The sequence below is a fragment of the Mobula hypostoma genome, chromosome 24 (assembly GCF_963921235.1).
Source record: "Mobula hypostoma chromosome 24, sMobHyp1.1, whole genome shotgun sequence".
Taxonomy (NCBI): Eukaryota; Metazoa; Chordata; class Chondrichthyes; order Myliobatiformes; family Myliobatidae; genus Mobula; species Mobula hypostoma.
This window is the reverse complement of record NC_086120.1, coordinates 31,610,093-31,682,181: the sequence shown is the minus strand read 5'-3', so window position 1 is coordinate 31,682,181 and position 72,089 is coordinate 31,610,093. Positions and strand designations below refer to the sequence as shown.

Sequence of the window (72,089 nt, the reverse complement as noted above, 5' to 3'; positions counted from 1 at the left end):
GAGGACCTTCAGTTGCCCAATAGCCATGGCAGGAGGGGATTCTCTTGTTATGGCAGTCGGTATTTCTCTGGAATAACAAGTAGGCTGTAACAACAAAGATAATGTCACTGAAGTATCGTAAATATGGAAGCATCGTTCAAAGAACTGTAGGAAAAGTTATTAATAATGAACTATAAATTAGCACTAGGAGAGATAACGGCATTTCCCATTAAAGCATTAAAAGAAAAATCTTGGTGTAATTTTCATACATTACAAAACTGATTAATTGCTAAAATTTGTAGAATGCTTATGTCCTCTGTGGAATCTGCACAAGAATTTATTTATATATCGCACCTTCAAGTATGAATTGAACTTACCCAATATAAATCAGCTTATTTCCTAAAAAAATGCAATTTGCAGTTGAAAGGTAATTTTCTAGCTCGTCTAGACAGAAAGATCATAAAACTAATATCACTACCCCAAATACCCCTGTCTCCTAAACCTCATCTCCCCCCTCACCACACTTCTTTCACTTCAGTCACTTTACTGATTACTCTCAAGACAAAGGTTAAGGACACAGATCTGGGATCACGTGCCAGGGTTTTAGAACATCAGAAAGTATACCGGCTGTTGATAATGATCAAAAGGCCTGTTTCTGTGCTGAATGACTCCGTGAAGTTATGAGAATGCGACGCCAATGAGATATTACAACAAAATCTTAAATCTTCGAGGATAAACACGAAAGAGGGAGAGGCAACGTGGGAGAGGAATGTGCAGAAAAGTTTAAAGAGGAACTTCAAAATACATATATGTCACTGTATACAACCCTGAGATTCATTTTCTTGCAGCATACTCAATAAATCCATAATCAAATAATAACTATAATAGGGTTAATGAAAGAAGTTTCAGAGTTCATGGCTGAAGCAGCTGAACAAAAAGCCATTCACTCTCGTGCCTGTTCATGTCAGTCAATAACATCCTTCACCTCATATCCCCTTTTCTATAAATGCTTTACAATCTTTAAATCTGAGTATGTTTCAGTAGTGAAACCAACATGAAGAGGGCGGGAAAGATGTACACCCCTCTTCCTCAAACTGATATGTATTGTATCTCTAATAAATAGGGATCATTAAACCCGGGACTGATAGTTCTTTCTTTAAGTTTTTAAGGGATGTGAGGCAAAGTTAAATGAAATGTGAAATGTCTGATAAACTATGATCTCATTGAATGGATGAACAGTTTCAAAGGGCTGAATGTCCTTATCCTGTTTCCAGAGCCTTCAATGTACTTTCAATGCAGCATAAGCAATCTCACCTTACCCTCTATCAATTCCCTTTATCTTTCTGGTAAAGTTACTGTACCATCTTCTGGGAGAGGTGACAGCAGGTTGTGGACTCACGCATTCGCGAATAGCTGCATGCTGGGATTATGAATTTTGGTCCTTACAGACATCCTGGGTGTTCTCTTTGACCAAAAACTTAACCAGACCAGCCCTTTACAGGAATGAGAATACTCTGAGAAATGGCATACCTCTTATTGTTTGCCTGTGCTGCATTTTCTCTGTTCATGTAACATTTTATTCTGCATTCTGGGTTTGTTCAGATTCAGATTCAAATTTAGATTCTTTATTTATCACATGTACATCAAAACATACAGAGAACTGCGTCATTTGAGTTAACAGCCGACACGACCTAAGGATGTGCTGGCACCACACATTCTGGCACCAACATAGCATGTCTATAGTACTCACCAGAACACCACAGAACACACCAAGCAACAAAACAAAAACAATAAGACAAGCCCCTTTCTTTCCTCCCATCCACCCACACAGACAGTCCCCAACCCCAGGACAGGCCTCTGTGACTCCAGTCTCCAGTGGACTTGCAGACTTGTAGACAAAGGACCTCTGACTTCCCCAGCGGACTTCAGACCTTAGACCCAGGGCTTCAGCCATTGGGCTTTGAATTCTGGACTTCCAATTAAACTTTGGACTTCAATCTTCTGTATTGACCCCAGGACTAGACAACAACGGGATCGGGAACTTTCCCCTGTACTACCTCAATTCACTGTTGTAATGAAATCATCTGAATGAATGGCATGCGACACAAAGCATTTCACTGCACTTTGGTACATGAGACAATTATAAACCACTTGACCAATTTAATGCTGCAAAGCTTTTGCATCAGCTACAACGTACACGGTCAGTATTGTGATGCACACAGTGAACCTGCCTGGATGAGTACAAATCCAATAACTTACAAGAAGCTTAACACCTTCCAGGACAAGACAGTCTGCTTGATCGGCATCCTTCTGACAACTAAAATGGTGAATTCATTTCCTTCCGCGATATTTCCTTGTGGATGCCATGTTCGTGACTTACGAAATCCTCTCTAGCTTATTGCCCACTCTGTGCATTTTCGAGAGCTATGTCTTCTTTAGCCAAGAAAGACTAAAGCTTCACATGAATTTGAATACCTCCACCTTTGGGTTTCCTTCCAAATTGCACTCCATCCTGACTTGGAAATAACCCATTGTTTCTTCATTATCACTGAGTCTAGATCCTGGGAGGGACTAGAAAAGATGGTATCAGAGGTTTTTGAAGCCCAGGTGACTTCTTCCAGGTCGTTCGCAAAACAGCCTATTCTTCTTCTCATGTTCTTCTTTTCAAGGTGACTGGTGTCCTGTCGAAGTCCGTGATCTACAGCTGCAGCTTAAACTACGGTGCTGCACTGGCAGTAGGTTCTCGCTCTCAGACTAGCCATACGGCCTGACATTTCAATATCACCAGGTGAGGCCTAGGAGATGTGTGCCCTCGGGGTGCGGCCCCATGGTCAATCCGATTCCTCACAGATGTTGTCATCATGAGAGACTAAAACATTGGGACAGCAGCTGGTGTGTACTGCTCTTGGAAAAAAAGGCCTCTGCACTTGAGTGATCTCTCGATCTCTCTCTCTCTCTCTCTCTCTCTCTCTCTCTCTCTCTCTCTCGAGTGTCGAGAGCGAGAGAGAGAGAGAGAGAGAGAGAGAGAGAGAGAGAGAGAGCGAGAGCCTGCTGGTCTTCGAGTCGGGGGGCTCAGAGAAGTACACGGCATTCATATTGTGACATTGAAACAGCGAGATGCTGGACTCCCGCTGTCGTTTGTTGCTGGAGCTTCCTCTCCCTCCCTCACTTGAGAGAGTGCATGTTTGAGGTATCGGTGTTGGATTATGGACTGTAGATTTCTAGTGGACTTAGATCAAGGTCACTTTGGGGGCTTTGCTGTTGCTTACATGGTGGGGGAGGGGGTTGGTGCTTTCGTTGGATCAGTGGGGCTTTGGGGTTCTAACATTTCTGTCATTCATCCTTTGTTTTTTCTTCTGTTTTGTGAATGTCTGCAAAGAGTAAGAATTTCAGGTTGTATACTGTATACATTCACTGATATTAAATTGAACCATTGACCCACTGATCCTGAAAATGTCTCAGTGCCAGCTCATTAGCTTGTTCCTCTTAGGAGGTGTTAGGAATGGGTATAAATGCTAGCCTTTACTGTATGTGTTTAAAGTTAGACTTTAACCAGCTCAGGTAAGGTTTGGGAGGGGAATATCAAATGCTATTATCTGACTCTGCACAGCTGACTAAGTGAGTTAGGGTCTGCTTTGTTCGAGTTGCTTTGAGTCAGCAGACTGGTCAATGTAAGTGATCAGGAATGGTCACGGCACTGCAGAGAAGGTGCAACGAATGGCAGTGGGAAGGAAGCTAACTGAGTAATTGTGGCACACTACCTTCTTCAGCCTGTTTTCCCAGTAGACAAACCAAAATCTTGGCCCTCTGACAACACAACAGCAGCAGTGACTTGCTCTCCTCGAGGAATCCTCTCATGGGTAAGTTCAACAAAAAAATAAATGTTCCTGGGATCTGCATTGGCCAGGAAATATTTCTTTTGATCCAAAGCCAAATCCACAGAGCTGTTGAAGTACACAATTAAGGTTGAGTGAGCCAAGGTCAACTGAAGCCCAACATTACCACTCACGCGACGAAGCTGTATCATAGCCAATAGTCACCAACCTTCAGTGACCTTTATTATTCTGTGGGAATGACGTGGATTTGAATGTTTATTCAATGCAATGAATGCCGAGTAAATAACAGTGATCTCGGCTTAGTAAAGACCTTTCCAAGGCCCTCTACAGCCAACAAAGCCTGGTCACTGATGCAGAGTATGAAATAGAGTTATAGACTAATACCAACATGAAAACAACCCCTCAAGCCCTGACAGCATCCTCATAAATTTTCTGTGTAGTTTTTCCAATTTAATTATGTCTTTCATATAACACAGTGACCATATCTTCCAGTAATAACCTGATGGCATAAACATTGATTTCTCCTTCCGGTAAAACAAATTTCACACTCCCCCCCCATTCCCCTCTCTTACCTGCCTATTACTTCCCCTTGGGTCTCCTCCTCCTTCTCTTTCTCCTATGGTTCATTCTCCTTCCCTATCAGATTCCTTCTTCTCCAGCCCTTGACCTCTTCCACCCAACTGGCTTCACCCATTACTATCCAGCTAGCCTCCTTCCCCTCCCCCCACCTTTTTATTCTGGTATCTTCCCCCTTCCTTCTCAGTCCTGAAGAAGGGTCTCTGCTTGAAACGTCGACTCTTTATTCATTCCCATAGATGCTGCCTGACCTGCTGAGTTACTCCAGCATTTTAAGTGTATTGCTTTGGATTTCCAGCATCTGCAGACTTTCTCATGTTTATGAATCTATGCACAATACTCAAAATGCAGTTTCACTGATGTCTTGTACAAATCTAAAGTCATATCTACTTTCCACACAGCAGGTTCCTCCAGCAGTTCTCTGATAGTGATGACAAAATCCTATTTTTATGTTATATATTTTCATTGATTAGGTGTCGTGGCAAGCAAGCATTTATTAGCCTTCTTAAATAAACTGTGTGGCTCTCTAGACCTACCATATTGGTGGGTCTAACAACAGCTAAAGGCCAGAGTGGATGACAATGATCCTCTCCTTAAAGACATTAGTGAAGTAGATGGGCTTTTCTAATGCTCTGTTATCTTTGTGCTCATCATCACAATTGATTTTTTTTTAGATTATTGATGGAAAGTTTCACAGCTACTATAATGAGTTTCTGGATTACAAGCCCTGTAATCACCAGCCCCTTGATAGTCAATGATACTAGTTAAGGTGTAAGTGTACACTGTGGAAAAATACACTCCTCTTCTCCAAATTATTTGAAAGCATGGGAACATAAGAAGCTACAGACAGCAGTGGACTCTTTCCCAATACATGATCAGAGATTAAGGGAGCTAGGGCTTTACTCTTTGGAGAGAAGGAGGATGAGAGGAGACATGATAGAGGTGTACAAGATAATAAGAGGAATAGATAGAGTGGATAGCCAGCGCCTCTTCCCCAGGGCACCACTGCTCAATACAAGAGGACATGGCTTTAAGGTAAGGGGCGGGAAGTTCAAGGGGGATATTAGAGAAAGGGTTTTTACTCAGAGAATGTTTGGTGCGTGGAATGCACTGCCTGAGTCAGTGGTGGAGGCAGATACACTAGTGAAGTTTAAGAGACTACTAGACAGGTATATGGAGGAATTTAAGGTGGGGGGGGTTATATGGGAGGCAGGGTTTGAGGGTCGGCACAACATTGTGGGCTGAAAGGCCTGTAATGTGCTGTACTATTCTATCTCTGTTCTACCATGGGCACATCCATCCTCACCAACGGTAGTATCTATAGGAGGTGCTGCCTCAAGAAGGCAACATCCGTCATCTAAGATCCCCACCATCTAGGCCACGACATCGTCTCATAGCTGTGGTACCTTCGGACAGTAGCTTGAAATCCCATACCGGGAGGTTTGAGAACAGCTACTTTCCTTCAACCATTCAGTTTGATCTAAAGTTCAAAGCACAAAGTAAATTTGAAAGTACATTTATGTCACCATATACTACCCTAAGATACATTTTCTCATGGGCATACTCATAGGTGTATAGAATAATAACCATAACAAAATCAATGAAAGATCGCACTCACTTAAGCATCCAACCAAAGTACAGAAGACAGCAAACTGTACAAATACAAAAAGAAATGTTAATAATAAGTAAGCAATAAATATTGAGAACATGAGATGAACAGTCTTTAAAAGTGAGTCTGTTGGTTGTGGGAACATTTCAGTGATGGGGCAAGTGAAGTTATCCACTTTGGTTCAAGAGCCTGATAACTGTTCCTGAACCTGGTGGTATGAGTCCTGAGTCACCTGTGCCTTTTTCCTGATGGCAGCAGGAAGAAGAGAGCATGTTCTCAGTGGTGGGTTCCCTGATGATGGATGCTTCTTTCCTGCGACGACTTTTCATGTAGATGTGCTCAATGGTTGGGAGGGTTTTACCTGTGATGGACTGGGCCATGTACAGTGCTTTTTGTAGGATTTTCTGTTCAAGGGCATTGTTGTTTTCATTCCTTGATGCAGGCTGTCAATATACTCTCCACTACTCATCTATAGATGGTCAAACCAACCAGCAAAACCAGAATAATTATAGTTTAGAAAACTATGACCTCTTTGATCGCTTGGCACTAAATGAACTTCGACTTTTTTGTTCTTTCTTGTAAAAATTGTGGATAATTTATGTTCTTTCTTGTGAGTATTGCTTATGTGATGCTATGTGCCTGTGAAGTTGTTGCAAGGAAATTTTTCAATCTGTCTGTACATACATATGACAATAAACTGGACATTGATTCTGACTGCAGGTCCACCTTCAAGACTATAATTCTAAACAATCTCCGTAATCCTAGACCTGAGTCCTTTTGTAACTGGATCATTGACTTCCTAATCCACAAACTGAAATCAGTAAAGATACGCAGCAACAACTCAGCACTGGAGCCTCACAAAGATTTTGACAGCAAGAGAGAATGAGGTTTGTAGGTGAATGCTGCACTAGGTGTATTCACGTCTGTTATAGTCAACAGATGGCTGTCCAAATGCAAATAGTGAAATGTGAAGAAAAGTGTACATATTTCCCACCCTCTGGATGTTGACCTCACTATTGAAACAGACTAAAAATGGTCAACTTTTCCAACTAACCTCAGACTCCCAGCCAGCAAAAAGAAATTTTCTTTCTCGTTATGGTAAGTTCCCCTTCTTGAAGGCTTCAATCAAATCTCCACTTAACATTAAGGTTCTGGGAACATGTGTTTGTGCACTCTCACCTCATAATTCTTCCTTCCATTTGGTTCAGCCATGCAGCACTCTCTCCAGCATATATAGCTCCTTCCTGTCTTCCTAGAACTTTTTTTTTTATTTATTGGGATGTAAGATGGGCATTCTTGCCTGGGTCAGCATTTATTACCCATCCCTGGTAAGAGCCCATTTCAGAGTCACCCATGTTGCCATGGATACGGAGTCACATGTAGACCAGGCCAGAGGGTGGACAATTCCCTCCCCCAGTGAGATTAGTGAAACAGATGGAGTTTTGCAGCAATGCAGCGGTTTCCTGGTTGTCATTACTAAGGCCAGCTGTTGTTATTTTTAAAACAACTCCAGATTTCAAACTGAACACAAATCCCACAGCTGCTATGGTGGGATTTGAATTCAAGCCCCTGAACCATTAGCCTAGACCTCTGTATTACTAGACCAGTAACTTAACATTTCCACCACTGCTATCCCAAGTGTAGACAAACCAGGGATCTGCTGAGCTCTTGCCATCGTAGAACATCTGGGATCAGGGCAAGTTTGGCACTAACACGTGGCGATGCACATCGAGAGCCTATTGCTGGTGGTACAAAATACAGCACACTTTTTTCATATTTAGAAGGATACAGCATGTCAACAGGCCCTTCTGCCCCAAGAAGCCGCTCCACCCAATTACAATTATGTGATGAGTTAACCAATCAACCCGTACATTTTTGGAATGTGGGAGGAAACCCACACGGTCACAGGGTAGAAAGTACAAACTCCTTATAGTCAGCAACGGGAACCAAACCTAGATCGCTGGCACTGTAATATGTTGTTATGCTAACCACTACGCTACCACACTATACCAACTTCCTTATTGGGATTAGAGTATTCCAATCTACAGTGGAGATTCATCCCACTGTAGTTGATGGAACTTAACTTGTTTAGAACTACCTCAATATTCCTGCAAAAACCAACAACAGAGCAACCCATGTTTTAATGGAGGAAACCATCCAAAAATGCTCCATAAAGGCAGAACGAAAAAAGATCTTGCCTAGAGAAAAAGGCTTTAAGGAGGAACAAGATATAAAGAAGGATGTGTTTAGGAAGGAAATTCTAGAGTTTAGGCCCGCCTTTGGTGGCGTGATTAAACTCAGAGATTACATCAGTAGACAGAGACGCATACTCTGCTTTGTCCAGTTAAGTTCCTGTAAACTTTCCCAAGCTGCCAGCCTCTTTGGCTCTGTGGTGCTATGACTGCTTCCGAATCTAACAATTGTGAGTTTACGCTGGGAGCTGCTCAGCATGTGATACTGGCTGGCATCTCCCAGCAGGCATGAGGGTAAGTTTCCTATCTGTTCTGGTGGATATTAAAGACTGTAGGAGAAGCTGTGAATTCTGCTGACCAGCATTCATTCTTAACAATGTGCATTTAGCGTCTCTAATATGGGAAATGTCCTGAAGTTCCAACAATATTTCCACAACAACATTAATATCCTGACAAAGGGATAATACAGTGGTAATCAATATCTGCCCTGTGGGATGATTTGCTCCAGTTCACCTTTGTCAGCAATGACCTGATCACCATTCTTCTGCCTGAACTTACCAGCAGCTGAAGCTCTATGTACAGCTCTTACACTGAAAGTAAAGCTAAGGAAATCCCCAAACCACTCACCTTAATATTACTTCCTAAGCATCAGATGGCTGTTTCAAGGACTCTACAATAGTACACTGTCCATGTATATCCGGCATTGAGATGGACCCCATGTTAAAACCACCATATTAAAAATGACTAAAGGTCAGCAGAGTTTACTAGCAGTTACCAAACTGGCTGGCAGATTGGGATGGTTTACGGAGAATGTACACAACCAAAGGCCTCTCAAAGTCCAACCCTACATCCCCATCATCAGAGGTGGAAACAGGTAAGTCAGGCCAACAGGGCTCTGGGAAAGCTGTATAGACCAATCCCCTGTACGGAGGATGCAATGGATTGCAGAAACGTTAATGAACTCCAACCATACCGTCAACTTCAGAGGAGATGGAGACGGGAGGTCATCGATGGCCTATGCTCCACCGGGAGCAAAGAGCCGAATTAAATAATTAAGTATGTAATACAGCCAAAGCAAATTACGTGTCTTTGGCTTGTGCTCATTCTCAGTATCACAATAGCTGTACAGGACATCTATGCACAAGGCCCCTTCACCTTTGATGGTGATTGAAGTCCATCTCTGACAGACTGTTGAGCAACTTGAGAATTGGCATTGGTTTATTATTGTCACATGTACTGAAATTCAGTGAAAAACCTTTTGTTTGCATTCTATCCAGGCAGGTAGCGCAAAAAAAAAAATCAGAATATAGTGCTACAGTTTCAGAGAAACCTCTAAGAGGACCGCAAGCTTGTTGTAGGGCTTGGGGGAGGTTCCTACTTCAGAAATGAGAGCATGAATTCCCACAATGACTGGCAACTACACAACTTGCAACTAAATCAGCCTCTACTACAAAACCTTGGCACCCTGTACAGAGGTTTGCCCATTTACCTGACCCATAATATCACACATCATAGATTGTTTTCAACACAGGAGGCCATTCTGCCCATTGAACCCATGCTATATTTTGTCAAGGTAAGTCTGGTTTCCCCATTCTTTCCGAATGTTATCTCTACAAATATTTATCCAAGCCACACCTACTCTACCTTCTTCCCCGACTCTGGCAACCAATTTCAGATCATAACTGTTTGCTTTCTGAGAAACCTTTCCTCACAAATGCCCTTAAGTTTCTTTTGTAGTCACATTAGATGAATGTCACTGGAGCTCCAGTGACTTTCACACATTTTGGGGGATGCTGGAACACATATGGAGAGTTCCCAAATGTGGAAGCGTTTCCCTTTTTCTAGTGCATTCTTCTTTCTTGCTCCCTGCCCCCCGCCCCCACTGTGGAAAGGCACCAGGCCCTGTCCAACGGAAGAATAGTTTCACACTGAATCATCAAGGTTATGATGCTTGCAGTACATGGTAGCCTTTTTTAATGGTATGTTTTTAAATTACTATTTTCCACACAGAGGCAAGTTACTGCGCTCTCAGTGATTCTACAGAAAGATAGAAAACCGAGCCCCCTAGCCACTCAAGATTAATGTTGTGTAGCACACAAAGCAATTGGGCTAATAGGTTCCACAGATGATCAAGGCCTTAGGACACCCCCTGCTGCTACAAAATAGACTAAAGCAGCATTCTTTATGCATTCACATTAACATGTTGACAACCATCCCTCTTTTTAAAAAAAAATCTTTAAGCATTAATATGCTTATATCCTCATACTTCCCTGTAACATCAAAGGAAGCCATTTGGCCCATCAGGTCAATGCCAGATCTCAGAGAAATCCTATTGCCCCACTTATTTCCATGTAATTTATTTTTTTCACAAGTATTCTTTAACTCTCTACAAGTTTTCTCAACAATAGGTTCCCAACCTGTGGTCCATGGACCCCTTGCTTAATGGTACTAGTCCATGGTATAAAAAAGGTTGGGCACCCCTGATCTGCACACTGGGAGAAATTTACAATATCTAGCAGGTTTTTGGGGATGCTGGAGGAAACCAGAGCACCTAGGAGAAACCCATGTGCTTCCTGGAAGGAGGTGCAAACCCCACACGTTATAATGGAGCTGTTCTATCTGCAGAACTGCAAGTGGGCATGATACCATTCTCTCTTTTGGGGTTGCACGGTAGCGTAGCGATTTTACAGTCCGCCAGCGGTAAGATCAGGATTCATTTCACACTGCTGTCTGTAAGGAGTTTGTATGTTCTCCCCGTGACTATGTAGGTTTCCTCCGGCTGTTCTGGTTTCCTCTTACGCTCTAAAGACCTTGTGGTTAGGGTTAGGAACTTGTGAACATACTGCGTTGGTGCTGGAAGCATGGTGACACTTGCGGGCCGCTCCCAGCATTTCCTGGCGCAAGTGACGCATTTTACTGTATATTTCAATGTACATGCCTAAAATAAAGAAAATTTTAGAATCCTGTTGTTCATATTGTGGTCAGATGGGAGAGGAGAGTTATACAGTGTTCCTTCTTTGCAACAATATACTAATGTCACAGACTCTGGAACATTCAATCATAGTTCACAGTTCAAAGTAAATTTAGTATCAAAGTACCTCTACGTCTCCATGTACAACCCTGAAATTCATTTTCTTGTGGGCATACTCTATAAATCTATAACAGAATAATAACCATAGCAGAATTAATGAAAGACCGCACCAACCTGGGCGATTGACCAGTGTGCAAAAGACAACAAACTGAGCAAATACAGAAAGGAAGAAATAATAATAATAAATAAACAAGCAATAAATATTGAGAATGTGAGATGGAGAGCCCTTGAGAGTGAGTCCATGGGTTGTGGGAGCATTTCAGTGACGGGGCAAGTGAAGTTATCCCTTTTGGTTCAAGAGCTTGATGGTTGAAGGGTAATAACTATTCCAGAACCTGGTGCTGTGAGTCCTCAGGCTCCTGTGCCTTCTTCCGGATGGCGGCAGTGTGACAAGAACGTGTCCTGGGTGCTGGGGGTCCCTGATGATGGATGCTGCTTTCCTGCGACAACGTTTTGCAGGAAATGATAAAATCACACAGAACAGAAACAGGCCCTTCAGCCCAACTGATCCATTCCAGCCACGATTCCCATCTAAGCTTGTCCCATTCACTCACATTTGGCCCATATTCCACCAAACCTTTCCTAACTATATACATCTCCAAGTGTTTTAAATGTTTTTAATGTACAGTACCTGCCTCAACCACTTCCTCTGGCAGTTTGTTCCATATAGAGCATAGAATATAGAACATTACAGCACAGTACAGGACCCTTGGTCCACAATATCATGCCGACATTTGAACCTACTGCAAGCTCAATCTAACCCTTCCCTCCCATGGAATCCCTGTGCCTAAGAGTCTTTTAAATATCCTTGATGTATCTATCTACCACCAGCCCTGGCAGTGTGTTCCACGTACTGTCTGTGTAAAAAAACTTACCTCTGATGTCCCCCATATATTTTTCTCCAATCATCTTAAAATTATGCCGCTTGTGTCAGCCATATATCGTCCACCCTCTGCCTTATAAAGTTGTCTCTCAAGTTCCTATTAAGCTTCTCTCAATCTATGGCTCCAGTTCTTGAATCCTGAATCCTGGGGAAAAGGACTGTGCCCATTCACCCAAGTTATGATTTAGATTTTATAGATCTCTCTATTCCATATCCCTCATTCTCCTGTGGTGCAGCGAATAAAAACCCAGCATTTTCCCTCGCTGTCCTTAACTCAGTCCCTCGAGCACCAGCAACATCCTCGTAAATCTCTACTGCACTTCTTCCAGACTTACAGCATCTTTCTATAGCAGGGAGACCAATCTGTCGGCTTAAAGCCTCAATACATAAACAGTTTAAGTCTGCTGCTCTGCAAGCAGCTCTTTCAGATACGTGTTGCCTCTCAATGTACTTGTAAAGGCAACACACTGGAAGACAATGTCCAACAAGCCCATTACACTCATTTGGTTTAATGTGACCCAGCTGATCCTTGATCTATTAAACTGACTGAATTAATGGTCCAGTACTTCGTGGTTACTCAGCTGTGATCCTTTCCTGGCCAATGACAGCAGCTCATTTAACTAATTGGCCAGAGTCACAGCAGGTTAACGAGCTTATATAACATTCCTCTGCTTTACTTCCTCCAGCTGCTCAACCCTCCGTGGTCTCTGCTTTGCTCTTCTGTACCCTATTGAGTGTTACCCTCTTCTTCCCTGTCCCTTCCTTCACCATATTCCACCACTTTCCCACCTGCAAGATCTCTGGACACAAACCCACAGCTTGTAAGTATCAGGAACGGTAGGTGGTGTAGTAATGTCACAATCAGCGCCATCGCTTTACAACACCGGCTCTGAGAGAGGGGTTCAACTCCTACCGCTGTCCATAAGGAGCTTGTACTATCTCCTCACAAACATGTGGGTTTCCTCCAGGTGACCAGGTTTCCTCAGACGTACGGGTTAGGGTTAGTGAGTTGTCGGCATGCTATGCTGGTGGCCAAAACATGGCGACATTTGTGGGCTGCTCAGCACAGTCTGCACTGATTTGGTTTGACACAAACAACAAATAAAGCTGATCTTTATCTTCATGAAATTACCATAGCTCCAGGGACTTTGGTCAGCTGAACTGGAGATGTGGGGTTACAGGATCCCACGAGAGCTTTCACACCTTCACCACCGCTGCAAAGCTGCAAGACCACTCCTCTCAGTGTCTCAAATTATGATGTCCATACTGTCTGGTGAAAAGGCTGAGCTGCAGAACTCCTTCTCTAAACAGCTTTACAAACTATAAGGTCGCCAATGTTTCTGGAACATGTTGGAATTTCCATGAATTTGAGGTTAACCTCTTGCTGTAACCAACCCAACAGGCAAACAAGAAGCTTTGCAAAGGTTCGTTTTCCTTTTAAACTCTTTTATTACATATGAACAGAGAGAGAGATGAGAGAAGGCAGGATGGTCAAGAAATACAACGTGTTGAGGACATTCTCACATCTTCTTTAAGGCTAAACTTGATTAGTAACTGTGTCAAACATTACAGGAAAGTGGCAAGAGAATGGGGTTGAGAGAGAAGATGTTAAAGGTTCAAAGGTACTTTCAATATCAGAGTATGTATACGGTATACAACCTGAAATTCGTCCTCTTCACAGAGATCCACGAATCAAAGAAACCCCAAAGAATGAATGATAGAAACATAGGAGCCCCAAAGCAACATCCTCCCACTCCCTTCGCACAAAAAAACAGCAAAGGCACTGTCTCCATCTCCCCCCACCCATGCCAGCAGAAGCACCGAGACACCCCCACCCCATGCGAGCAACAGCAGAAGCCCTAAAGAGTCCTTGATCCAGAGTCCATCAGACTTTAGTTCACAAACCTGTACTTCAGTAACTCAGACAGGCTGTCTGTCCCAGTGAGGGAGAGACAGGTCGCTCCTGGAATGAGAGCACAGACCCGCAACTTGCTCTTCCGATGTTACAATCTTCCACCTTGTTTCTCCAGGCCCCCCGTCTCAAGGACTCGCTCGAGTACAGTGTCCTTCCTCCAACAGCAGCTGCTGATTAGCAAACGCTCTGCCTACTGTCCTAGTGTTGCAGAATCCATGCATCAGTCTCCCATGACACTTCAGTCGGTGAAATCAGCCGTAATTGAAAGGCAGAGCAGATTCTGCAGGCTGAATGACCTAGTTCTACTCCTATGCCTTATGGTCTTGAAACATTTGTCCAGCTGTCTCTCATATTCCCTTTGATGGATTGGTCCTAATTGGGGTAGTTGCAACGATGATTCAGGAAATGTGCCCAAAATCAAAGTTCTAACTAGATACAGACAGCTCACATGGGTGGGCAACATTGTTCAACTCTAGGCTCCCGAATCATTACCTCCATTCCAAGTTCTATCACAGCATCAATTTTCAGGTGGACCGACAGAATACTCAGAGTATGTCCTCAAAGTCTTCTTGGCAGACAGTTAATATCCTTGCTATCTTGTCAGAATCTCTTGAGAAGGAATAATTAAGATGGCACAGAGTCCCTTCATCAGAAGCCCAGCAAAACTGGTGAAAAGAATGCATCACTTCCCACACCATCCACCCACCATCACCTGTCCCAGCGTGGAAGGGTCTACAGATCCCACCTCAGTACTCATGGGACCCCTCCAACTCTTCTCCTCCCTTTCTCTGCTTTCTCTTTTTCTATTGTAAGGGATATATTATCAGCCGAGATTCAAAACAATCCCACATACTCCAAGCAACACACACAAAAAATACTGGTGGAACGCAGCAGGCCAGGCAGCCTCTATAGGAAGAGGTACAGTCGACGTTTCGGGCCAAGACCCTTCGGCAGGACTAACTGAAAGAAGAGATAGTAAGAGATTGGAAAGTGGGAGGGGGAAGGGGAGATCCAAAATGATAGGAGAAGACAGGAGGGAGAGGGATGGAGCCAAGAGCTGGAAAGTTGATTGGCAAAAGGGATAGGAGGCTGGAGCAGTTATTTTGATCAAACAATTCCACAAACTTTCACGGATACTTTGACCACATCTCCTCCCACACTGCTGCCTAAGTAGACATTACTCCATTTTTCTAGTCTATGTCTGTTTTGATGATAATGGTCACCAGTGTCTTCATCACCAATAGTCGTCACCACTTCTCCGAGATGGTTTCCTTTCTCCTTAATCACAATTACCCCTCTGCAGGTTTCTCAACCACGTCTGTTGCATTCTTGCATTTCTAGTCTTTTCTCCCACAAACAGCAAGGATAAAGTTTTCCCCAGTCTGTATCTTTCTCCCCACCAGCCTTTACATTCTACAGATCCTACTCTGTAATTTAAAGATTGTTTTTTTATTAAGATACAGTGCAAAATAGGCCCTTCCAGTCCTTCAAGTTGCACCGCCCAGCAACCCCCAGTTTAACCCTAACCTAATCACGGGACAATTTACATTGACCAATTAACCAATGTCTTTGGAATATGGGAGGAAACCAGAGCACCCAGAGGAAACCCACACTGTCAAGGAGAAAAGGTACGAACTCCTTACAGACAGCGATGATGGAACCCGGGTCACCTGTACTGTGGTCTGTTGTGCTAACCACTACACTACTGTGCCGCCTCCTTCAATATGAAGCCTCCAGCAGACAAGTTACTCTCTCCCCTCTCAGTGTTTCAAAGAGACCATTCCCAGCACAATGATGTGCCCAGATTCTACCTGTCACCCTGGCTATGAAGGATGGGTCTGGCCCCACTCCCGCGCAACGCCCCAGTCAGCTGGTCGTTGCCGCCATACCTGTCCTTCATAGAAAAGTTCTTCCAGGACAACGCCTTTGATCACAAGGCTATCAGGCAGTGGTTGGCACGTAATATCCTGCAGGCACTGCAGGAGAAGGACGTGATGGACATAGTTGGGTGGTTCCCTGAGCAGACCGTCCAGTTCATCTGGCAAAATGCCTCATCGCCAGACCTCACCAACAGGCACCAGGACCTCACCTAGCTGGTGGTGAGAGGGGTCCTCCCAGTCAGATCCCTCCTGTACGCCCAGAACGTCGTCTCCACACCCCGCTGCCCACGGGAGGACTGCAGTGAGGAGGAGTCTGTGACCCACCTCTTTGCACACTGTCAGTTCGCAAAGAGGGTGTGGAGGAGGATGGACGGGCTAGTGTCACGTTTCATTCCCAGCAGCTGCGTAACAGAGGATTCTCTGATCTACGGGCTGTTCCCGGGGACACACACGGAGACCAACATCCGGTGCTGCGGGCAGATCATCAACTCGGTGAAAGACCATCTTTGGTCGGCCCGAAACTTGATGATCTACCAGCACATGGAGATGTCCGTGGGAGAATGCTGCCGACTGGCACATTCTCAGCTGCAGGAGTACGTGCTGAGGGACGCACTGAAACTCGGTGCAGCCACCGCAAAGGCCCGGTGGGGAAGGACCACGGTTTAGGGTTCTTCTCCCGCGGGAGTGGGAGGGGTCAGGTGGTGGGGAGTATACCCCTCAACAATGGTGTGGAAAAGTGAAACAACAGAGTGCCACGTGGGTGGCTAAAAGTGTGGAAATGTATAGACAGTAATGGAAACATCTGTAAAGGATTGACAGTCATTGAATGGTTTATTGTACATAATTTTATTTTTGAATAAAGTATATTTTGGAAAAAAAAATGCTTTGGTTTACGCTTCAGCCTCAGCCAAAAGATGTGAATCCTGGCTAAGGTTGAAGAGAAAACCAAAGTATTTTTTTTACACCGTCCCATGCAGCAATAGCAGAGAGAACACCTGCCCTTTTACGTAGTGGCGCTAACACTGGCTCCAGCTATAATTCACTTGTACTTTTTCCAGTTTTGTGTGCTGCCTTTGTGGTCTCAGCAACGAGCTCCTCTTCACTGAAGGAAACATGTTATTTGTGCAAACACCATTCAGAACTTCTCTATTCGGTCCAAGAGGATGGTCCTGAGCTCCCAGTCACTTTAACTCTCCATTCTGAACTCTGTCTTTGGCTTGTACTGTTCCAATAATACCCACCATGAGCTCAAGGAACAGAATCTAAGCTGACTAGGTGTAGAAACACAGCACTAAATTCGGCAACTTCAGACAACCAGCTTCGCTAGTTTGCATCAGAACTGGCCAGTTCATCAATGTGTTGCACTATCCCTGCATTCCTCTCTCTATGGGTGCTGCCTGACCAGATGAATATCTTCAGTATTCCCACTTTAATTCCCGATTTCCAGCATCACAGTTCCTATGTTGGTTTGTTTTCATTTTCTCTCTCTTTCTGTTTTCATTCATTTCCTTTGACTTCAGAATCAGAATCAGGCTTAATATCATTGATATATGGCGTGAAATTTGTTGTTTTGTGGCAGCAGTACATAAAAATTACTATAAATTCCAAAAAATATAGAAATATAAATTAAATAAGTAGAGCAAAAAGAGGGCAAAAGCAAAGTTGGTTTATTGTCCGTTCAGAAATCTGATGGCGGAGGAGAAGAAACTGTTCCTAAAATGTTAAGTGTGTGTCTTCAGGTTTCTGTACTTTCTCTGTGATGGTAGTAGTGAGAAAAGGGCATGTCCTGGGTGAAGGGGGCCCTTGAGGATGGATGCTGCCTTTTTGAGGCATTGCCCTTTGAAGATGTCCTCGATGCAGGGAGGCAAGTGGCCATGATGGAGGCGGCTGAGTTTGCAATCCGCTACAGCTTGAGCAGTGGTGTTTCCATACCGTGCAGTGATGCAACCAGTTAAAATGTGTCAATGGTACAACCGTAGAAACCTGTGAGAGTCTTTGGTAACATACAAAATTTTATTATATATGTAGTAACTTTGCACAGTCAAAAGGCACATCAGCAGCTATATTTGATTAGGTGGTTGAGAAGATTTTGTATGTCACCAAAGACTCTCACAAATTTCTACAGAAATATATATATATATGTGTGTGTGTGTGTGTGTGTGTGTGTTTGTGTATATACGTGTGGCTAAGGTGACTTAAGATTTTTGCTCAGTACTGTATTTGTCAATGTGGAGCAGAGAACAAGTTTGGTGGAAGCAAAGGATGTTGGGAACGGTGAGGAGTACTGAGGAAGGGTGTGGGACAGATGGCGGAGGAGAGCCGGGGGCAGGGGATGGCACAGGTGCAAGCACACCCAGCCCAAAGACACCAGGCAAGGTCATTTGATACCAAACAATTGGTTTATTGATCATTACAGAATGTCTCTCTGGCACTTCCCACTCCCTCCCCTCACCCTTCCCCATTTCCCAAGCATTATTCCCTTCTCCCTGCCCCCTTCTCACTCTCAGAATCACTCAAATACGTCCTGAAATTTGTTTTTTTTTGTGGCAGCAGTAACAGTGCAATACTCACAAACGTACTCTGCAAAAGTCTTGGGCACCCCAACTATATATATGTGCCTAACACTTTTACACAGTACAACGGTACAGTTTATCTCCTCTAGCCAGATTAGCAGCGGCAAGTCCTCAATAACCTTTCTCAGCCACCTGTATCCGTCAGCCTCTTTGGGTCTCCTTTTACAGGCAGTTCTTTTCTTGCCAGCCCTTTCTTTCTCTGCAAATTTAAACACACTTTTGCGTTCCAACTTCTCCCACTTCCGATGAAAGTTGATGGACCTGAAATGTAGCTCTCCCCGCTGATGCTGGCTGACTTGCTGACTAATTCCAGTGTTTGATACCTTTTTTTTTCCAGTGCTCACAAAATTGGAACTAATTGATCGTCAACCCCAAGAGACTGCCCGAGAAGAATGTTTCACAATATAAGCAACCTCGCACAATCTAAAACATACACTCCTCCTTCTGCCCAACCCCACACCTCAGCAAGTGTTTTAATTAAAGATGTTAACGTGTGCAGTTTTTACAAAATGATAAGCAACCTGAAAAAAGCTACATCACTAAAGCTGAACAGTAGGTCAATTGTGCTGTATGTGTTATGAGATACAAATTTAATAAAACATAAAGCACTATCTATAAGAGTTTAATATGTCTCAGTTGCTATTGCTTAATTAGGTGAAAATGTGCCATGTGGTGTACTACTGACCCCTTCAGGCACAGGTATTGTCCAGGCTAATCTCCAGATACTGTCAGTGATGATAATGGTGATAGCAGGTCACAGGTGCCTCTGGTTCATCCAAGTGAAATGGAGCTCTCGCTCCTGACTTGTAGGAATACTGACAAACTTGCACATGAACAAAGAATACTTAAATAATTGTCTCGGGGGGTGGGAGGGTGGCTGTCTCCTACAGGGTGCTCCAGATTTTAGTGGAGGAAAGAATTTTAGAAAATCTAGGGTTGCACATTCTTAATGTTCATATTTAGGAGAATAAGGACGTCATACCCAACAGCATTTAGTGGCTATCTCTAGTTGTCTCCAAGGTGGTGGTGGGCCACTGCCATCCTCCCAATCAAGGTGCTTGTAAGAATAAGTGCAGAACAAGGTGTTATGGACCTTGAGCCTGCTCTGCTATTATTACATCATTGCTGACATCACGACTATGCAGCGACTACATTTCACGGAGTTTGAGGAGATTTGGTATGTCACCAAAGTCACTTACAAATTTCTACGGGTGAACTGTGGAGAGCATTTGAACTGGCTGCTATGAGTTGGCGGGGGTGGGGTGGTGGTGGTGGGGCTACTGCACAGGACTGAAAGAAGCTGCAGGAAATTGTGAACCTAATGACACCAGCCTCCGTAGTATCCAGGACATCTTCAAGGAGCGATGCCTTAAGAAGGCAGCATCCATCATTAAGAACCCCATCACCCAGGACATGCCCCAGTCTCATTGCTACCATCAGCAAGGACGTGCAGCTGCCTGAAGGCACACACTCAATGACTCAAGAACAGCTTCTTCCCCTCTGCCATTTGATTCCTGAATGGATTTTGAACCCATGAACAATACCTCAGTAAATTTTATTTTTATATTTGCGCTGCTTATTCATTTAACTACTTAATATATTTATGTATATTTACTGTAATTCACTTTTTTTCTCTATTATTATATATTGCATTATGCTGCTACCACAAGGACAGCAAATTTCACGAGTTTAGCCAGTGAAATGGGCCCTTTGGCTCGTCATATATACACCAACCTCTCTGCCCATCTACACCAATCCCGTCTGCCTGCATTATATGCGTATCTTTTATGTCTTAACTCTCTAAATTTCTCTTGAACATAGAGATTTTATCTGATTGCAGCACTTTCTGTGGTAGCAAGTTCCAAATATCAACTACTCCATGCCAAAAAAAAACTTTTCCCTCAAACCCCTTCTAGTTCTCACCTTAAGCCTTGTGTCCTCTTGCTTTTTCATATACCATTACCTCATGAAAAATATTCTATCTACCCTATGCATGTTGTACCTGTAAATACTTGCATCAGGTCAACTTTCTGTTTCTTTTGTTCCACATCCTTCCTGTAGTGGTGACCAGAACTGTGATCAATACTCCAAGTATGTTCTTATCAGGACTTTTACAACAACCAAGATGAAATCTGAAATAAAAACACAGAATGCTGGAAATCTTGGAGAGAGAAACTGAAATTTTGCTTCAGATCAATCATCCTTCGTTAGAACTGAACTGACATGATCTGTAATGTTAATGCCCTTTCTGCACTGACATTGCCAGATCTAATAGGAATTTTTGAAAGATTTATTTTATTATTTAGAGATACAGCACAGAACAGGCCCTTCTGGCCCAACGAGCCACACCGCCCACCTATTTAACACGTAATCACAGGACAATTTACAACGCTCAATTAGCCCACGAACTGAAACGTCTTTGGACCTTCAGGCGAAACCCATGGATCACAGGAAGAACAAACAAGCTCCTTGGAGATGGCGTTGAAACTGAACTCTGAACTCCAAAGCCCTGAGCTGTAATAGTGTCACACTACCGTGGCACCCTACTTGTGGTCTGTTTATGGTTGACCCAGTCAAAGGCTGAGGTCCACCTTCCTGTCCATCCCAACAACTCTTTACTCACTTATTGGCCAAAGATCTTTCACAGCCTTGAAAATACTTAATGACAACGCCAACTTCTCTCTCCAAAGTATAGAGCTCTCAGAGTATTTTAGAGAAGGGAGCACCAGAATTTAGATCTAGCAAAATAAACTAATAGTAAAGAAAGTAACAAGTTATTTACATGATCTTTGGAGACAGCTTATCTACTGATGTCTATTATAAAACCACATACTCTCTCAGCTACCTCTTCCCACCCTGTTACTTGTAACACCATCCCCTTCTCTCAATTCCTCCATCTCCCCTGAACCTGCTGTCAGGATGAGGCTTTTCATTCCAGAACCAAGGAGATGTCCTCCTTCTTCAAAGAAAGGGGCCTCCCTTCCTCCACTATCAATGCTGCCCTCAACCACATCTTTTCCATTTCTCACAAGTCTGCTTGCACATCATCCTCTTGCCACCCTGCCAGGGTTCCTCTTGCCCTCACCAACCAGCCAACCAGCCTCTGCATCCAGCACATAATTTTCTGCAACTTCTGCCATCTCCAATGGGATCCCATCACCAACCACATCTTTTCTTCTGCCCACTTTCTGCTTTCCACAGGGATAGCTCCCTATGTGACTCCCTAGTCCATTCATCCCTCCCCACTGATCTCCTTCCTGCCACTTATCCTTGCAAGCAGAACAAGGTGCCCCTACACCTCCTCCCTCACTACCATTCAGGGCCCCAAACAGGTGAGGCAACACTTCACCTGTGAGTTGGTTGGGTTCATATACTGTGTCCAGTGCTCCTGGTGTGGCCTCCTGTATATTGGTGAGACCTGGCGTAGATTGAGAGACTGCTTCACTGAGCACCTACATCCCATCTGCCAGAAAATGTGGGATCTCCCAGTGGTCACTCATTTTAATTCCATTTCCAATTCCCAGTCCGTTATGTCTATCCATGGCCTCCTCTACTGTCACGATGAGGCCACACTCAAGTTGGAGGAACAACACCTTCTATTCCATCTGGGTAGGCTCCCAACCTGATGGCATGAACATTGATTTCTTGAACTTCTGGTAATACCCCCCCCCCCACCCTTCTCCATTCTCCATCTCCTTTTCCCTCTCTCACTTAATCACCTCCCTCTGGTACTCCCCCCCCCCTTTCTTTCTTCCATGACCTTCCCCCTTTCTCCAGCCCTGTATCTCGTTCACTAATCAACTTTCCAGCTCTTTGCTTCACCCCTCCCCCTCCCAGCTTCACCTATAACTTTGTGTTTCTCCCTCCCCCCCCCCCATCTTTTAAATCTACTTCTCATCTTTTTCAACTGTACTCTTTTCCATAGATGCTGCCTGGCCTGCTGAGTTCTTCCAGCATTTTGTGTGTGTTGCAATTATTTATATGATTACATTTTGAAGTCAACATTTAATGTTGAAATTGCCCACATGACACTTAAATTGGAATTCCTGAGTAAACAATAGTCTGTAATGATTTGGGATGACATTTGAAGCTTTGACAAACTTCTACAAATGTGCAGTGGATAGTATATTGACTTGCTGCATCACAGCCTGGTATGGAAACACCAATGTCCTTGAATGGGAAATCCTACAAAAAAGTAGTGAATAGGGCCCAGTGCATCACGGGTAAAGCTCTCCCCACATTGACCACATCTACAGGGAGCACTGTCGAAGGGATGGGGCGTCCATCATCAGCGTCCCCCACCATGTCCTGAGTGCTCTCTTCTCACCACTGCTATCAGAAAGAAGTTACAGGAGCCTCAGGACTCACACCACCAAGTCCAGGAACAGTTATTATCCCTCAACCATCAGGCTTTTGAACTAAAGGGGATAACTTCACTCAACTTCACTTGCCCCATCATTGAAATATTCCCACAACCTATGGACTCACCTTCAAGGACTCTTCATCCCATGTTCTCAATATTTGTTGTTTATTTATTTACTTATTATTATTATTATTATTATTATTTCTTACTTTTGTACTTGTGCAGTGTGCTCTTTTGCACATTGGTTGAACACCCTAGTTGGTGCAGTGTTTCATCGATTTTGTTAAGGTTATTATTCTATAGATTTATTGAGATCGCCCACAAGAAAATGAATCTCAGGGCTGTATATGGTTACGTGTATGTACTTTGATAATTAATTTACTTCTAACCTTTTGAACTTTGAACTTTGAATGTAGTTGCAGACTCCAACCAGGCAGCAGAGGACTTTCTGAATTGACTGCAAAACACCTTGAACGATTTTCCAGTATGTTCACATCTTCACCTATAGGCTCCCAAATAAAATCTTGTTAAAGGTATTTCATGGAACTAATCCTATTACTTTTCCTTGGTTCTGTGCATTGATGAGCACAGCCTTGAAGTGCTTCTTTGTATCTGATATGATGCTTGATGTGCTGGCATGAAGATGTTTACACTCAACTGAGAATAGGATCGGGATCGAGAGTGGGGGTGACATTGCTGTCAGAGAATTGAGTGAATATGAAAATATTAGAATCGGAGTATTTGTACTGTCTATATGAAAAGACATCTACATTGCTTTGCAGTCCAAGGCTGCCCCCTTATGGCCCAAAGAAGTTTAACATCTACAGGAATCATTAATCAAAAATATTTGACTCTTACAAATGCAATTTTCAGTTTGCTCTTGTCTGTACCTGCTATAAGAGATGAGTCCTGCTAGGGAGCATGGGGGGGTGGGGGAATGAGGCCCCTCAACACAAACATACCAAAGTAATTCACCAAAGAGATCACTGTCTCATCTCAGTGAAGTGCCCAGAGACATTTCTCTACACAATAGGCAGTGCCGAGATGCAAGCTTTTATCAGTGAAGTTAAATTACAAAATACCAAGTAAACAAAGAGCTAAAAAAATTAATGCAGCCCATGGGCCAAGTTAAAGTCTGATGAGAGGAAAGCAATATCTTAAATGTGTACAATTTACAAAACCCAATTAAAACTGAAATGTAAATTGTCTAATTAAAGCAGAATTCATTAACAGTTTCCCCCAATGGTATTAACTAAGAGCTCACCGGAACTAGTGACACTACACCAGGGATCATGTATTTGAGGATGCAATTCCCTATATTTTTCACGATAAAGTGTTATTTTCCCCATCTCATTCCTTCTACTGTAATTTATAGCTGTTGGCGAGAATTATGTGATAAGCATCCTGAACCGCATCTGAGGAGAACAGAACCCTTGGCTTGGACACCATCCAGTTCAAAAGTGTATTTGAGCACCCACCATGCTGCCACCACATCTAGCTCACTGTAGCAGCAAATTGTCAAGGATCCTTCAAACAGCTCCTCTCAAGTCCATGATCTTGACAGTGTCCCTTCATAATTAGACCATAAAATATAGGATCAGAATTAGGCCATTCAGCCCATTGAGTCTGCTTTGCCATTCCATCATGGCTGATTTCTTATCCCTCTCAATCCCATTTTCCTACCTCCTCTCCAAAACTCTATCGCCAGGTCCCTCCATGTACACACCCTTACTATCCTTTTTTGCTCTTTATGCACTATTTAGTTAATATATATATATATATATACTGGCTAAAGAAATTCCTCATATCTCTGTTCTAAAAGAATACCCTTCTTTTCTGAGGCTGTGCCCTCTGCTCCTAGACTCCCCTACTCTAGGAAACATCCTCTGCACATTCACTCTATCTCGGCCTTACCATATTTAGTAGGTTTCAATAAGATAGTTATTCTTTTTAACTCGTGAGTACAAGCCCAGAGCCATCAAATGCTCCTTATTCATTAACCATTTCATTCCCGGGATCATTCTCATGAACCTCTTCTGGACCTTCTCCAATGCCAGCATATTATTTCTTAGATAAGGGATCCAAAACAGCTCACAATACTCCAAGTGCAGTCTGACCAATGCCTAATAAAGCCTCAACATTATCAGCAATTGCACACGATCCTAATTAGTAAATCTACCACCACCTCTTTGTCATGGTATCAAATAGTCAGAACTCCTACCCATCTATGTTGAAGCAGCCATACTGCAGAGGTGTATAAGCCCTTCTTGATGGGCAAAAATAAAAGGCAGCATGAGCACACTGGACAAAAAAAGTTAATAAGTTGCTAATACTTCATGTAGGCAAGAGTCTCAAATGAATGTTATGGTCTTCTGCTGAATCCTTCTACGTTCAGTTCATGTGATCAGGTTTAGAAAGTCTTTGTCCAACATTCATTACTATCTACCATTGGTTATTTTATGGGGATCTTTACTGCTCTTAGGGGGATATATAACCATATAACCATATAACAATTACAGCACAGAAGCAGGCCATCTCGGCCCTTCTAGTCCGTGCCAAACTCTTATCCTATCCTAGTCCCACCGACCTGCACTCAGCCCATAACCCTCCATTCCTTTCCTGTCCATATATCTATCCAATTTAACTTTAAACGACAACATTGAACCTGCCTCAACCACTTCTGCTGGAAGCTCGTTCCACACAGCCACCACTCTCTGAGTAAAGAAGTTCTCCCTCATGTTACCCCTAAACTTTTATCCTCTAACTCTCAACCCATGTCTTCTTGTTTGAATCTTCCCCACTCTCAATGGAAAAAGTCTAACCACGTCAACTCTATCAATAGCATCTGCAGTTATGCACAGTTCACCCTCCCATGTGGGGAATGTGGGCAGCATTGTGGTTAGCGTAACGCTACTACATCACCTGCTGTACAATCGGCATTCAATTGCTGCCATTGTCTATAGGGAGTTTGTACGTTTTCCCTGTGACCATGTGGGATTCCTCAGGGTGCACCAGTTTCCTCATACATTCCAGACTTATGATTAAGGTTAGTGAGTTGTGGGCATGATATGTTGACACTGGAAGTTGACACTGCAACACTTGCGGGCTTCCCAGCAAAATCCTCACTGATTTGATTTGATGCAAGTGATGGATTTCACTATACGTTCTGATGTACATGTAACAACTAAAGCTAATCTTAATCTTTGTCTGAATCAACACACACAAAATACTAGAGGAAATCAGCTGGCCAGGCAGCATCTATGCAAAAGAGCATCATCGATGTTTCGGGTCGAAACCTTTTGGCAGGACTTCTGAGTTCCTCCAATATTTTGTGTGTTGCTTGGATTTCCAGCATCTGCAGATTTTCTCTTCTTTGTCTTAATCAGTTGACTGATGACAGTGGTCTTCTGGATAAGTGTGAACATTACAACTGCTGGCAGATGATTTATTGGAACCAAGCCAAAATCTGACCACAGACAGGGTCAATAAGTCAAAGAGACATTGCCATTCAGTGATCCAAGGTACATGGCCCATGATTTCTAGAAGAGTGCATCATGGATTTTTCACCCTGAGCTCTTAATAAACCTCAAACACGAGGAAATCTGCAGATGCCGGAATTTCAAGCAATACACATAAAAGCTGCTGGTGAACGCAGCAGGCCAGGCAGCATCTCTAGGAGGAGGTACAGTTGACGTTTCGGGCTGAGGCCCTTCGTCAGGAAATAAACCTGTTGGCAAGGTCTTACTAAGTAGAAAATGCCATGGAAAGATGCAAAGCTGATATTTTACCTTTCATCAGGACGGGAGGTGGTTAGTGACCAATTGAGTTTAAAGATGCAGGAAAGGGAGTGAGTTAAGGGGCCGAGAGACTCAAAGCTGAGGTCTGTGATAGGATGCCGACCAGAAGAGATTAAATGACAAAAAAAGTGACAGAGCCGGGGGAAAGAATTGGAAATAAGATTGAATTCAGCAATTCCAAACAATTAATGTTCAGCCTGCAAGCTTGAATGTGCCTGGTTGGTTGTGCTGGCCATTCTTCAAACTGGTGGTGTGGTTCAGTGGAATAGTCCAGGCAGAAAGGTCTGAATGAGGAGCATGGAGATCCTTGTCCCCAACACCAATGATTCAACATAATGCTACTTCAGATTTCCAGCATTGACAGTAACACTTGGGTGTTGTTGACCAGAAATATTAACAGGAAGCTTATTGTTGCTTTACATGAAAGGCAGAATAATACAACTCCGAGAAGCTCAGCTACTTCCCCCAGCCCCAGAGATACTTCAGCCTTATCTAAAGGCTAGGTAAGACTTCGGTGCAAGTAAGCTTTCAGTGCTAGGGATGTCGATCACAATCTGTACATTCACTTCCAGTACATCTATATTAAACTTATCATGATCTTTGAATCCTCAATAGTCTTGTCCCTCCCCATCTTTGTAACCTTCTCCAACCTTACAATCCTCAAAGGTCGCTGCACAACAATTCCGCCATCTTATGCATCCTAATTTTCCTAATTACTCCACAACTGGCTGTAATCTTGAATTATGCCCATGATAATGGAAGTGCACACAGAATATTTAAGGAAAAGGGATTGACAGGTGTGCTGCCGTCAGAGCTGTTAGACCCAATGGTTGCCTCCTGTGCTGTGATAATTCTACAATTCTACACCCTCAACTGTTGGAGTCCTATATTCTGGAATTTAGCCGCGTAGTGCAGTGGTTAGCACAATTGCTTTACAGTGCCAGTGATCACCCACCAGGGTTCGATTCATGCCTCTGTAAGGAGTTTGTACATTCTCCCCAAGGCTGCATGGGTTTCCTCACATCTTCCAAAGACGTATGGTTAGAGTTAGGGTTAGTGAGTTATAGGCATGCTATTTTGGTGCTGGAAGTGTCGTGACATTTGAGGGCTGCTTCCAGCTTAATCCTCACACTGTGTTGGTCATTGATCAAAATGACACCATTCGTTATATTTCTACCTACATGTGACAAGTAAAGCTAATCTTTAATCTTTCCTTCCCCAAACCTCCTCAAAACACAAACCTCGCTGACCAAGCATTATTTCACATGCCCGGGTATCCCTTGATATAGCTTCATGTCCAACCTTTAATGGCATTTTATTCTATTCTATTCTGAAATACAGCGTGGAATAGACCCTTTCAACCCTTTAGGCCGTACCACCCACTGCCCCCAGCAACCCCTATTTAACCCTAACCTAATCACGGAACAATTTACAATAATCAATACTACCCAGCATGTCTTTGGATTGTATAGGAGGAAACCAGAGGACCTGGAAAAAACCCATGCAACCCACAGGGAGGACATGCAGAGACTCTTTACAGAGGACATTCAGAATGAACTCTGGACACCCCTAGCTATAATAGCACCACACTAACCACGGTGGCGACCAAATCATACTACTATGAAGCATGTGTAGTCACCTGACTAAAGATGCTTTATTTACAAGTTACTGCCATTATCCACATCCAGGCACAGCCTTTGGTAAGTACACTCCTTTCTTAGTCCCTTTACTTTGTGAGTTCAAACCCAAATCCGGGGACCGTACCACAGTTCCAGTGCTGCTCCAGAAAAGGCATCCTTCTGCTGAGATTTATTCTGGTGCACATGCCTTCTTCTCTTGCCAGACAAACAGATTGGTAATTTTAAATGCTGAGGTCAAGGGAGTTAATCCTGGTCTCTTGCGCAGTATTCATATTTCCATCAGTGTCACAAGAAGGACTTCATTCCCTAGAATTTAGGAGAATGAAGGGAGATCTTATAGAGGCATACAAAAGTACAAGGGGTATAGATGGGGTGAATGCATGCAAGCTTTTTCACCCGAGATGGAGTAAGACCAGAATTAGAGCTCATTGATTTAGGGCAGGGGTTCCTATGGGGTCCACAGACCTCTTGCTTAATGGTATGGGTCCATGGCATAAAAGGTTGGGAACTCCTGATTTAGGGTCACATGAATTGAACACAATGGACAATGGCATTCATTTGAGAGGAATAATAAATTAGCCATGATGGAATGGTAGAGCAGACTCAACACGCCAAATGGTCTGAACTCCTGTGTCTTATTGGTGAAAGTTTTAACATTGAGGGGGAACTTCTTCACGCAGAGGGTGGTGCAAGTGTGCAAGGAGCTACCAATGGAAATAGTAGATGCGGGTTCAATTGCAAAATTTAAGAGAAGTTTGTATAGGTACATGGATGGGAGGAGTATGTTGGACTATGGTTTGAGTACAGGTAGGTGGGACTAGGCAGAAAAATAATTCAGCATGGACTAGGTAAGCCGAGCAGCCTGTCTCTGTGTTGTAGTGCTCTATGACACAGATTAGCATTGAGTCCTGAAGAAGGATCTTGGCACAAAAATGTCGACAGTTTATTCATTTCTATTGATGCTGGTTCCTCCATCATTTTAGAAACATACAAACATGGGAAACCTACAGCACAACACAGGCCCTTCGGCCCACAAAGTTGTGCCAAACATGTCCCTACATTAGAAATTACTAGGCTTACCTATAGCCCTCTATTTTACTAAGCTTCATGTACCTAGCTAAATGTCATTTAAAAGACCCTATCGTATCCGCCTCCACCACCGTTGCCGGCAGCCCATTCCACGCACTCACCATTCTCTGAGTAAAAAACTTACCCCTGACATCTCCTCTGTACCTACCCCCCAGCACCTTAAACCTGTGTCCTCTTGTGGCAACCATTTCAGCCCTGGGAAAAAGCCTCTGACTATCCACACGATCAATGCCTCTCATCATCTTACACACCTCTATCAGGTCACTTCTCATCCTCCGTCGCTCCAAGGAGAAAAGGCCGTGTGTGCTGCTTTGGCTTTCCAGCCTCTGCAGATTTTCTCATGCTTATCGTTACATTTTTAGGACCTTATTTGGCACTAATTGAGTACTATGCATTCTTAAAGTAATTATACTTGGTGACTTCGAAAGAAATACATTAACATAGTTTATTTTTTGTTAGATTGTCTAATTTCAGGACATGGGACTTCTGCCCTCAATCTATTCAACAGTGCTCACTGAAAATGTGATAGGAGACTGTATGCCCAATTGAAACATGCAAACTGACCGCATTAAGCACACATTGGTAGGAAGGAAAACATCAGAAATTAACATTTAAAAGAATGGTGCAAAACAGTGCTTTTGATTTAAAAAAAAATTTATTGGTCATAGTTGAACAACTGAAAATACCCAAGTACATATATACACTTTACATTTGGTTTTTTGTGCGGTTTATAATATGGTCTCTTTACAATCTCAAACACTAAAAAAAGCCAAACAAAAATCAACCTATAACAAGGGTTGAGATACAAGTTATATTAGTAACAAATATGTGTACAGTAACTGAAGTACCTGTGTCTGCCTTTCACTCCTCAGTAAAACATGTTCCCATCAAACGAAGACACTTTTGATAATTAAATGAGCCAGCGATTTTTCTCCATCCATTCTAATTTTTATTTGTTGGGAGAGGTGGGTGTGGGTGTGAATGGCCTCAAGGAGACAGAACCATAAAGTGTGATGGGGAGAAACCTCTGGCTCCAATCTGGATCTCTCACTACCCACCGGCATCCTTGGCTCCTGGCTCAATTTTATCTCAAGTGAGGCTGGGTGGGGGGAGATCCACTTCACAATTTCGAAAAGTAAGGCAGCCTAACAAGAACCAATGAAAACAAAGTATGTAGATATTGCTAACATACACATTAGGAATGAACAGTGAATAAAGTCTGGGCAGGCGCAAACCCTAAACCTGCTCTTGTTAAAATATAACATGTATGGTGCTCCGAAATGGAAAAGGCAATTTAAATACAAACCCCAGAAGCACTGCAGAGGAAACATTTACAGTACAACATTTGGAATAAAAAGAACTTTGTTCTGCTTAGCAATCCCTTACGAATGCTAAGCAGAGAAAACTGAACTAAACAGAAAAGCTGGAAGTTAAGAATAATAAAAGGTCAGGGAACACTCAGCAGGTTATGAACATTAGTTAAACAAAGGGAATTCAGCAGATGTTCAAAGCATAAACCTCAGTTTAGAACTGGGTGTTATGCAAAATAATTTGGTTGGATTAATTAATTAATCCATCTCATAAGCACTTCCAGTCACTTGCACACCCTCCCATCTGGAGATGAAGATAAATTATGTTCTGTTGTTTGCTGCTTCCCAGGACTTTAGAATGGCTTATGGTCCACATCCATCCAAATACAGTTTGTTCACAGACAATTAAATAAAACTCCAACAAATTTCTCCACAGATACTATGATCTGCTTACTTTGATCTAGGTGTTTTAACCAGATACTGCTGTAAAAGGGCAAGGTCAAGCCCATAAAACAGCAAAAAAAAGGTGTTGTTTTACCTCAACCGTCTAACCAAATTCATAGTGACAGCCCTTCAATGCAAAGTACACTGCCACGTAACAAAAGCAAAATAAACCAAAAGGAGATCACATGAAGCATTTAGCTGATAAAAGATAATTTCACTTACAAGTCCACAATGTGTTAATAAGTGACTTCTGGTATTAGTTTGGAATTAATTGCTCCACAATCTGAGATAATAATAGCTATACGGCAATGAAAAGAGGGCAAAGTACACAGACCTGCTGCACGGACCAACTCCCTCAGTAACTCCTCAGATGTTCAATCACACATTAAATTTTCTTCCCCCTTCTCGCTACATGGGCTACATTATTAGTCTGGATGCATTGCTCCAGTAATCATCCCATGTGGCCATTCTTTACCTAGGAAGCTAGAAGGGGGTGGGAAATCTCAGTTCCTGATTCAACTCATTTCCCACTGCATTACTCAAGAATGCAGGGGCTTCTGCTTGTTACTGACTACCAATGACCCTTACTCAAGAAGTGTCATTGGTACGGAGGAACAAGCAGAAGCCCCCTTTCCCAAACCTAGTGTCATGTGAAATGTGACAAAGCACATCTCTCCAAATAGTTTTACCGCAGGTCAGCAAGTTCAGGGATGAAAGTTTTCCTTTTGAGCAAAAGCATTTTTATACTCATTAAAATAAAATCAATTGCTCATTTACACACCAACAAATTCACCGTATTTTCTGAATATCACCATTTGTCAGGCAAGAAAACAGACAAACATATTTTCTATGGGTCCAAAATTAAACTTGCTTTGTTCTCTGGGGAAGAAAATGGCTAATGTACCATGAAGTGATCCATTACACAAAGTGATTTACTCTTCTGTTAAGCACAAATTTTACTTTTAAGTTTTTTTGCCCTCTCGATTAGTACAAGGACATAACATAATCCATAAATTTATTAAGGCTGACTAATGTTCTCCTCTCACACTAGGCGAACACTCAGCAGCATCCTTAATGTCTCAATGATACTTGCTGTAACTCACATTTGCCAATTTTGTAGTGCTCAGCTGATTTCAAAACAAGAATGGAGCAAACCATCTGGGACCAAATGTTGCATTTTCATAAACAAGCACATTCAAAGAATAATCTGACGCACATTTGTCCAGTTTGCTCCTCTCCTTGCAGCTTGCCTCCGTGAGCTGCCTCTCTGCTGCAGTGCATTTGTTCAAGGTGGAAGAATCCCTTTGTCCTTGTTGCATTGCAACATTAAAAATCCAAAAGTGTACAGTATTACATGGAAAGAGGCCATCCGGCCCATTTTCTCAATGCCAGCTCATTGCCTTGTGATGCTTCACACCAAGCAACAATTCCTGGAGTGATGCTACTTCCTTCACTTCTCCGAGTTAGTGTCCATGCTTGTTAGAAAAACCTGAATGTTGATTGCAAGCAGGGTATAAATTTGCCCTGATTACCACATTCATCTGTTCCTATTAGCACACTTTTCAGCACTGTTTCATTCCCAGAAGAGAGCCTGGGCAAGTTTTCTCCAATATTTGTTCAGATCAGAGCCATTAAGGCCCATAGGACTAGTCCGAGTGATAGGTCAACCAGGATTAGCTCATGGCCTAATTAATTATGCTTAAATATTGTTTTCCAATAAGCAAAGTTGTTGACAAGCTTCAGGATACAGTAACAAAGCTCTTCAGTCCATTAATAGTTTAGCCAATTCATAAAACCATGGACTAAAGATAATCTGACACTGCTCACACATAGTGTCAGATTTTCTGCCAGGTCCCTGACCTATAAGAGATTCAACAGCGCTATCCAAGGAAAACTGAATGTGGGTTGCTGGAAAAGAGGAGGCCAAAAGGAATTAAAGCAGGCCAGCCCATCCATTTGATGTCAATTTGTCTATCCCTGGAGCTCTATTAATAAGGGCACTGAGTGACAAATGTGTTGTACGACAGATGATCATGTCTGCTTGTCCGGTGGGTGGAGAGGAAAGCAGCAATGTAAATCCACTCCTCTAGGCTACTGAACACATGCATAGGTTTAACTCGGCCCCAATTTTAAGAGGGGTCAGTGCCATTTACATGGAAGACTGTATATACTAATGACAAAATGGCCAGGCGAAGTGGACACAACTGGGCAATTCTATCAGTCCTGTTGACCACATTATTATTAATCACAAAGATTCATTTTCAGCATGACTGTTTTCCACTTACTGCCTTTGTCTGGGATAATTACCCTCCTTTTATTCAGAAAAGTAGTTGCAGTTTATTTTCTTTAAGCTTTAAATAATTTTTGAGGAAAGGCTTGGTTAAATAAGTACTGTAAGCCCAGTTATACAGCATGCCTTACCTCCAACACATTGCCTGATCCAGTATTATCTATTAATAATGTAAAACAGATCACTGCCATTGCTATAACAGTTGTGAAAAAATAAGGCAAACAGACGTTTAAAATGTTCACCTTGTTTTTTTTCCCCAAGGGTGCCCTGGACTAAAAACATATTCATACAGATGTAGTATGAAAAGCCTGTTACATGACTGCGTATGAATTGAGCTCAAGTTGCCTCAACCCAAGTCCTTATGAACACAAGAATTTCACTGTGGAAAGTAACCTAACTTGGCATTGGGTGGTGATCTGAATCAAACAGGCCGCAATTCCTAATGAGAGACAGGAAAAAAAAACTTGTCAGCCTGGTACAATAAAAGGGTATTATCCACAGTGGGTAGATTCAGATAGCAGCTGATCTTATTGTTGGGTACAAATTAGAGAGTACTTTATTTCTCTCTATCCAACATTGATGTGCTTAATGCCAAGGAAAGATTGAAGAGTTCCATTTTTCCTTTCAAATGTGTTTCATTCTGAAGATCACATAACTAAATAAATACAGCATTGTAACAAACAATAGTTATGGAGCTTTGGTCTTTTGCTTTTATTTCTTCCAAAGATACAATATCACTACTTCTACTTTCCCCTAAATCTCTAACCCATTTTTTTTCTCTTTCAGCACTTCTGTTGCCTTTGACTGCAATGTGGAAGTGAAACAATGAATCAGCAATCCATTCAGAACAATCAGCTTTCTATTAAACAGAGCAGGAATTACCGTCAATAACCCACTTTGTATTCTCTTTTAAACAGGAAAAGACAGTTTCATTCTTTCCCTCATGTTCCCTGTTAATAAAACAATTGAAACCTTGAATCAGAATTTAAGATAAATTATAAGCTTATTTCAGTCACTGCATAAAATGCTGTGAAATCTGCATTTTGTTTCTGTACTCAGCGGACATTTTATGTAATTAAAATATTATCTTCAATTAGTGCCAAAGTCACGAGTTCCTTGTAACATAAGGAAAATTAATAGTGGAAGGGAAACACTGTGCCAGTCTGTGCATAGGAAACAGTGAACAGAGTTTGTGCTCAAATTATTCTGTAATGCTTCCCCCTCACCCAATTTCACCATCCCATCTCCAAACTCTTCGACCCAAGGGCTGTCCTGCCAAAACTTCACTGTAGCTCCCCACCCTTCTTCAACCAGAATTTAAATACCCCTTTCATTTTGGCACATCACATTGTATAAATCCCAATTGCTTCACCCCTCTTCTGGTACAGACTTAATTAAACACCTGGGTACAGGAATGTGTTCCGGAGGACTCTCTCGGCAACTCTAACTACATCTATGAACCCTATCAGTTAAATTACAAACAGCACCAAAATTATTTTAAAAAGGTTTAAAATATCTTGCAATGAACCCGTAAATTAAAGAAAATCTATGGCATTCAATTGTAGCTTCTTCATGTTGTTGGGGAGGCATGTAAAACGCTTCACAGTTCCAACAAATATATACTTTGTGAGTTATGCTACATTGGCCAGGACTGAACGTATTTAAGCTAACAATGAAATAATCCTTGAATTGCACACAGGAAACAGGGTTTCAATCAAAGTAAGATAGTACACCGTGGCTGCACTGAAAATAATTAATTCAACAGCAAGCTGGCAAGTTTCTTCCTTGCAAGTGAAGTCAGTTCCCCAAATGTGCCATGAAAATGTCTGTTTACAGGTGAAACTTGAGCTGCAACTGTGGCAACTAGTTTGTACATACTGGTGTCACTGAAAAGGAGATTCATTTTTAAAACCTGTTTTTCCCCATTCCTCCTCCCCAAGAGAACTTTTCAGTGCACTAGAATCACAAGTGCAAAAGAAGCATTCTATGTTAAACAACTGATGACACCCAATTAATTGCTCCCTTTGTTTAAGCAGGCACTCCTACATGACAACATTATACATAGACGTACATATACATATACGTTTGTACTTAGGTGGTTAGCAGACTTTCTGTATAGCCATCCATAACTTAATAAGGACAAAGTGTAACACAGCACTGTTTTAAATGTAATACAGCTCTGTTGCTAGGAAGGCCATGGAAAAAGCATTTAAAATGAGATGAGATTTGAGGTGCCACTTTCGGCAAAGGTTTAGTTGTTTCTTCCAAAAAAGCAAGTGCTCCCTGCCAAACACAAAATATTGATAACATTGTTGTATGTACATACATACATTTATCCACAGTGAATGACGTAAAAGCAAACATTCCACTCAGTGTAACATCAATTTAGATATCTCATTACAGAAAATTATACATGTTTTAATGTTTGCAATTTCCACTTGCTGTAAAGTAGAATTTTAAAGAAAAACAATTCAGACAAATCTTCAGCTTGTCTTTTGAATGACACAGAATGATACAGAAATTTCAAAGTCAGTGTAAAACATCTCCCCCCACCCCATGAAGAAATTCACTGTTCCTTTACTGAAGGGCCTGCTTGTCCTGGAATTGTTACCTGTCGAGTGCCACATAAAACCATAGGAATATTTTTAGTCATTGGTTGGTAATCAGTGGGCGACAGGCAGCTTCTTAAAATTGCACAACAGGTAATGTTGCACTCGCTGTATGTCCCTCGGGTCCTTATTATCTACAAACAAAAATATATAATTAACATCATAAATTTGTCATTTTGCAGTTTGTATTTAACGGCTATGACTTGTCCAACGCAACTAGATTCAGAAGCAAAAATCTTAGATGCTTAAAAAAAAGGTCAAGATTAAATGGTTATTGCACAGAAACAAATCAGAATTCTACTTCCATTTCCACAACTTATCTAATTAGTGTAACAGCACTGGTCGTTGAATGTAAGAATGGATGCAGTCCAATTATAAACATAATGGGCCCCAGATAACATTATAAAAAGATGAAAATAATGCTTGGAGGATTATCCAGACTGTCAGCTGGGCTTGTCGGCAACTTTGCTTTGCACTGGTTACAGTTCTGCAGGAGTAGCACGACTTAGACAATGCTAACTTAACACCAAAGGCATCTTCATTATTAAAATAGCAAAGATATCCGCCTACAAAATTGCAACATAACACAGACTTCCCATCTCAAATCTAATCGTTCAATAAAATAGAAAAACATTGAGCTAAGCAGTATTTTTAAACATTTTCTTTTACAATGGGTGAAGCAACAGAGCATGCACTATTAAAGGAAGTCATGTAAAAAGATGCATAATTGATTGGGCAGAAGATTAAAACTGCGATCATGCAACAAATAAGTTGAGATTTAAGCAGGACTATAAAAGACAGCAATAAAGTATAAATCTGGGTTGAAGAGGGAAAAATCAAGTGAATGAAGTTACCAAGAGAGAGTCAAGTTTATATAATCTTTCAGTAAAAGTAATTCCATTTCAAGCAATGGACCCTGCAATGAATGATCAGGAAAGAAATCATTTCAAGTAAAATGCCTTGATTTTATCTGAATAAAAACAAAAAATAATAGGAACATGCACTTTCTGGAAAGAAAGACTTACTATTCTGCACATATACTTTTGCCATAAACTCAATTTACTCACTCCTAACCAGACGCAGAGTGACCCTCCCCTATGTATCTCTTCCTCAGTAACTATTTAATTCAGCTGTTTCCAGAGAGCTGCATCAATGCCATTTCAGAACCAGGCATTATTGGCCTGTGCCAATGTCCTTTCTAAACAGTGAATTGACTTTTGTAAAGGCAGGGATGGGGCAACTCTAGCTACACAGATGTTCAGCTCATGGCAGCTTTAAGACTGGAGTCTGGTTCATTTTGCAGACTTGAAATACAAAGTGCAAGGCTGCTGGAGGAAACAAGTGAAAAAAGATTAATCACAGAAAATCTTTGTAATTAATTTAACCCCAATTAATGCAATATTTTAAAAAATTATTCACATAGTGACAGACACATCAAGGCCAGCACTTACTGTCCATCCTCGATTACTTTCGATTGGTTGATCATTTCTGAACGAGCTGCCAGAGGAAGGAGGCAGGTATATTTAAAAAGCAGTTGGATAAATACATGGATAGGAAACATTTAGGGATATGGAGCCTACCAGAGAGAACACAATTCTAGATTTAGTGTTGTGCAATGAACCGGATTTGATCAGGGACCTCGAGGTAAAGGAGCCATTAGGAGGTAGTGACCATAATATGATAAGTTTTAATCTACAATTTGAGAGGGAGAAGGGAAACTTGGAAGTGTCAGTATTACAGTTGAACAAAGGGAACTATGGTGCTATGAGGGAGGAGCTGGCCAAAGTTCAATGGAACAATACCCTAGCAGGGATGACAGTGGAACAACAATGGCAAGTGTTTCTGGGAATAATGCGGAAGGTGCAGGATCAGTTCGTTCCAAAGAGGAAGAAAGATCCTAAGGGGAGTAAGGGGAGGCCATGGCTGACAAGGGAAGTAATGGACAGTATAAAAATAAAAGAAGGATAACGTAGCAAAGACAAGTGGGAAGCCGGAGGATTGGGAAACTTTTAAAGAGCAACAGAAGGTAACTAAAAGGGCAATATGCGGACAAAAAATGAGGTACAAAGGTAAACAAGCCAAGAGTATAAAGGAGGATAGTGAAAGCTTCTTTAGGTATGTGAAAAGGAAAAAAATAGTTAAGGCCAAAATTGGGCCCCTGAAGACAGAAGCGGGTGAACTTATTATGGGGAACAAGGAAATGGCAGACAAGTTGAACAGGTACTTTGGATCTGTCTTCACCAGGGAAGACACAAACGATCTCCCAGATGTAATAGTGGCCAAAGGACCTAGGGTAATGGATGAATTGAAGGAAATCTATATTAGGCAGGAAATGGTGTTGGATAGGCTGTTGGGTCTGAAGGCTGATAAGTTCCCGGGACCTGATGATCTGCATCCCAGGGTACTTAAGGAGATGGCTTTAGAAATCATGGATGCATTGGTAATCATTTTCCAATGTTCTATAGATTCAGGATCAGTTCCTGTGGATGGCGGCTGGCTAATGTTGTCCCTCTCTTCAAGAAGGGAGGAAGAGAGAAAACAGGGAATTATAGACCAGTTAGCCTGACGTCGATGGTGGGAAAGATGCCGGAGTCAATTATAAAAGATGAAATTATGACACATCTGGTAGTAGTAACAGGATTGGTCCGAGTCAGCATGGATTTACTAAGGGGAAATCGTGCTTGACTAATCTTCTGGAATTTTTTGAGGATGTAACTATGAAAGTGGACAAGGGAGAGCCAGTGGATGTAATGTACCTGGACTTTCAGAAAGCCTTTGATAAAGTCCCACATAGGAGATTAGTGGGCAAAATTAGGGCACATGGTATTGGGGGCAGAGTACTGACATGGATTGAAAATTGGCTGGCTGACAGAAAACAAAGAGTAGCGATTAACGGGTCCCTTTTGGAATGGCAGGCGGTGACCAGTGGGGTACCATAGGGTTCAGTGCTGGGACCGCAGCTGTTTACAATATATATTAATGATTTAGATGAGGGAATTAAAAGTAACATTAGCAAATTTGCTGATGACGCAAAGCTGGGTGGCAGTGTGAAATGTGAGGAGGATGTTATGAGATTGCAGGGTGACTTGGACAGGCTGGGTGAGTGGGCAGATGCAGTTTAATGTGGATAAATGTGAGGTTATCCACTTTGGTGGTAAGAACAGGAAGGCAGATTATTATCTAAATGGAGTCAAGTTAGGAAAAGGGGAAGCACAACAAGATCTAGGTGTTCTTGTACATCAGTCACTGAAAGCAAGCATGCAAGTACAGCAGGCAGTGAAGAAAGCTAATGGCATGCTGGCCTTCATAACAAGGGGAATTGAGTATAAGAGCAAAGAGGTCCTTCTGCAGCTATACAGGGCCCTGGTGAGACCACACCTGGAGTACTGTGTGCAGTTTTGGTCTCCAAATTTGAGGAAGGACATTCTTGCTATCGAGGGAGTGCAGCGTAGGTTCACAAGGTTAATTCCCGGGATGGCGGGACTGTCATATGTCGAAAGGTTGGAGCAACTGGGCTTGTATACTCTGGAATTTAGAAGGCTGAGAGGGGATCTTACTGAAACATATAAGATTATTAAGGGATTGGACACGCTGCAGGCAGGAAGCATGTTCCCGCTGATGGGTGAGTCCAGAACCAGAGGCCACAGTTTAAGAATTAGGGTAGGCCATTTAGAACAGAGTTGAGGAAAAACTTTTTCACCCAGAGAGTGGTGGATATATGGAATGCTCCGCCCCAGAAGGCTGTAGAGGCCAAGTCTCTGGATGCTTTCAAAAAAGAGATGGATAGAGCTCTTAAAGATAGCGGAATCAATGATTATGGGGATAAGGCAGGAACTGGATACTGATAGTGGATGATCAGCCATGATCACAGTGAATGGCGGTGCTGGCTTGAAGGGCTGAATGGCCTACTCCTGCACTTATTGTCTGTTGTCAAACAGAACTAGTTTAGATTAGAAACTCAGTTAGCACAGACCAGATGGGCCAAAAGGCCAATTTCTGTGTTGTTAAGAGTATGATGCAGAGTCAATCGCATTGCTATATACAGGTGTAGAGCAGGAGCTCCCAACCTTTTTTACACCATAGACCCCTACCATTAACCGAGGGGTCCATGGACCCCAAATAGTGAACCTCTAGACTGGGGTCAGACACAGACCAGAGTGGGCAAGGACAAAAGATTTCCACCCTTTAAAAAGAATCTTAGCAAACCAAGTTGTTTCTATGACAATCCAGTGATTTCATGGCCACCACAATTAATACAAGCTCAGAAAGGTAATTAACAATTTAAATTACAGTATTGCCTTGGCAGGATTTTAACTAGTGCCTCTAGTTCTGAATTATTAATGCTGCAATGCAACAATGGAGGGCTGTGTGGGAAGGAAGAGTTAGATTGATCTTGGAGTAGGTTAATGGGTCGGCACAACATTGTGGGGCAAAGGGTCTGTACTGTGTTGTAAAGTTCTGCTACCATAGCATTGTGATTAGATTATTTGACACGTATCCAATGACCTGGATCATTTATCAGGCGATAGTATTTTGAGTCACATAATTGTAGGGAGTGAATTTAAATTTAAATATTCAATTTGAAACAAAACAAAAATAGCACCAGTACTAGACAGTTGCAGGAATCAACCTGGTTTACGAATGTCCTTCAGAGAAGGAAATTTACTATTTCGACGTGGTCTTGTCTGCAAGGACAAATCCAGAACCACTGCGCTGCCTCCTCAGCTGAGCAGCAACTAGGATTGGATAACAAACAATAGCCTTGCCAGTTTTATCTACATGCCATAAACACACAAATTAAACAGATAAAACTCTTTGTTCTAGGTCAAAGTGATTGAACATCTGTCCCTGGATGAATATAGGATTTTAAATCACATTGAATACCAAAAACTATATCCAGCAGTCCAGAAGCAGCAAATACTTGCTGGGTTCAGTTGCAGATAGCTGGGAAAGCAAGCTGTTGGATGCACTCACCTGAGTAAACTATCCCAAGTGAGACGATCAACAGTCTTTCCTCCTAGAGCAGGGGTTCCCAACCATGTTTTTTAATGCCACAGATCAATATCATTAAGCAAGGGGTCCATGGAGCTCAGGCTGGGAACCTCTGTCCCAGAGAGTGTAGGATACGTAGATGAAAAGAAGGATGCTTTCTATGACTTTAGGATACAGTTTCGTGGGATGGTGGGGTGGCAACGACACTACTTTAGTTAATAGCCCCTTATCAATTCTGACTGTTACTTTATACAATAGATTAAGGCTTCTGATTTCACATCAGAGAATCATTAACGATCTAAGTGGGCAAGATCATCAGTTCACATATTTTCCCCTTTTGTTGAAAGCACAGAGTTTACTTCGATTTAAACAGCAAACACCAACACTACTATCAAGAGAGCTTGTTTATTTAACCTGCTGCTCTCCATTGTGGAGTTAAAACCTGACACCAACTTACTCTTTTTTACTCCAGTCCTCCAAGCACAAGACCCTTGTGGTGAGAAACTGAAGGCTGTGATAAATTTCTTCTGAAGCCTCCCTTCCTTGATAGGTAACTCCTCAAGGGGAAGCTGTCCACACTTCCTACAATCTCTTTGGGGAGATGGTGTTGTACAACAGAAGCAAGCTGGAAGAAGATCCCTGTTTTGTTGATATGAGTTGTTTGGTCCATTCTCTTATATGATTCAGTAAATTAGGCAATAATGACTTGAGCAGCTTCCAAGCATACACAAGTGCAAGCCACCATCTGCATACCGCAGTTTAATTTCTTTTAACAGATGGTGGTGAATCTGTGGAAGGGATTGCCACAAATGGATGTGGAGGCCAAGTTAATGGGTATATTTAAAGCAGAGATTGATAGGTTCTCGATTAGTAACAGCATCAAATGTGACAAGGAGACACCAGGTGAATGAGATTGAGTGGGAAAATAAATCAGCTATGATCAAGTGGCAGAATGGCCCAATTCTGCTCCTATGGCTTATCACCTTAACTACTGAAGATGAGGCACGGGGGGAGATTCCAATTCAAGCTGTCACGAATGTGCTGTAATGCCTGGATATTATTGTCAAAGCAGTCCTGATATTTTCTGAGAACTTCAGGGGTGCTAATTACAATGGATTTCAAGGCAGTCTAGATGTCATGGTCATTCTTCTTGGCTGCAAATTGTCAGCTTATCCACGAGTTATCATTGCAGGGTCTTTATAGACTTTATGTTGACTTTCTTGTGACATTCTATTGCTGCCATTATTTTGGGTCAAGGTTAATGAAAACATGTCATTTGGAGATTATGGACAGGTGTCAGTGCCAGGACAGGGGTGAGGTAGTGGGTTATATTGATATCATATTTGATGTTCGTTTCACTGACAAAACAGGAATTGATTATGACAAGGCTATGCTCCAGGTATTTTGATATGAGCGCTCCACCCAAGTTACTTTTCCCCTACTCCCTCTTGCCAAATCATGTCTTACCAAAGGATTATAATTTTTCTGATCTTATCACTGAAAGCCGCCCAGGATATCAGGATTGTTACAGCAAGCCAAGAGGTGGTGATGGATCAGCATATAGGAGGGAAATTGAAAATCTGGCTGACGGGTGCTACCACACCAACCTCTTACTCAATGTCAGTAAGACCAAGGAGCTGATTACTGAATTCAGGAGGAGGAAACCAGAGGTCCATGAGCCAGTCCTCATTGGGGGAATCAGAGGTGGAAAGAGTCATCTACTTTTAAATTCCTCAAGAGTATTCATTTCAGATGACCTGTCCTAGGGCTAGCTACAAAGAAAACACAAAGTTCCTAGACTTCCTTAGAAGTTTACAAAGATTCAACATGACATCTAAAGCTTTGATAGACTTCTATAGATATGTGGCGGAGAGTATACCAACTGGCTGCATCACAGCCTGGTATGGAAAGACCAATGCTTTGAATGGAAAATCCTGCAAAAAGTAGTGGATACAGCCCAGTCCATCAAGGGTAAAGCCCTCCCCATCAATGAACATATTTACAAGGAGTATTGTTGCAGGAAAGAAGAATTCAACCTCATGGACCCACCCCCACTCAGGTCACGCTCTTTTCTCACTGGTGCTGTCAGGAAGGAGACACAGGAGCCTCAGGACCCACAACACTAGGCACAACACAGTTATTACCCCTCAACCGCCAGGGTCTTGAACCAAAGGGAATAACTTCACTCAACATCACTTCCCCCAATCACTGAAATGTTCCCACAAACTATGGATTCACTTTTAAGGACTTTTCATCTTATGTTTTCGATATTGATTGCTTATTATTATTATTTCTTTCTTTTTGTATTTGCAGTTTGTCATCTTTTGCACACTGGCTGAACATCCAGTTGGCGCAGTCTTTCATCGGTTCTATTATGGTTATTATTCTATTATTGATTTACTGAGTATGATTGCAAGAAAATTAATCTCAGGGTTCTATATAGTGCCATACAGGTACTTTGAACTTCTGAACAAGGCTGTTGCTCTCTGGAATGTGAGGCTGGAGCACAAGTCCGAGTTCAATTCCTGCCACTTCCTGCAAGGAGGTTTTAACATTCTCCCCGTTACCATGTGTGTTTCCACCAGGTGCTCCAGTTTCCTCCCACAATCCAAAGACTTACTGGTTGGTAGGTTAATTAGTCATTGTAAATTGCCCCATGCTTAGGCTAGTTGCTGTGCAGCATGGCTCGAAGGGATGGAAGGGCCTACTCCTCATTATATCATAATAAATAAATATCTTCCAGGATGACCTGCCATACTGATGACCATAATGTGCAGGTTGCTAGAACCAATCCAATGGTCATTTATCCTGCAGAGGAAGTTGCTGAGATACTTCACCAGCTCATTCGTAGTAGCAAAGCTCACCCCATGAAGACAACCAGTCACTGTATTTTTGAGCTGCCCATCTCCCGTCCACATCTCATACAAGATGGCAACGTCAATCGCAAAGCTCTTGGGGCATTGTAACTGGGCATTAAGTCAGGTCTGTTATAATTGGAATGGCCATACAGTAAACTCTTATTGATCCTGTGATTACGCATCCAGAATTCTCATGCAACCGGCAACGAATTTCAAAGAATATTTAAGTTTTTTCAAATTTTATTTGCTAAAGCATAGATTTTAATTTGAAGCTGATGAAATACCATTCGAGTACTCTGCACAGCTAATAAATTACTCTGGCCTTTATACATTTAGAATTGAGTGATTTGAGTTTAAGTGGAAGCCTGGCCCAGATTAACTACCACTTAAACTAAAATCTATTAATCTGAAATATCGAAGTCAATACATTACCTACATGAGATTTTGTTTTTATGAACATAAACTCAATTAATTTTATTTCAAGCGTTATTCAAAATATTGTTTTAGTTTACACACAAGGGCAGTGCAGTTACAGGTTGATTAGAAGCAATTCCTTCTTTGAAGATGAGGCACTTCATGTGATGGCAGGCACAGACACTCATTTGTTTATTGCTGTGTTTCGCCTTAATTTATATAATTGCAGTGTAAAACATTATTTAAAAGGGTGAGGAGATAATATATAGTTTGGCAATTTATTTATAGATTTATGCAATTTGCGATTGACAGTATTTTTCCCAGAATTCTCATGCAACCTGCATGTACATGGAACCAGCACCACATTTTCCATGGATGGGAGATAGCTGAGAATATACTATATTTCATGAAGTCATTTGAAAATATAGAGGCAACTACTTGGCCAAGTCTATGCCAGCTCTCAGAGCAATCCTATCAACCTATGAAAGCATGGGTAATCATTTTTTACTCTCATGTTTATCTATTTCCCCAACTGTCCTACCACCCGCCTAGACTAGAGGCATCTTACAGTTACCAACTGTAAATCCTTTGGTTACATGGAAAGAAACCAGCTTTTCTAGGAGAAGCAGACATAATTAAACTCCACAGACAGTTTTGAATCTGGGTGTGGGCTTATGAAGCAGCAGCATCGTCTGCCAAGCACTGTATGCTGCACATATGCACACATCCATGAGGAGCCTAATGTTTCAGATCCTAAGCAAAAGTGATTCTTACACAGCAGGGTAGCCATTGCACATCAGCTGCCACATGGACTTGGTAGAGTGGGGTCTTGATTCTGTGACAAGGTGGATCCAAGGTAACTGGAGATCAAGCTCATGGCACTGGCATTAAATCAGGTGAACTTGCATGTCAGCACCCGTCAATGCACACATTCTTTTGCTCCAAGTATCTCCTGCAGGAACAGTAGCAGGCACCAAAAGATGCTGGGGGCAGTGAAGTCTTCATACTTCACAACTAATACACTCTTTATAAGTAATTGAATAATTTCGAAAGTTTAACTGGATTATAATAGCGTAATTGCAGCAATTTACACACAGCAAGATCCTACACATCTATACATTGAGAAATTTGCTGTTTTAACAATGTGAGTTGAAGATACTGGGAAGATGCCTATGCACTTTTAACCGTGTCTGAGATCTTTCATGTTCACCCAATGGAATGGACTCAGTTTAACAAGTCATTCAAAATCTGACACTTCTGACAAAGCAGCACACTTCTAAAATATCAGCTTCTCTTAAATGTTCAATTTCAATGAGATCTTGAAATGAAGCAAACATGATTCAGTGGCTAGAAAGTCATTTTGAACCAAAGGAAGCAGAAAACTTGGGTGGGAAACGAAACACTAATAGTGTCCAAGCATTTGAAAGCCTAGAATTCCCTGCTAAAATCTACTGAAACCCAAGCAATAGACAATTTGCAAAATGTATAAATTTGCTGAAAGGACCTTTAAATAGAAACCTCTTACTGAAGAACATTAATTTGAATTCACATCAGTGCAAGCTGTTCTATGCAGCCATTTCCAAATAGGCTTTTGTGACTTCAAATCTCGAAGGTAAGAGAGGGAAGAGCAGTGGGAAAGCTTTTCTAAAGAGGCACATGTGATTTTCAAAAGAAAATTTTCATAGCTACTAAACACTAATTAAATTCTGAGGGACTGAAATCCCCAATAATCAATTTAATGAGATTGTGTATTACCAGCTGAGTGACAAAGGAAAGGTAATGGCACAGAACTTGCAGGCAAAATAATGAAGAGCTTAATGTGCATACCATTCTTGTGTAAAAGACCAGAATGACATGGAGGAGATACCCACCAAGTGGACTCAATTCCCTGTCTGGACCTTGTATTTTATTTAGAGATACAGCACAGTAACAGATCCTTCCAGCTCAACAAGCCTATGCTGCTCAATTACACCCATGTGACCACTTAACCTACTAGCCTGTAGGTCTTTGGAATGTGGGAGGAAACCGAAGCGTCCGGAGGAAGCCCATGTGGTCATGGGGAGAATGTACAAACTCCTTACAAACAGCAGCATTTTCTTGCGTACCATTGTAAAATCAGGGCACAGAACTATCATTTTTATTACTTACTGCAAAAATCACATTTTTTTTGCCAAAAATGCTCAGTTTTGCTGTGCTCAGCAAGCAGCCATTTAAATTTGATGCATAAAGTGGATAAATGCAATTTTTGTTTATCATGCAAAACTGAAACATGACAAATAGGTAGAGCAGTTTTCCTCAAACATAAAGGACAACTATACAACCACGCTTCTTTCAGTCTTCTTTTCTCCTATATTTTTTGGTCTTTTAAAACCCCACTCCATTAAACTCTACTTCCTCTTCTTTTGAATTGAATTGACTTTATTACTTACATTCTTCATATACATGAGTAAAAGTCTTTACATTACACCTCGGTCTAAATGTGCAATTGATGGTAATTTATTATAAATACTCCAAGTCCTCTGCATTCTGAGCCTGTCCTTTTGTGTGTGTTTTCTCCTCAGTTCAATTTATTCCTCTCTCAATCACACAATAACATTCAGATAAACATGCATGGATATTTAGAAAAGGGATCGTTGAGAAATTGGGAAAGGGATTTTGTTAATGGGAATAAGGTGGGATGGAAAAAGTAACAGCTAGGATTGTGTAAAGCAAAGGACAGAATACCTATCAAACTCACAGCAGAGAAGTGAAGCGTGCCTTGAAGAATTTGGAGTGGTTGAAAAGTCAGCAAGTTTGTGAGGCAGTGTAGTTAACGCTCCTATAAAGGTTAAAACAGAAAGTAGAACAGAGTTTCAACTATTACAGAAGATCAAATACCTGTGTGTTAAGCTAAGCATTTACTATTTCTTTATGACAGTGTTGAATGGCAAAAGAAAATTAATACATGCAAAACAGCGCACTTTCCACTTCAGGCATTCAATATCTTCAGCAAACTCTTATCTAGTTAGTTTTTAAAAAAGTCAGATGCTTTGTGAATCACAATCTACTCTGTCCAAACAGCAAGACCTCTTCTCTGTATCTGATGGCCTCTTAGACTGTGAAATCCAGGGCAAACATTTGCAAAAGGTCAATGGATCGAAGTATGATCTGGATCAAGCTCTCTAGAATTATTTCACAACATTCCAACTAGGTCATAAATAATAAAATGAAAAGTGTATATTCCTTTATTTTGCAAATTGAGAGCAAGAGTGATCCCTAGCTAAATTTACCATTCTATCCTCAAAAAGGCAGGTGCAGTATGAAATAACCAACCATAAATGGAAGGAAATATGCCAATTCACCACTATCAAAAACACTAGTCAGTTAGCCAACTCACCAGATTTCAAAGGTTCAAAGGTCCAATTTAATGTCATTGAAAAGTATACAATATACATCCTGAAATGTTTTTTCTTCGCAAACATCCACTAAAACAGAGAAGTGCCCCAAAGAATGAACGACAGTTAAACGTGAGAACCCCAAAGTCCCCCTGCTCCCCCCCTCCCGCACGTAAGCGGCAGTGAGCAACAATCCCCCCCTCCCCCCACCGGCACAAAAAAGCAAGCATCAGCACCACCGCCAAGCACAAGTGTGAGCAGGGCAATAGCAAAGACGCAGACTTGCAGTTACCCCAAAGACTCCCCATTTCATCCGGCATTCGACAAACCACAGGTTCGTTCTCTCCCTAATAGGGGAGAGGGAAGTGTCCCAAGTTTTCACAGCGATTTTAAATACATTTTCAGACATTATAAAGTTTATTTTTAAGACGTTATCAAAAATTGAGTGTAGGTGGTCAGCTTTTGGTCAAAGAACATTATTTTGCCCATTTAGACTCAAACTTCTGAAATACCAATATCACATTTAAGAAATTACTTTTCATCAAAATTTGCTCAACACAACCACCTGGCAACCAATTGATTAACATCCATCTTAACAAGATGTGCAACTCGTTGTTCATGCTCCCTGTAAAACAACTTTGTAGTACTCTCATAAACAGTTTATTTAAAAACCCTCAACTCATCTTGTCTGAATTTCTACCTTGGCTGACCTGGAAAAATTGTTCTGGGTTTAACTATTTACGTTTGTCTACAAGGTCCTTTCTGTAATTGTAGTTTACCATGGACAAAATATTACATGATTTTGTGCAGGGCAGTGAGTTGCACTGGGTTCACTACTCTCCTCCGCATTGATATGAGCTTTGGATCAGGACAAGAAATGTACATTAATTGTAACGACACACCACATCAAAAATTCTGCAATTCTTAAATGAAAGAGACCAGTTTAAAAGTCTCATTTACTCAAATAAAAAGTTGCCTCTAACCATTTATTTTAAATTTGTTTAATATGTTCAATTTTAAAAGTTTGAGAGATGAGAAGACTTTGAAATATATAACCACACCCCAAAAACATGAAAAGTTAACTCTTTCAGGGTTCAAAAGCTGATGAACAAAGTCATGGACAAAGTCAACAGATGTGGACTGGGCACAGCACATCACCCTAATCAGCACCAACAACAAAACATCACCTCCTTATGCTCTTTGCTTCAAATAGTGTTGTGTCATCATCATCTGTGTCCATTGGAGCCATCTCCACATGATCATCAAAGGAGGATAGCAGCCCATACTTCTTCCTTTGACTTTTCTTTAACCTAAAAAGCAAAACAAAATTGCTTTTAAAATGTATTACTTTTTCACTTTCTTCATTTAACAATCATTAAAAATCATTTTTGTAAACCCAAATTATAAATAAAGTGCAAGAAATGTTCAGTACATCAGTTGGTGTATAAGTATAACCTTTGTGGAAACTGTAAAGTAAAAAAAAATGGTTTTAAGTTACAGACAGGGTAGGATGAAAAGGATATAGGAAATATTTATGATGAGGTGAAGCTAAGGTTGCCATGGGGATAAACTGTAAATGAGGTCATTCAGTTCATTTGTTAATGAGGACAATTAGAGAAACAGAGAATCTGAAGAAAGGAACATTAAGAGCAATGAAATGTGTGCAGAGTGAGAACGATAAGGAAAAAACTCCAAGATGCAGAATGCATAGCTGTAGATCAACATGCTAATGGACAGAGAACTTTCAAGCCACTATTTGTAATGAATGATTTACAGCATTACTGGCCAGTTCTGCTTTAGACAAAGAAAGTAAGGTTTATTTATCAAAGGTCTGAGAGTTCTGGACAGTTGTGCATAGGTCATCCAACTGCAGCATCAGCTCAGTTCTCTCTCAATAACCAGACCAGCTGAGTACTTTTATCAAAATACAGCAAGGAATAGACCCTTGCACCCCACCGAGCGGTATTACCCATCAACTTAACCCTAACCTAATCACAGGACAATTTACAATGACCAGTTAACTACTAACCAGCAAGTCTTTGGACTGTTGGAGAAACCAGAGCAACCTGAATCACAGGGTGAATATAAAAATACCAGAGGGCCCTACCAATGATGACAAAAAGAGAAGAAAATGCTTTGCATTCGTAGAAAAAGAAACAAAGTCAATATTTCAGGATCAAGACACGATCAGAATGGGAAAGAAAACTGGTCATTTCTTTAGGTTGTAGAGTGAATGTTGGAAGAAGTCATTTGGAAGAAATAACCTCATTTACAGCTTATCCAGAATTGGATTTTGAACTTCAACTGCCTGAGCTGTAATAGAATTGTGCTAACCACTATGCTACCATGGCACCCCATACTATGACATGTCCTGTCTCTGCACTTTGCAATGTTTACATTCCTTTCTGTTTTCACTCTCTAAATGCCCTCATTTCGTAACTTTTATGGTCCCCTGTTCAAATTCTCTTTCTCTCACACACTCATCCTTCATTAATCCATAGACCAGATAACCTCATTTACAGTTCATTCCCATGGGAACCCTAGTCTGACTCACAGATATTCTCTTTGTCCTATTTGTTCTTCCAACATTCTCTCTACAACTTAAAGAACTTAGTTTCCTTTCCCAATTCTGATATTGTCTTGGACCTGAAACATTGACTTTGTTTCTCCTTCTAGAAATGCAAAGCGTTTTCTTCTTTTTTTGTTGTTGTTGTCACTGGTAGGATCGTTTGCAAAGAAACACTCCCTTTTTGCAGATAAATATTAAATCCGGTTTACTGAACAGAAGGAACTAAAATCAGATTCCTACTGCAACTTTAATACAATGGCGCACAATTTTATAAACAAGTTATGGCCAGATTGATCATCCAAATTTAATGGTCTCTTATCCAAAAGTCTTGAAGTTCTTGCAAGGTCTTTGCTGATGTCAATCTACATGTTTCAATACTAAATGCACGAATTTCTGCACTAGAGAACCAGCTTCTATTACGATCACTGGGAAATCTGGGAGCTCAATCTGTGATGGATTAAACCTGGCACAGACTTGGCAACTTCATTCATTTCAAAGGAGATGAATGATGAGAAACAGTTTTCAGATAATTGCTTAAAAAGTAGTACGCTAAGTTCATTTGATAGTTGAGGATGTTGGTGTTTCATGTTTCTCCCCCATCCCTCACCTACTTAAATTTATATTTAAATTCCAAACTTAAGTGTTATTTATCAAATATTTTCAATAAAACATTACCTGATCATTGTTCACAGACACAAGAGGTACTGCAGATGCTGGAAATCTAGAGCAATACACACAATGTAGTGGAGGAGCTCAGCAGGTCAGGCAGCATATATGGTTGGTAATAAACAGATGACATTTCAGGACTGAAGGGTCTCGGCCTGAAACATCAACTGTTTATTCCCATCCATAGATGCTGCCTGACCTGCTGAGCTCCTCTAGCACATTTTATGCATTGCACCTGATCATTATTTCATTGCTGTTGGTGGGTGCTTTATGGCAAAAAAATAACATTTCTCCTGCATTACTCAGTGGCTGCAGTTCAACAGATTTCTTTTGATGATAAAGTGTTTTGCAATGTAATATTGCAAAAGGTGCTCTGTCAAACAAACCGATATTTTTAAAAACTGAGTGCCACAGACTGAGTCAAAGTAACAGCTGGCAATGAAATGCATGACTGCTAATATTATGCAACCTCTGTTGCCCTGCTAGAGCAGAAACAGCAGGCTTGGTAATAGATCCAGTAAGTTGCTTTACACTCTTTGTGTTAAACACAATGCTAATGGTGCAGACTGCAGGTTAAAACACTGATGTTAAACAGGTTATTTAAGTGTTCTAATTGCCTCATTAGGGATTTTAACACCTTGGGTTACTTAAGGAAAATGGGCTCTCAAGTCATTTTTTAACATTTTTACAATGCAATATAGCAAATGGAACAGAAATCCACCGTTAGACATAGCAAAGTAAAAGATCCAGTGCAACACACACAAAATGCTGGAGGAACTCAGAAGGTCAGGCAACATCTATCGAAGTGTATGAACAGTCTGAATTCGGGCTGCGACCCTTCTTCAGGAGTCCTGATAAAGTGTCTTGGCTCGCAGCATCGACTGTTTACCCTTTTCCATAGATGTTGCCTGGCCTGCTGAGTTCCTCCAACATTTTGTGTGTGTTGCTTCGAGTTCCAGCATCTACAGGTTTTCTCATTTCTGGAGAGGAAGAGATCTGACAGGAGAGGAGAGTGGACCATGGGAAAAAGGGAAGGAGCAGCAGCACTAGGAAGAGGTGATAGATAGGCAGGTGAGAAGAAGTGAGAGGCCAGAGTAGGGAATGGGGGGGGGAGGGGATGGACTATTTTTAAACCAGATGGGGAAATCAATGTTCATACCATCAGGTTGGAGGCTACCCAGATGGACTACAAGGTGTTGCTCCTCCACCTTGAAGGTGGCCTCATCGTGGCACCCCCTCATATCAGAAAGGGAATGGAAATTAAAATTAAAATAATTGGCCACTAGGAAATTCTGCTTTTGACAGATGAAGAGGGTGTGCTCAACAAAGCTGTCCCCCAACTTACGTCAGGTCTCACCAATGCAAAGGAGGCCACATTGAGAGCAGTGGATACAATAGACTCATAGGTGAAGTGCTGCCTCACCTGGAAGGACTGTTTGGGGCCCAGAATGGAGATCCACCACAAAGTGAACGAACAAGTATAGCACTTTGGCCACTTGCAGGGATATTTGCTGAGAAGAGGATTAGCAGGGTGGAACAAATGGAGGGAATCACAGAGGGAGGAATCCCTTGCAGAAAGCAGAGAGTAGGTGGGCAAGGTAGAGCTGTACTTGGTGGAATGGTCCCACTGAAGATGGTGGAAGTTGCAGAGAATGACATGTTGGATGAAGAGGTTCATGTTGTGAGTGTGTATGTCCAGGAAATGGAGGAGATGCAGGTGAAGGCAACATCAATGGTGGAGGAAGGTAAACCCCATTCTTTGGTGTAGAAGGACATATCTGATGTCCTGGAAAGGAAAGCCCTATACTGGGAACAGATGCAGCAGAATTTCTTGTGCTAAAAATCTAGTTCTGCTCAATAACCAAAAGAGTAACAAAGTTAAAGGTATGATAACTCCTTTATAGAGATAGCACAAGTTTATGGGTTCAGTGGCTTACTTGGCACTGTTTTTCTGACATAAAAGAAAGTTTTACAACTTGGCTTCCAGTTCATTTAATGCCCCAGTAAAGGATGACACTACAACAGTGACTGACTTATAGGGAAGGGAACGTCAACTCAGACCATGAGAGGCCTGCGTCGGGCATTTTCATGCCTTACAAGGCGCAGATTGGAAGACATATAACTTAACCCTATTTTAGTTGACTCTAAAGAAAAAGGCAAAAATTCCCAATATATCCAGTTGCATTAGTCAGTATAATCAGCTTATTCTGAGTGTTGCAACTACTTGACTTTCAGAACTTTCACCTGATCTGATTAAGCAGGGGCAAGTATGTGAACCAGACCACAATTATCACACTTCTGCAAATAAAGTCAACAGAAACTTCACAGAGGTTAGAACACAAAACTTGCTACCATGAAATGGTCGACATTAATAGCATACTTATATTTAGGAGGAAGCTGAATGAACAACTGAAGAAAGGTTTGGAAGGCTAGAGTGCAGTTGGGAAAAAAGTAAAAGGAGATTCATTTGGAATATTAACTTGTGGTCCAGTTGGCTTGCTCCTAGGCTGAATTGTATGTAATTCTATACAAGAACTTCTGGGATATACTTAAGTAGGTTTAAATTGCTTTCAGCCATTCTAAATGTAATCTTCTTTAGTTCTGCAAAACAAAATGAAGTTAATTTGTGAAAATTCTCCAGAACGAGTTGTTCCTCTATTGAATCACAAAGTAAAAGTTCATGCTTATATAGCCACCTTTGGACAATGTCAGCATAGAAAATTAACCACACATGCAAGAAGCCTGAAATACGACAGGCTTGTGCATGGTAAGAAAATAGAATTGAATAGAGCAATGCAATCTTTATCATCTACATGCAGCAATGAAGTTGTATAGCACCTTCAATGTAACAAATGCATCCAAACGTCATTTACAGAACGGTCAGCAAACAAAAAAAAAACAAACTGACCACATAGGAGATGAGGAGATTCAACAGTTTTAATGAGAAAAGATTTAGCAGTGTGTGAGGGAATTTCAGAATTTGGCCTTTGACAGCTACTGGCAACTTGGTGATGATCAAGTAGAACTAAGGGTCTCAAAAGGTTATAGGCTAGAGCAAATGAAGACAAAACCAAGCATTTAAGTAGACTATATAACTGGGAGTCAGTGCAGGCTGGTAAAGATGGGGTCAATGAGTGAGCAAGACTTGATGCAAATTAGGGCAGCAGAGTTCTGAGTGTCAAGTTGAGAGCAGAGAACAAGGCTAGCTATACTTTTCAGTGGAAGATTTAATATTTCAGCTGAAAAAAGCACCCCATCTGACAGTGCAGCACACTCTCAGCATTAAGAGTTGTATTCCCAAAAAGGGCCCAAGTGCACAACTTGCTAACAATGGGGTGAAGAGAATACTGTCTTAAATTAGAACCAGAAAGTGCTACAAACTTACAGAATTATCCAAAGTTGTTGTAAATATGCAGGGTAGAAACCTGCACCCTCTTGAAACACAGAACTCTCCCAGAGTCAATATTTCCTATTCAGTGATTAACACTAATTATTCCTTAATGGTTAAATGTATGCTGTACCCTTATGAATTACAACTCTGAATATAGTTAGCAGATTAAAGAGTAAATATATTCATCTCAATTCGACTGCTGTCTCTCATGCTCAACCTTTGTTCTTGGGCTTTAGAACCAGTCAGTAGTAGTCTGGGAACAGACATTTAAAGTGAAGTTCTTTTCAAATGACATCAAGGATGGAGCCTGTTCCCTACAGCTCCACATTGCCTTCCAGAATGTCATTGAAAATGAAATAACAGCACCAACTTCAGCAGAATATTCCCCTGGAACATAGCTCAGAAAGAAAAATATTCACTTTAGCTTTACCTTTGAAATAGCTCTGTCAATTTAGAAGAATTAACCTAGCTTACCAGACTGTAATCAGACTTGGGAAATGCCTTCCAAAGGGCATAACATTACCTCAGAAAGGGGTGGAAAGCTGAATAGTATAGCAAGCAGCAATCATTATTGATACGAGATTGTATATAGAAAAGCTAATATAAAAGCTATCCAAAATACAATGTGCAATAAACTCCTTACATTTGCCTGCTTGAGGCTTGAATAAGTATCATTACTATTCACTATTCAAGAGTGTCTGTACCAAAACTCATTCCTTAACCAGATCTGCCCAAAATTATTAACTGACCATTCAACTTGAGTCAAACAACTGATTACTTTGAAATAGCAACATTATTAATAAAAATGATAAAATACTAAATATTTTATCTTGTAAGCTGGAAACTAAGCTCAATTAAGCACTTTAATAAGCACTATATTAACTGTTTTATTTCTGCAGTTGGACAAAAATTATGAATTCACAAATAATATGGGAAAGTATGTTGTAGCAATCAGAATTTAGATGCTGACATTATTTATGTAATCACAGAAACCTACCCATTAACCCAAATTCCCCTCAGCTTTAAATTTTTCCTTTGAAATTTCCCAGCCAGTCTCAATCCAAAACAGTGACTGTCCATTCCTTCCATAGATGCCGTTTGACATGCCGAATTCCTCCAGCACTGTGTGCTGCTCCTCTCCAATAAGCTTTTACCATCAATACAGACAATGCATTCTAGCAACCCACTGTTTTATACTTTTGCTGCGTAAATTACTTTAAATCAATTTCCTTTGATGCCAATGCTTTCGAAATTGTAAATATTTTACTTCCTGACTAAAATGCTTTATTACACTGAAAACTCCGAGGTTTTTCTGCCCGAGTCTTTCCATTGATTTGAAATCTTGTATCCCTGATTCAATTCAGCAGTACACACAAAATACTAGACGAACTCAGCAAGTCAGGAAGTACCTACAGAAATGAATAAACAGTCAACGTTTCGGGCTGTGATCGTTCCTCAAGATTGGAAAGGCACTGTGAACACGAAAGAATAAGGTGTTGGGGGGGGGTTGAGAAAAAGAATAGCTAGGTGATAGGTGAAACCAGATGGTTAGGAAAGAGAAAAGGCTCGAGAGAAAAGAATCTGATAGGAAAGGAGAGTGGACCTTAGGGGAAAGGAAAGAAAGAGGGGGCCCAGCGGAGAAGTGATAAGCAGGTGAGACAAGGTAAGAGGCCAGAGTGGGAAACAAATTGATGTTCATCCATCAAGTTGGAGGCTAGCCAGACAGAATATAAGGTGTTGCTCCTTCACCCTGAGGGCAGCCTCATCTTGACACTGGGAAAGGAATGGGAATTTAAATGTTTGGCCACCGCCAATTTTTACTTTTGGCAGCTGGAGCGGAGGTGCTTGATGAAGTGGTCCCCCAATTTCAGACAGGTCTCACCAATAAAAAGGAGGTTGTATTGGGAGCACCAGACACAATAGATGACCCCAGCAGATTCGCAAATTAAGTGTTGCCTCACTTTTCTTCAGTTTGTTCCTGATACAAATCCAAAAGGGAGATGCCCAGAACTGGCCACAATACTCCACCTGGGTCCAATAAATGACCATTTGCATATCATCTCTATTCAGTCCGGAAGACTCATCTTGAGCTTTCAGTTGTCTACAAAAAAATTCTCCATACCTCTCTGCTTCAGTAGTTCCAAAAGCCGAAGACAAAGGACAAAATCTAAAATAAATAATTGAAATAGTATCTCATCCTCCAAGTTTTAGCCCCCAAGACCTAGCAACAAATTTATCTATTTCGCATAACCAGACTTACCCGCTTGTGTCAAAACTGGCATGTTCTGATGTTCATCAAGCTGCAATTTGTCTTCCACCAATTCATTCATATTTCCAATGCTCCCTTTCCAGCAATTACAGAATTTTTAATTACTCCCCCCCCCACCTCCATCCCCTTTCTGGTCTTTTGTCTTCATTTCCCTCCTGTTAAGATTTCATCCAAATAGATGAAAGAAATTATCATCAGCACTTCATTATGACTTTTGTTCTCCATGTTGTCACTGATATTCCCATCATTTCCCTGCCTACAATTCAAAACACTCATTTTCTAATCTTTGTGAGTTCTGATCAGAATTGGATTTATTATCACTGGCATGTGTCGTGACATTTGATAACTTAGCAGCAGCAGTTCAACGCAAAACATAATATAGAAGAAAATAAATAAATAACAGTATATGTATATTGAGTAGATTAAAAATAGTGCAAAAATAGAAATAATATATTTTAAAAGTGAGGTAGTATTCACAGGTTCAATGTCCATTTAAAAATCGGATTCCAGAGGGGAAGAAGCTGGTCCTGAATTGGTGAGTGTGTGCCTTCAGGCTTCTGTACCTCCTACCTGACGGTAACAATGAGAAAAGGGCATGCCCTGGGTGCTGGGGTCCTTAATAATGGGCGCAGCCTTTCAGACACACTGCTCCTTCAAGATGCCCTGGATATTTTGTAGGCTAATACCCAAGATGGAGCAGACTAAATTTACGACCCTCTGCAGCTTCTTTCAGTCCTGTGCAGTAGCCCACCACACCCCACCCCACCTCATACCAGACAGTGATGCAGCCTGTCAGAATGCTCTCCACAGGACATCTATAGAAGTGTTTGAGTGTTTTTGTTGACATACCAAATCTTTTCAAACTCCTAATGAAGTATAGTCACTGCCTTGCCTTCTTTATAGCTGTATCGATGTGTTGGGACCAGGTTAGATCCTCCTTATACCCAGGAACTTGAAACTGCTCACTCTCTCCACTTCTGTTCCTTCGTCTTAATCTTCTTGAAGTCCACAATCAGCTCTTTCAAAGGTTCAGAAGTCGAATTTAATGTCAGAGAAATGTATACAATATACATCCTGAAATGCTTTTTCTTCGCAAACATCCACAAAAACAGAGAAGTGCCCCAAAGAATGAATGACAGTTAGATGTGAGAACTCTTTCATCTTATTGACATCGAGTGCAAGGTTGACGCTGTGACACCACTCCACTAGTTGGTTTATCTTCCTCCTGTACGCCCTCTCGTTTCCATCTGAGATTCTGTCAACAATGGTTGTATCATCAAATTTATAGATGGTATTTGAGCTGTGCCTAGCCACACAGTCATAGGTATAGAGGGATTAGAGCAGTGGGCTAAGCACACACGGGGGTGCAGCAGTGCTGATCGTCAGCAAGGAAGAGATATTATCAGTTGTCATCAATACCAAATGCTTTTGCTTCCATAACTGCTGCCTATCCTCAGGAGTATTTCCAACTTTTTATATATTTCTTTTAAGCATAACTCACACTGTCTTAGCACCATGCTCCATTACAAAGCCTATGCCTTGTGAAATCATGATTGGCTCATGTACACTGTACATTTTCCTGTTTCTGTATCTCTGCTCCTGTAAACATTTTACTATAAATGAAGAACAAGATAACAACCTCTGAATATCAGCTACAAGACAAATTATCTCAATAATGGTACAGTAGAGCTGCAGACTCAAACCTAAAATGAAATTAAATGTTGCTGCTGTCATGCTATAAAGATTGCAATTGTTACTGTTCATTCTTCCTATCAAATGAATCACTTCATACTTGCACTGAACTATATTTGTTACTCTTTTTCTCCAATCCATATCTTCCAGAAATACAGTGAACATTGAGGAAGCTAGTAACATACCAAAGTTTAAATGTGACACGAAGCTTTGACATGATTTGTTTAGTATAATACACAAGAAAAAAAACAGAAGTAATCCCAAAACCTACCGTCAGTGAACAATACAGTATACTTTTCTCCAGTTTGAAAAAAGGATCATTCAAAATCTCTCTTTGCTCTATGTTTCACCAAGTTTTGTACTTTAAAAAGATGTTGCCAGGTTAATATCATGAGTCTCAAATCTGCCAACAAGCATATTATATGGTACATTATAAAATGCTTTACTGAAATTATATGCAACATCAACCACTTGATCCTCATTAGCTCTTACTTCTAAGAACACACTCAAATTTGTCTTTAATAAATCCTACAGCTAACAGTAACATTTTCATGACTGCCAACCAATTTTGCTTTGCATTACTGTCTTTAAAACATCCCCATTATTAACACAGACCAACTATATTGCCAAATCTATCTGAATAAGTCAAATCTGCAGTCCTCTGGCACCACTCCCCAATCACTTCAACAATACTTAACCAGACACAGTTCATCTTGACATTAAATTAAACACTCCCCGGCAATTACAATAAACTTTAAATACAAAAGATTCTCTTATTTTATTAAGTGACATGTCACAAGAATAAGGGAAGTCTCTGAGTACTTCAAAGAGCTCAAGAACAAGGTCAAGTTTTTAAAACATGAATTAGTTGTATTTGAATCATGCAAGATACTTAACATTCAGAAAAGAAATGTGAGGAATTTTAATCATTCGCCTGAGGTACAAAACAAAAATAAATTACTTGGCACACAAGGGGTTTTACCCTCTTTCACCTGGCTCAGTCATCTTTCTAGTCATTCAGCGTCTTCTGCCCTTCATTGAGACCCCTGTCCATTTCTCCCTATTTAATCAGCAACTTTAAACACTTTCTATTTTCTCTCAGGTTTCGCAGATCATCAACCTGAAGCATTTAACACCTTCTCACGGACCCCGTTTCATTTGCATTTTCAGTTATCTCAGATTTCCAGCTTCAAAGAATTTGATTTTGTCCAGTAAATTAACTGATAGTTTATTCAAAAATTACAAACTGCACAATCTGGAAATCTGAAACAAATCAAAAAATATGTAGCAGTTCATGCAGCTCCTACGGAGAGAGAACCAATGTTTAACATTCAAGTCACCACAACAATCCAAAGGAAGATTGTTGACCTAAAAATGTAAATTCTTCTTTTGTTGTGGCAGATCCCATTGAATATTTTATCAAGCATAAACTTGAGAAGTCTATAGATGCTGGAAATCCAGAGCAATACACACAAAATGCTGGAGGAACTCAGCCGGTCAGGCAGCTTCTACAGGAAAGAACAGATAGTCAACTTTTCAGGCCGTGACCTTCTTCAAGACTCAGGACTTTTGTCAAGCATTTTCTCTGGAAATGTGGCAGCCAAAATTCTGCATATAAAGCTTCAAAATCAGCAGTCAATTAATAATGTTTTAGTGGTAACAACTGAAGGAAAAGTGCAGACAGGAGAAGAGGGATAGTTCTCATTTATCTTCAAAATACTGCCAGTGAATGGCCACTTTTAGAAGGAAGTAGCCTGGCTTTAATACTGCAAAACCAATGGATAGCCTTCTTGACACTGCTTCTGTTCCTATTAACCTCTCCTTGTTAGTCCTTCTAATGTGTCCCAATTCCCTCTCTCAAACCTAAACCATTTAGTCTAACTTCAACTGAATAATCGAACTAGAACTTCCTGTAAGTCTACTTCAAGACCCAAACTCAAGTGGCAAGATAAGTAATGAAATGCAGTTTTGTAAGAAGTTTGTTAAAGCAGTGGCTCACATTCACTCTGAAATTGCCATGGAAGTACTCAATGATTGGTGGGTGAGCTGGTGAGCTGGAGAGAGGGTCAGGGGGAGGGAAGGAATCTCTCTTAATGATCCAACTATCACCATTATTTTCTCAGTCAGTCGTACCACAGCCAACGATTAATCAGTTTCCTCAAAGCTGTTTGGGAAAGATTGTCCTGCACAAACATAGTTGGCTTTTTACTCAGATGCACAACAGCAATTGCACTTTTGAAAGCAATTCATCGTGTACAATGTCATTGAAACATTTTCAAGGAATTTGAAAAAGACATGTTGCAAATATGATAAGGGAATGAAAGGGTTAACATGTGAGGAGCTTTTGATGGCTCTGGGCCAATTTAGAAAGATAAGAGGTGACCTCATTGAAAACTGCTGAATATTGAATGACACCGATAGAGTTGCATGGAGAGAATGATTCCAATAATGGTAGAATCTAGGATCAGAAGGCACAGCCTCAGAATAGAAGGACATCCCTTTAAAACAGAGATGAGGATTTCTTTAGCTAGAGGGTGTTTTAATCTGGAATTCGTTGTTACAGTCAGCTGTGGAAGCCAAAACAATGGTATGTTTAAAGCAGAGGTTGACATGTTCTTGACTGGTAAGGGTGTCAAAGGTTTCAAGGAAAGGGCAGGAGTACGGGATTGAAAGGAAAAATAAATAAACTATTATCAAATCAGAGCAGACTTGATGAGCCAAATAGCTTAATTCTGCTCCTATGTCTTATGAATTATGTAGCAATAACACATCACAGGCAAGTTCACAGGCACATATATAGCATATCAAATCAAACATCAAGTTGGTAAAACCAGCAACAAAATGTAATGATTAACTAAAAGGTGAGATTATGAACAGTGGTGCTTGTTTAAAATAAGTTTAAGGCAATTACCCAAACTGGCAAGAATTTTCAACCAAAGTTCTTGGTAAACATTGATTAGTGATAGGTCTGCAAGATTCAAATCTTTCTCTCAAAATAATGCGTTGACTGATTTTTAAATCATTTCCTCCCACCAAACCATACCCTCACTTCTTCAACTCCACCCCCCACTTCTCTTCCATATCTATCGTTGCATCCTTACTTTCACTTAAACCATTCTTTATCCACCCTCCTTTCCCAGTTTACCCGATGCAATAAAACAATATCCTACAGATTTACAAACCCACTCATTGCTAATCCTATTAATGCCCAAGTACACTTAATTTCAGATGTTTAATTTTATGTTAACCAACCCAGCCTGTGACTTCTCCTGGCACCCCAACTCCCACCACTCAATTTCCTTCCCTATCCATCTCACTGTCGACCCTGTCTCTCTTTCTCCTCCTCCTGTACCCTCCACCTCGGATCGCACTCCTTTCTCCTCCTTTCCCTTTCCACCCTCGCTTCACCTTAGCCCCCTTTACCCCTTCCTTCTCTCCGCGACAACCGTCCGCCCACCCTCCCCACTGACCAATGTCCCGGCCTTTCTTACCGCAGGCCCCGCACCAACAGGTAGATGAGCCCGAGGACGCTGAAGCCGAGAACCACGGCAACGGCGCGTCCGATCGCCGACCCGTCGTTAGATTTGCCCCAGGCCGGCGTAGACCCGGGCCTGGAACCGCTGCTGTTCAGCGCCGTGGTGTTGCCGGAATGCAGGCACTCCCCCGGCGGCGGCAGCAGCAGAGGCAGGCAGAGGACGGCGGCCAGTGCCCAGCCAAGGGAATCACCGCCGTCCAGCCTCATCGTCCAGGATTTCCCGCTCCTGCTTTGGGTAATGGGGAACCTTCACACTGTGACACCGTACTGCAGGAAAGGCGTCACACTCAATCCTCCGGGCAACAAGCAAGAGCTTAGAGCTCACACAAAGACAGACAGACACACACACACACACACACACACACACACACACACACACACACACACACACACACTCACACACACACACACACACACACACACACACACACACATTAATTATTAATCAATCAACAAATCCTTTCTGCCTTAAAACTTGTGTCTTTGCAAAAGAACTAATCTGACTTTATTAGGATTTAAAGAAGATTTGTATTTTCGCCTCCAGTATGTATTTTTTCTTCTAAATTTCGTCACAAAGAAAATTATAAATGAAGTGTGTTCGCAATCCTACTTTGTTTTGGCGAGTTTAGTAATTCACCTTAATCAAGTTACTCAGATCCTGAGCTGTCTGATTGGAAAATCGCTTCGTGATGTTTTATAAGGATCTAATTTCGAAAGTGTTTTGCAATCAGCATGAGCAGTCAAAGCAAGTGATACCAGATTGTTTATTTAGTTTTTTTTTCCACTTTTATGGTTGTATATGGCATATTAGGCTGCTAAAATGAAATTCATTGAAAGAATAAAGGGGTATTCTAGGCCTACCAATTTATTATGATGGGGAAAATAGAATATTGTGTGAAATCACAAACAAGAGAATATCTGCAGATGCTGGAAATCAAAGTAATACACGCAAAATGCTGGAGGAACTCAGCAGACGAGGCAGCATCTATGGAAAAGAATAAACAGTGGGCGTTTTAGTCCTGGGTTCCTCCAGCATTTTGTGCATATTGTGTGAAATGTTAACTTACTTTGTGGGATATCCTAGTCACAACATGGAATTGTCATGGTTTAAAAATAAAATGCAAAAAAAAAGATAGGCATTATTTGAACAAATTGTACAGACTACAACATTCTACTCTAGTGATTTATGACACAGTTATTTGAGTTCCAGTGTCCCAATTCTATTCTGTATTTTAATTGGCTACATTTATTTAGGAACACCTTTTTGTAAATTGACATCGAAAAACACAGCTGCCTGTTAAGGTCCATTTCAAATTGATTTTTGGACTCTGTCTCCTGTACTGATCTTTTGATGTATAATGTGACCAAATCTTCTTATCTGATCTGTTTACTTTTATGTGGAGGATAAGATAAATCCACATGAATGTTATCCTTACCGTGATTAGACTTTACCCTTCAATAAGAGTACCAAATAAACAAGACACCATAAATGTCCTCGAAAACAAACATGTAACTGGAGAAACGTTGACGGTAACCTTATTCTTGCATTAATGACAATGGAGCCTCAGGTTCACAAGGTCATGGATACAAGTGCCACTGTTGAGACTTGACCACAAAAAATCTATGGTGACACATCAGTGTTGTATTTTCACACGGGGCATATCTGCTCCCTTGTATGCATGTATAATTCATAAAGAGATTAAGGACTAGATTTGAAAAGAAAAAGAGAAGTTCTCAAAATCATGGCTATATTTATTCATCTTGAGATGTTGGAATATCATCTCAGAAATGGAACACAGAACAAGCACTTTGGCCCATCATGTTTGTATCAACCATGACACCAATCCAACTAATCTCATCCGCCCACAAATGGTCTACATCCCCCTATTCTCTGCCTGTTTATGTGTCTGTCTGACTGCCTCATAAACACTTCTATTGCATCAGCATTTAACGCCATCCTTGGCAGTACATTCCAGACATTCTCCACTTTCTGTGCTATAAAACTTGCCCCGTAGACCTTTTAAATTTTTCCCCCTACAACGTTAATTAGGTTTCACTTTTCACCCACACAGCCTGTTTCCAGTATGTTCGGTTTTTATTTTTCATATCTCCAGCATTTGCGGTTCTTCTTTTATTTTTATACTCTAGATCAAATTGTTGTATGTGAGAAGTTGCTATGCCAATTGGCTGCAAAATGTTCTTACGTTACAAAACTCTCTACACTACAACTGTGCATCATTAGCTGTAAAATGCTTTAGAGTGTCTAGAAAGGGACTAAAATATTGCTATATTCTTCAGAATGTGTCAATTAATTTGTCCAGATAAGATGCAAATACTCACATTTTTCCCAAGAAAAATATTAGGCTCGTTGTTTCTGTCTGCTTCTGCCCCATTGAACTCCTGCCTGCATTCCTCGACTCCATTCTATCCCCCTTTCTTCATTCTATTGCCACCTACATCTGCCACATTTCACACACTTGCGATCTCCTCATCAACTTTCAGTTCCCTGGCTCTGACCACCTCATTTTCACCATGGATGTCCAGTCTATCTCCCATCAAGAAGGCCTTAAAGCTCTCTGTTTCTTTCTTGACAATAGACCACCACCCTTCTCCATCTGGCAGAACTGATCCTCCCACCTCAACAGTTTCTCTTTCATGTCCTTCCACTTTCGCCATACCCAAGTTGTAGCCGTGGGAACCTGTATGGGGCCCAGCTATGCCTTCCTTTTTTGTTGGCTGTGTGGAACAATCTAAGTTCCATGCTTTCCCTGGTAATACTCCACAACTTTCTGTGCTATATTGATGACTGTACTGGGGCTGTTTCATGCACCTATGCTGAGCTCATTAATTTCATTAACTTTGCCTCCAACTTCCACCATGCTCTTAAATTCACTTGGTTCATTTCTGACACCTCTCCGCTCTTTCTCAATCTCTCTGTCCCCATCTCTGGAGTCAAACTATCTACCAATATCTTTTATAAACATACTGTTACATACCCCATAACTGGGTTGCCAAACCAGCAGAAATGGAACACTCGTTGGAGTCTGTGATTACCAGGAACTAATAAAGTTTTATTAAAGAAGTAAGTAATACAGTACACTAACCGCAAGGATATAAATGTAACAGGTTAGCAATGATAGTATACACATATACATAGAAATAGGGTGATAGGAATCAACCAAGCTCTATCGCAGTCTAGGGGTAAAATGATCAGTCTTAGGGTGAAGCAGAGTTCAGTTCAGTCTAGTGCAGTTCGAAGTAATCGCTGTTGTTGTACCGTTGGAGAGAGAGAGAGAGTGAGAGATGCAGTTGGTTTCAGGCAAACCTTTCAATGCCTTCTGATCCAGCTGTGGTCACCGACTGTGACCCCTCCGTTCCGGATGCAATCGTTCTTCCGTGGTGAACCCAGCACCCAGGCAAGGGCAGACACACACCAGGTACCCACCAATCGTACCTTTAAACCCTGTGAGCTCTGACCGATTCCCACAAACCGGTCCTCCAAACTCCCAGTTTATAGGGCACACTGCTCTTTCCAGGGTCTCGTGGCGTGTGTGACGTGCCTTAGCAAACCCGCTATTTTTATCCCCCGGATGGGGTATCACCTGTCCATCAAACTTCAAACAGTTCAGGTTCAAAGCAAACTGTCTGTGGCAGACGCCAACATCTGAATTGTGTCTCTTTCTGGTTAATCTCTCTCTCCTCTCTTATTAGCATTTTGAATGTTTCTCCATTGTCTTTCGTTATCTCTCTCATTAGCATCATCCATTCTGCAGCTTTGCTTGGCTTCACACATGACAATACCAATTCCTGTGGCTATCTTGACCATACCTCTTCCCACCCTGTCTCCTGTAAAAATGAAGTTCCCTTTTCTCAGTTCCTTTGTCTCCACCACGTGTTCCCAGGATGAGGCTTTCCTTTCTAGGACATCAGAGATGTCCTCCTTCTTCAAAGAACAGTGTTTCCCTTCCTCCACCATTGATTCAGCCTTCACCCATATCTCTTCCATTTCTCGAACATCCACATTCACCAACCTTTCCATCACTTTAGCAGGCATAGAGTTCCTCTTGTTCTTGTCTATCACCCCATGAGCCTCTGCATTGAACAAATCATTCTCCGCAACACCTGGCATCTTTGGTGGGATCACATCACCAATCACATCTTTATCTCGCCTACCCATTCTCCACTTTCCTTAAGGGATTGCTTCCTCCATGACTCCCTTGTCCATTTGTCCCTCTCCACGAATCTCCCTCCTGGCATGTATCCCTGGTGCTCCCGATGCAGCCTTCTTTACATTGGTGAGGCCCAACGTAAATTGGGGGACCTCTTGTCGAGCACCTCCTCTCCATCTATCAGAAGCAGAATTTCCCAATGGCCAATCATTTTAATTTCTATTCCTATTCCCATTCCAGCATGTCAGTCTATGGCCTCCTCTTCTGCCACAATGAGGCCACTCTCAGATTGGAGGAGCAACAGCTCATATTCCATCTAGGTAGCCTCCAACCTGATGGCATGAACATTGATTTCTCCTGGTAATTTTCCCCTCCCCATTCCCTCATCTTCTATTCCCCAATCTGGGCTCTTAACTCTTCTCTTCACCTGCCTATCACTTCCCCCTGGTGCTCCTCCTCCTTTCCTTTCTCCCATGGTCCATTCTCCTCTCCTATCAGATTCCTTCTTCTCCAGTTCTTTCTTTTTCCAATGATCACCTCCCACCTTCTTACTTCATCCTCCCTCCCCTACCCACTTGGCTTCACCTATCACCTCCTAGCTTGTCCTCCTTCCCCCCCCCCACCCATCTTAATCTTGGATTTTCCCCACCACCCCCCACCTTCCTTTCCAGTCCTGATGAAAGATCTCGTCCTGAAAAATTGACTGTTGATTCATTTCCATAGATGCCACCTGACCTGATGAGGTCCTCCAGCATTTTGTACACGTTTATTTTTCAAGAATATTATAGTTCAGTCCAAGGTTTGGCTGTCTCAGGTCTACCCTTCTGGTTGACAGGATTTTTTTGCCTCAGTTACATTTCCTGCATGATCCTTAAAACTCCTCTGCAGTCGAAAAATCTATTTCAACCCTCAACATGCCCAGTGATTCAGCCTCTAATTTTCTCTGGAGCACCGACTTACAAAATTTCATATAAATTCTTCCTCATCTTTGTCAAAAATGACCAATTGACCCTTTATTCTGAGACTATAACTCTTGGTTGTAGATTCCCTTTGCAGGGAAACATGCTCACAGCAACGAAACAGAAAGATATATGACCTAACTGAATGGTATTATTGATGATGTGACTGCTAGCTTCTACAGGAATATGCTGATTACAGCAACACATTTATTCCCATCTATCTATTTATACCATATGAACTGTCCCTAGTGGTTCAGCTGATAACTGCATTGTCCTTTGCAAAGGAAGAACTTCCCATTACATCACCACTTTGACATTCTCAGGGGGCTAACGTGGATGGGCATCACTCTTGTTTTTTTAGTCATTTCACATAGCTGTAAAGTCCCTCAAGCACTAGGTCAAAAAAAAAGAGCTGTTAAACTGGTGATGTAATTAAACTCAGGAGACTGCTCAAGGCAACGCCTTTGGTGAATCCCACAGGAAGCACTGTATTCTCAGTTTAGCAGCCCATCCACCTCCAGGAATGCAGCACTGCTTGAGGACGGGACTGGTGTGAGTGTAGACTGTGCAGTCATATCCCAGTCGGACTTGAACCCACAACATTCAGATTGAACTGTGGCAGCATGATGAAATGACACAGACAAGCAGGATCCAGCTTGGGTTCGGTCAGTCGATGTTCAGCTGACTGATCCTAGCTTAAGAGAAAAAAAAGAGCCCTAGTGCTGTTCAGAGCTGGCACATTAATCAGTGTTTCTGCTGTTGAGTAACAGCTTCTTCCATAATTGGGGAAGGGCAAATTATGAGGCTATAGGGCTAGAACTTGCGGGTGTGAATTGGAATGATGTTTTTGCAGGGAAATGTACAATGGACTTGCAGTCGATGTTTAGGGATCTCTTGCAGGATGTTAGGGATAAATTTGTCCCGGTGAGGAGAAAAGAATGGTAGGGTGAAGGAACCATGTGTGACAAGTGAGGTGGAAAATCTAGTCAGGTGGAAGAGGGCAGCATACATGAGGTTTAGGATGCAGGGATCAGATGGGTCTATTGAGGAATATAGAGTAGCAAGAAAGGAGCTTAAGAAGGGGCTGAGAAGAGCAAGAAGGGGGCATGAGAAGGCCTTGGCGAGTAGGGTAAAGGAAAACCCCAAGGCATTCTTCAATTATGTGAAGAATGAAAGGATGACAGGACTGAAGGTAGGACCGATTAGAGATAAAGGTGGGAAGATGTGCCTGGAGGTTGTGGAAGGATCTAGGAATAATGGTGCAAAGTTCCCCGAAAATGGAATCTCATGTGGATAGGGTGGTGAAGAAAGCTTTTGGTACGCTGGCCTTTATTAATCAGAGCATTGAGTATAGGAGTTGGGATGTAATGTTGAAATTGTATAAGACATTGGTAAGGCCAAATTTGGAGTATTGTGTGCAGTTCTGGTCATCGAATTATGGGAAAGATGTCAATAAAATTGAGAGAGTACAGAGGAGGTTTACTAAAATGTTGCCTGGGTTTCATCTCCTAAGTTACAGAGAAAGGTTGAACAAGTTAGGTCTTTATTCTTTGGAGCGTAGAAGGTTGAGAGGGGACTTGATAGAGGTGTTTAAAATTATGAGGGAGATTGATAGAGTTGACGTGGATAGGCTTTTTCCATTGAGAGTGGGGGAAATTCAAACAAGAGGACATGAGTTGAGAGTTAAAGGGCAAAAGTTTAGGGGTAACATGAGGGGGAACTTTTTTACTCAGAGAGTGGTAGCTGTGTGGAACGAGCTTCCAGCAGAAGTGGTTGAGGCAGGTTCTATGTTGTCATTTAAAGTTAAATTGGATAGATATATGGACAAGAAAGGAATGGAGGGTTATGGACCGAGTGCAGGTCAGTGGGACTAGGTGAGAGTAGGAGTTCGGCACGGACTAGAGGGGCCGAGATGGCCTGTTTCCGTGCTGTAATTGTTATATGGTTGTAAGTGAGCGAGGTCCTCAATGAATACTTCACTTTGGTATTTACCAATGAGAGGGAACTTGATGATGGTGAGGACAATATGAGTGAGGTTGATGTTCTGAAACATATTGATATTAAGGGAGAGGAGGTGTTGGAGTTATTAAAATACATTAGGATGGATAATTCTCCGGGGCCTGACGGAATATTCCCCTGGCTGCTCCACGAGGTGAGGGAATAGATTGCTGAGTCTCTGGCTAGGATCTTTATGTCCTCATTGTCCACGGGAGTGGTACCAGAGGATTGGAGGGAGGCGAATGTTGTCCCCTTGTTCAAAAAAGGTAGGAAGGATAGTCCGGATAATTATAGACCAGTGAGCCTTATGTCTGTGGTGGGAAAGCTGTTGGAAAAGATTCTTAGAGATAGGATCTATGAGCATTTAGAGAATCATAGTCTGATCAGGGACAGTCAGCATGGCTTTGTGAAGGGCAGATCGTGTCTAACAAGCCTGATAGAGTTCTTTGAGGAGGGGACCAGGCATATAGATGAGGGTAGTGCAGTGGATGTGATTTACATGGATTTTAGTAAGGCATTTGACAAGGTTCATCACAGTAGGCTTATTCAGAAAGTCAGAAGGCATGGGATCCAGGGAAGTTTGGCCAGGTGGATTGAGAACTGGCTTGCCTGCAGAAAGCAGAGAGTCATGGTGGAGGGAGTACATTCAGATTGGAGGGTCGTGACGAGTGGTGTCCCACAAGGATCGGTTCTGAGACTTCTACTTTTTGTGATTTTTATTAATGACCTGGATGTGGGGGTAGAAGCGTGGGCTGGCAAGTTTGCAGATGACACAAAGGTTGGTGGTGTTGTGGATAGTGTAGAGGATTGTCAAAGATTGCAGAGAGACATTGATAAGATGCAGAAGTGAGCTGAGAAGTAGCAGATGGAGTTCAACCCAGTGAAGTGTGAGGCGGTACACTTTGGAAGGACAAACTCCAAGGCAGAGTAGAAAGTAAATGGCAGGATACTTGGTAGTGTGGAGGAGCAGAGGGATCTGGGGGTACATGTCCACAGATCCCTGAAAGTTGCCTCACAGGTAGATAGGGTAGTTAAGAAAGCTTATGGGGTGTTAGCTTTCATAAGTCGAGGGATAGAGTTTAAAAGTCATGAGGTAATGATGCAGCTCTATAAAACTCTGGTTAGGCCACAATTGGAGTATTGTGTCCAGTTCTGGTCGCCTCACTATAGGAAGGATGTGGAAGCATTGGAAAGGGTACAGAGGAGATTTACCAGGATGCTGCCTGGTTTAGAGAGTATGGATTATGATCAGAGATTAAGGAAGCTAGGGCTTTACTCTTTGGAGAGAAGGAGGGTGAGAGAAGACATGGTAGAGGTATACAAGATATTAAGAGGAATAGATAGAGTGGATAGCCAGGGCCTCTTCCCCAGGCTTAATACAAAAGAGGACACGGCTTTAAGTTAAGGGGTGGGAAGTTCAAGGGGGATATTAGAGGAAGGTGTTTTACTCAGAGAGTGGTTGGTGCGTGGAATGCACTGCCTGAGTCAGTGGTGGAGGCAGATACACTAGTGAAATTTAAGAGACTACTAGACAGGTATATGGAGGAATCTAAGGTGGGGGGTTATATGGGAGGCAGGGTTTAAGGTTTGGCACAACATTGTGGGCCGAAGGGTCTGTACTGTGCTGTACTATTCTATGTTCTACATAAGTTTGCTGATGACACCACTGCTGTTTCTAGAATCTCCAGTGGTGATGCAGAAGTGAAATAGATTGGTTTGGCTGAGAGTGTCACACCAACATCTTAGCACTTAATGTAGCAAGATCCAGGAACTGAGTGTGGAGGAAGGGGAAGTTGGGAGAACATGCACCAGTCCTTGTCGAAAGGGTGAGCAGCTTTAGGTTCCTGTGTGTCAACATCTCCAAGGATCCGTGCTAGGCCGAACACATTGATGCAATCATGAAGAAGGCACAGCAGAGGCTCAACTTTGTTGGAAATTTGGGGAGATTTTTTGTCACCAGAGACACTTGCAAATTTCTCTTGATGTACAGTGGAAAGCCCCACAGCCTAGTATGGAGCTTCCAATGCACAGGACTGCAAGACACTGCAGAGTGTAATAGGCTCAGTCAGCTCCGTCACGGGCACAAGTCACTGAGGTTATCTTCAGAAGATATCACAAGAAGACAAATCCCATCATTAAGGACCCTCACCATCTGGGATGTGCCATCTTTTCTACCATCAAGGAGGAGGTACAGAAGCCTGAAGACCCACACTCAATTATTCAGAAACAGCTTCTTCCTGTCTGCCACCAGATTTCAGAATGGTCCATGATGTTGTGAACACAACTTCATTATTCTTTTTTCTTATTCATTTTTGCAGACCGAAGATTTGTATATCTTCTCTTGCACTGCTGCCACAAAACAACAAATTTCACAACATACGTCTGTGATAATAGATCTGATTCTGATTCTGGTACATAGAAAGAAATAAAAACTTTTTTAAAAACTTTCATCCTATTCAGTTTTCATAATGCCCAAACACAATGTTAGAGGTAGAGTGGAAGGAATGATGATGAGGAGGATGAGCGAGACATTTCTTTCCAGTCAAATCTCAACTTGTTCTTGTATACATGGTATTGGGAGTGGAGTATGCATGTGGTCAGAGGCAACACCAATATTTCTGTGGCTATGGTCTGGCATCCACTGAGGGAGGTTTATAGTGTTGGTGTAAGAGACCGAAGGCAATGGTTTCAGTCTACCCACAAACAAGAGAAAATCTGCAGATGCTGAAAATCCAAACGATACACAACAAAATGCTGGAGGAACTCAGCAGGCAAGGCAGCATCTATGGAAAAGAGTACAGTCAAGGTTTCAGGCCGAGAACCTTCAGCAGGACTGGAGGAAAAAAGAGGAGGAGTAGAGTTAAAAGGTGGGGGGAGGGGAGGGAGAAACACAAGGTGAAGCCAGGAGGGGGAGGGATGAAGTAAAGAGCTGGGAAGTTGATTGTGAAAGTTACAGGGCTGGAGAAGGGGGAATCCAATCAGAGAAGACAGAAGGCCATGGAAGAAAGAAAAGTGGGGAGAGGCGATGGGCGGGCAAGGAGATAAGGTGAGAGAGGGAAAAGGGGAGGGGAATGGTAAAGTGGGGAGGGGCCATTCCTGGTAGTTCAAGAAATCGAGGCTGCCCAGA

At 41.7% G+C, this 72,089-nt stretch overlaps 1 protein-coding gene across 2 annotated transcripts; it reads right to left on the bottom strand.

Moving 5' to 3' along the window:
- Window positions 1–30,061: 30,061 nt before the first annotated feature.
- On the bottom strand, window positions 30,062–62,179 carry fam174c (family with sequence similarity 174 member C). 2 transcript variants are annotated; one of them, XM_063032604.1, is made up of 4 exons: window positions 61,793–62,179; window positions 48,902–49,024; window positions 47,078–47,158; window positions 30,062–36,210 (listed from the first exon to the last, which is right to left on the bottom strand). In XM_063032604.1, the coding sequence occupies exons 1-3, from the start codon at window positions 62,041–62,043 to the stop codon at window positions 47,125–47,127; spliced, it is 408 nt and encodes a 135-aa protein (XP_062888674.1). In that variant the 5' UTR covers window positions 62,044–62,179; the 3' UTR covers window positions 30,062–36,210; window positions 47,078–47,124. The 2 variants fall into 2 exon arrangements, with proteins under 2 accessions (XP_062888674.1, XP_062888675.1); XM_063032605.1 differs by lacking the exon at window positions 47,078–47,158 and having other exon boundaries at window positions 61,793–62,174.
- Window positions 62,180–72,089: the final 9,910 nt, after the last annotated feature.

Excerpts from the sequence above, each read along its gene's own strand:
- fam174c (XM_063032604.1), bottom strand. The coding sequence starts at position 62,043 with ATGAGGCTGGACGGCGGTGATTCCCTTGGCTGGGCACTGGCCGCCGTC. Across the intron at positions 49,025-61,792 it reads CTGTTGGTGCGGGGCCTGCG|GTTAAAGAAAAGTCAAAGGA; the intron begins GTAAGAAAGGCC and ends TTTGCTTTTTAG. Across the intron at positions 47,159-48,901 it reads GAAGCAAAGAGCATAAGGAG|GAGCGTTAACTACACTGCCT; the intron begins GTGATGTTTTGT and ends TAACCTTTATAG.